Raw genomic sequence first — 69540 nt, forward strand, 5'->3', positions numbered from 1 at the left:
TCTGCTCCCCATCACCGCTTCTTCTCCTGTGAGCTGCTGTGCTGCCTTCAGATGCTATTGCTCAATTTAAAAATCTGAGCTGTAAATGACTAAGGCTGTGTGTGTAAGCGCTTTAAGCAGAAACTGCATATGTTTCAACAAGCAGCAAAGAAACAAATGCAATCATTTCTCAGCTACGAACGGCATGGTGTTTTCTTAGTTTTACAGTTCCCTAAGGGTTTGTCTCAAAATGGGACCATGCGAGTGGCTTTAGTCTTACAAAGAACAGCTAGTGATTTACAAAAGAGGGACATACCCTGTGCACGCTGTGGGGGAGGCCTGGCAATGGGAAAATAAACGGTTAAATACAGGAGGCACAGGGGGAAGATGCAGAGGCTAAGGAATGCCTGGATGGGTGAGCCAGGGAGATCATTTTAATTTGGTGTTTGATGGGCTGGGAAAGCTGAAGTACATGAGATGTGCAGTAATGGACACGGGAGATGAGCACAAGATGGTGAAGCTCTAGAGAATGTGTGGACAGCAGGGAAAGACCAGGATTCAGAAGAGCTGTAATGGAAAAATTGAGCGCCAGTGGTCAAGTGAAGCTATTATAGCAGCAAAAGGAGATGAAAGATTCAAGATGATCCCTCCCATGTCCTCCACACTGACACAGAGGATGTTCTGTCTTCAGAAACCGAGGAAGGAACAAGTAGCAATAATCCAGTAGGAAAAATGCTTACTGCTGTCTGTGTTTTGCTGGAGCGAGGCCCGGCTGGGAAAGCGCTGGCGGCACCTGGGTCTGCCCCTTCCCAGCCCCCTGGTGCTGCTGCCGCCAGGGTCCGGTGTTGCCCAGTGGAACCACAAACCCCACTGGGAACTCGATGGAGTGGCTTCCATTGAAAAAAGCAAGCAAGGGAGGTGAAGCAAGAACTGGGAGGTGAACAAAAAAACCCAAAGAATACACTTTTTAAAAATGAGTATGTTGTGATTTGAAGATATAATACAACATGCCTGCCGAGCTGGCACAAGGGGACCGCGGGCTCCCAGCTGAGCAAGGGCCGGGGCACCAACCGAACCGCACTGTCTGCCCTTAATCGTCTTGTCGGGGGGCGGCAGGGTTATTTTTAACCCCGGATCCTCTGGCCGATCCAGCTGGCAACGCCTCGGCCCTTCCCCGCCGCACGCCGCGAGTGGGACCTGGCAGAACCCGACGGGAAAACTGCAGCCGTGCGGTGGGAACCTGCGGGAAAAGGGGTGTTTTCCCCCAAATCCCGCCCCAGCGCTCGAGGGGGACAGAGACCCGCGGCGGGGTGGGGGGGGTGTGGGGAGGGGTGACTGCGTGCCGCGCCGCACGCACCGCGGGGGGGGGGAGGGGGAGCCGCGCCCCCGCGCCGCGCCCCGCCCCGCCACACCCCCGCGCGCGCGGGCATTCCCGGCCACCGCCCCACCCCCGCCCGACCTTTCCCCCAGTTTCCAGCGCGCGCTCCCACCCCCCCAACCCCGTCACTCGGCCCCGCCCACTCTCCCGCCTTCCCGCCCGCCGCCGGCTGAGCCGCCACCGAGCGTGCCCACGCGCCGCCCTTCCTGCTGGCATCCGCGCGGCACGCCGCGATCACGCCGGCTGCCGCCGCTCATTGGCCGGCCGCGGGCCGCGGCGGGCCGTGATTGGCCAAGAGCCGTCTCCCCGCGGCCGCTCCCCCCCGCGCTGTCTGGCACAGGGAGCGGCCCGGAGCGCTTCCCGCGCCGCTCGCGGCCCAGCGGGCGGGGTAAGGGGAGGAGGCGGAGGCGGGGGCGGTGCCGGCCGCCGCTGTGTGTGTGTGCGCGCCGCTCCCGCTGTGTGTGCTGCGCCTGCCGCTCCCGCTGCTCGCCGGCCACACCGCCGCCGCCCGCCGGAGCCGCGCTATGCACGGCTCGCCGTGCTCGGAGATGGGAGATGCGTCCGCGGTAAGCACGGGCCGGGCGGAGGAAGGGCGGCGGGCAGCGGGTGCCCCCCGAGCCGGGGACAGCCGGCTCCGCCCGGCACGTGCGCTGCGGCGGGCGGGGGCGCGGTGACCGTTAGTGCCTCAGCGGGGGCGGCGGCCCCTCGGGACCGTTACTCACCCCGGGGGGGATGGTTGGTTGAGACCGTTACCCGCTGCAGGGGGTGGCCGGTCGGTGCCATTGCTGCTGGGGCGCCGGTCGTTGCAGGGCAGATCCTTCAGGGGCGGGTGTTGCCCCAGTCACCTGTGGGGGTGGGGGGGGCCTGCCTCAGCAGCAGTGCAGGGGAGGCGGCAGGGCGGGACCTGCCCTTCTCCTCCTCCTCCTCCTTCTCTTCCCGCCATCCGCCCCTCTGCGGCGCCGCCCGGCCGGGGGCACCCTTCGTGAGGCGAGGGGCGGGAGGGGGTGGCGCGGTCCCCGGGGGCGGGGAGAGGCGCAGCCCGGGGCGGGAGGCATAGCCCGGCGCTGGGGGACCCGCAGCCCCGTCGTCCCCGCCCGCCCGCCGGCTGCCCGCGCACGTAGGGCCCCGGCAGCCGGCGGGGTGATATGAGGACAGGCGGCCGGGCGCGGTTAGAGCCATGTCCCTGGAAGCGGGAGAGCCCGGGCTGCCGCACTCGCCTCGAGAAAAGGGCTTTTTTAGTTTTTCAAGTTGTTTTTTTTTTTTTTTTTTTTAAGCGAGGAATATTTTTTCGTGTTTCTTTAGGGAAAACTGCTGTCCTAAACCGTAGAGTTGTAAAAAAAAAAAATATAAAATAAAATCTGCTGGCTTGGTTGCCAGCAGTTGCACTTGGAGGAGCACTTGTGGGCTTTCTGGCTGCTTAATGCTGAGCCTCGCCTGGTGTGGCTCCTGTCTGACAGGCGTTCTAGGTCCAGGCTGGCAGGCGACATCATTTTTTTTTGCCCTCGTTCCAGTTCTGTTTTCAGTGGAAATTCCTCGAAGTCTCTGCCAGGGCAGTTGAGTGCTTGGATCTCTGTTCTAGAGTTCTTTAACCCCTTCCTGCTCCCAGCCTTCACATCTCCATGCATGGTACCCCTTGGTTTATGTGCAAGTCCTCTGTGAGTCCAGTACTGGCACTTTGGATCCATTCTTTTTAAGGTGTTTGCCATACACGTCCCCATAATGGAGACCAAGTGATACAGCTTTGCATCTTTGCAACACTACTGCTTAATGAAACTCAGTAACAAAACTCATTGACTTTGGTGTGTGATGTCACCCCACAAGTATCCTTCCCTCTAGGGCTTTGGGCCATGCTAATGCTGTGGTGTTGCTTTCTGTGGCACTTTTGCTTATATATATATGTATATATACACTTTGTATACCTTTTGCTGTGGTATATAACCACTCTGCATAACAGCAGTAGGCTCCAGAATCTTGGTCCACGTGTTTGAAACCCAGCCCTCACAGTTAGCTGGTGTGCCTGAACACTGGAAGAGTTTGGACACCTTGTTGAGACCGAGCTGGCACGTGAACCATAAATCAGCAGTGCAATGTAGCTTTTGGAGTCGCTGCCAAGCACTGAGAGAGCTTTGTGAAGTCTGATTATCCTTTTACAGAGGAGTCAAGTATTTTGCGTGCATACACATACAAAAATTTTCTGTGACGCTTGCATTTGGAAACAAATCAATATGATTATGTCTGTATTTATGGTATTCATAATGCGTTTGGGATACCTCATACCTATGTAGTATTATACCTTGTCAAAGCACAATACAGACAATTCCCATTGTGCTTTCAATGCTATTTTTCTTCTTTTTCCCTACGCTCGTTTCCCTGTTGGTAAAAATAAGATTAAAATACTTTTGCAAGGTGTGGTACTCTGAATCAGTGAACATACCTTCAAGCATCTTGCTGTCAGCGGAAATTTAACTTCCAAATGTTACCAGAACGAAATTAGTGCTGAATAGCAGTTGTATTTTGGGTCCAGGAAATAGCCTTGCTTCAACAAGGTTGGAAATTGTTGTTTTTTTTTTTTTTTTCTTCTTTTTGCTTCTATGCAGGCATGGGCTGTGTTTGTTCAGAGCCGTATAATGCAGGAAAGTAACTTTGGAAATGTGAGCTATGCACAAATCTGTTACTTTCCTGTAAATCATATTTTGATTGGTTGGTTAGATTTTTTTTTTAAGGGTAACAGGGGTGGGGAGATGAGCTGGTGGGGGAGGGTAGGAGTTGAGCTGGTTGATAAAAGCCTTGCTGTGGGCACAGGATCTGTTTCAGATGACCTTGATCCTTAGCAGACAGTATGTGGGTGTTGTCCGCTTTGTATTCTGACTTGTCCTAATAGCCAGTAATCCAATTACGTTTAGGTTGACATCGTGGACATCTACGAATCTATCCGTGAAAGGCAGCGTCATGACAGTGAAAGGTCTACCTGCAGCACCTTGGAGCAGAACGACATTGAAGCTGTTGAAGCGCTTGTTTGTATGAGCTCCTGGGGTCAAAGATCACAGAAAGGTGACATATTAAAGATAAGACCACTCACACCCTTCTCGGATTCTGGCGATTTCACAATGCACGCTGAGGCTATGTCTGAATTACCAAAGGACTATTTATCTACACTGGTAAGAAAAACATGAAGGCAAAATAAATATACCTGCTGTCTGGATGTTACATCTCTGCAGTGTTTTGACTTGGCTGGAAAGGAGAGCTTGCTCAGGTGTCCCTGCCTAGAATAGCTACAGTATTGCCAGCGTTCTTTGTCTACCTAGAGTAGTGAGGTGGGCATGTTGAGTGTGGGTTTTTCTGCTGGCAAATATAGGGGTTTGAGCCCTGGTTAAATCTAGATGCAAAAGCACTTGCTGACAGGTTATTTAGTTTGACAGGTGCGCTAAGGATGTTGTCTGGATAGTTATTATAGGTTTCCTGGAGCACTTTGAGTGAGAATGGCAGAGTGAACTTCAATGATTAACACCAACTTCTCTGCAAGCACTGTATGAAAAATGCTCTTGGTGACATTTGGCTTTACTCTGACTTGTAAGAGAAAGTACAGGCTCCCCTTATGAAACAGACAATGCAATTAGTTTCTGTGTTGTGTACTTGTACATGTAGTCTGTTATTTCTCCAGGGCATTGGTCTACTCTGGCTGACTAATGTCAGTTGAATCACCGTTTTTTTTGGTCTGAATTTATGTTGTAACAGAAGTAGGTATTAAACAAGGGCTTGGTGCCATTCAGGTTTTGGATGGTTAATGCCTGTTTCAGCCAGTAGGCTTCTAGTGTATGGTTATGTCAGGAAAAAGTAGAATAAGAGAGGAAAGAGGCTGAGGTGGTATGGCAGCTGGTTGACAGATTTATCTTATGCTCCTGCCTCTCAATGTTGGCATTGTCTCCTGTGCGGCTCAAGAGACAGGCATGAGTTTTCAGTGGTAAAGGAGGAAGGAGGGGTGATGGCAGCAAGAGAGCATAGAGAGAAGTGGATGAATAAGAAGGAAGAGCGCCACTCCATTTGTGTTTATCTCAGAAGTAGCCACCAGCTGATGGGGTAATCATTGATTAAAGATCTAGGGTGTGCTGGAAGTTTGAAAAAGAAAGGGTACAGTGTTACTGTCTGTTGCTAGTTTGTTTTCTGTGAACAGCAAAGTGCTCATAACCTCTTACAGCTGCACCCATTGCTGAGGAGAAAGGAATGAGGGTGTTTTGTAGTGCAGTGAGCAGACATGCTGTGTTTTATGCAGGATTATATCTGCCTCATTGCCTTCCTTTTATTAATATGCTTTTGAGCATACTCAGAATAACCATCAGATGAAGCAATGTATGCTTTAATCCGTTTGTCTCAAGAGGCAGGTTCTGAGATTCTGGGGAGGGAGCATGATTTTATTTTTCACAGTAAAGATAGTGAAAAATTGTGCTTTGAAATTACACTGCTGTATAACGGTGTTTTCTTTTTTGTAGTGCATGACCCCTCCGCACAGCCCTGACTTTGCTGAGATATCAGCTGCTATGCTCCTCTCCTCACAAGTCACTTACTCCAAACCAAGGACTGTTATGGCGAACACAGCTTCCTGCTCAGTCACATCAACGACCGGTGCCTCTCCTATAACCAAGCCATCTGTTATCAACGTGGAGCAACAGTGCACTCAGAAGCCAGTGATATCTGAATCCTTTGCCCCTCAGCCTTGCAGGGCCATGGCAACTAGTGTGATACGACACACGGGTGATAGTTCTGCTTACCATCACATTCCTGCTGTGCAAGAGAAAACAAAGGTAACTTCAGGCTACAGGACTTCCAGAGACTGGTGTGGAGCGGATGACCGAAGACATTCCAGACTGCCACAGGACACGTGTGCTGCAGATGATTTAATTAACAAAACCTCTCCGGTACATCAACCTTATGCACGTGACTCCAGTGATAGTGTGACCAACAAAGGAGAACTACCAGTCCAGCCAGTTTCACCGCAGACCCACTTACCAAAGAATTGTGAGAATGACTTGCAAAAAGTTGCTACCCCAGTGACACCTGCCCCCGTTTCAAGTCCCCAAGTTCTCTGTCACATGATCCCTTTAAATGGACAAAGCAGTATGATCAATGCCTATGTCAAGACTTCCACTCCAACAGCCTCAACTCCCATGAAACCTATTTTGCCACAGACAGCCCCACTCTCTCAGCCCGTACTCATGGGACCTTCTGTGCCTCAGGGGACCGTCATGTTGGTTCTTCCACAGACCGCTGTCACGCAGACACCACAGTGCCCGCAAACAGTAATGACTGTTGGGAACACCAAGTTACTGCCCCTTGCTCCTGCTCCTGTATTCATCACTTCTGGTCAAAGCTGCGCTCCCCAGATGGACTTTTCTAGACGGAGGAATTATGTTTGCAACTTCCCTGGGTGCAAGAAAACCTATTTCAAAAGTTCCCACCTCAAAGCCCACCTTCGCACCCACACTGGTGTGTAGAACAGGGCAGGTCCTTTATTGCTTCCATATTAGCTTGTGTTAGGGTGCTGAAATGCACATTTTTGGGGAGGTGGGGTGAGAAAGGGGAGACGCAGGTCACAGGGAAACTTTTCCTTATCTTGGAGGAGGGAGGAGTGTTCATTCTCCATGGGCAAGCAAAACAAGACAGACTTTGTTCTGAGACCTCAGCTGACCCCATAGTGTTAGCTGAATTTCACGTGCTTCAGTTGGAGCAAAGCTTTGGCGTCTCTGTGTGTGTGTTTAGATTTGAGTGGAATCCTGCCATCTGGACTAGATCAAAATGAGTTGTGCAAGTCCCCTTTTTTGGGCCATGGAGAGGGCTGGGGTAAGCAAACCGTAGTACAGGTAGTTGGTCTTAATTGTTATACGAGTAAATAAAAAGAGAGAAAGTCAGAAACTGCATATTTTTCCAGAGTTTGGTTTAGGCTAAATGGGAATACATTGAGATTTTGGGCTACTGTGTTAGTAAGTAGAGTTTCTACAGGAATGTAGCAGTTTACTCAGTTACAGAAAGGGAATTTTAAAGGTAAATGAAAATTAATTTTAATTAATATGAGCTGATGTGCTGCATAAAATCTGGTCAGTCTGGAGACAGTATATGTGTGTTTTACTTATCCTTTTTCTGGAGCCAAAATCCTGTTATGACTAACTTTGAGTTCTCAGGGACTATTTTTGATGTTGGGGGATAGGCATGTCAGGAGATTGGTACAGAATAGCTCATTCAGAAGTTTGTCTCATTTTGTTTCTCCTTGGCTTTTTTCCCTTACCCTTCATTGCCCCACAGACACTGTGGTTTATTGGATGTCAGCTTCCATGGCAGGATTTGCATAATTTTGCCAGCTTGTCTTTGCAGTTCCTTTGAGGGAAGAGCTTAAACTCTGTATGAAACTGATAATCCTTGTAAACTAGAGCTCAGAGGTAGATGATGCTTCTACTTCTGGCTTGAGAGGAAGTGCTGCAGGCTGCTGAATTAATCTGGCACTACAGGATAAACATAGACTAGCAATAGGCGTCTCGCTTTGAGCATGTGCTGCTGCTGATCCATGGGGAAGCTATGTGTGTCCCTGTAGTGTGATTAAGACTAGGACATCCATGGGAGGTGAAGCACGCTGAACCCCCAACAAACAAGTCCATGTTACAGGATCAGAGGGCAGAGTAGTTTGGCTTTCTTTTCCCACCTTTTCCCTGCACACTGAGTAGCTAGGTGATATCACACGCACCAAAAATAGAACTTTACTCTCAATATCTGAAGTAGGAAGCCCCACAGAAGCGTTGTTCTTTTTTGCTGAACTCTTCTGTTCTGCTCTAAAGTGTTAACATAAATCTGGGTCATGTGGTAGACGTTTCTCTTGAGCTTTATGGCATTTACAGGCAGCGGACCATGTTGTCTAGGATAGGTCTGATGTTAAGCAGTTTCCCAGGATGAGCAGAGGCTAACAAGGCCAGCCTTCCTGACTGCTGTCATTCCTGGGTGTGCAGAGCTCTCATAGCTGCCTGTTGCGGCTCCAGCTGTGTGGGGATGGCAGCACAGGCGGCTTCTCGGCAGTGCTCGCTGGGGTGGTGCGTTTGTGTGCAGGACTGGATCCCTGGAGCAGCAGGACCCTGAGCATCGATTCCAGGCTTCCTATTTGCTCACCGTATTTGTTGATTACATGCAGCAGCTGTCACACACAGTTGCTTCTAGTTCAGTCAACAGATAAAATAGCTTTCTGAAGAAGCTTTTTCTTTAAAATGGGGTTTTGGACAACTGAAAAAATAGACTTGATTAAAGAACATTTGAAGAGGTATGAGGGAATAAGCAGAAACAATACCTACGATTTTTCTGTAGAACACAACTTGAGCTAACCAGTTCTGTGTAATTAATCACTTTTTGTAAGGCGAAATTTAAGTCAGTTCTTTGATAAAACTATAACACAGCTTCTCAGAAATAAGTGATACTTCTTTTATGTCTTGCAGGAGAAAAGCCTTTCAGCTGCAGCTGGGATGGCTGTGACAAGAAGTTTGCCCGCTCAGATGAACTGTCACGCCACCGTAGAACTCACACAGGAGAGAAGAAGTTTGCTTGCCCTGTGTGTGAGCGTCGCTTCATGCGCAGCGATCACTTGACAAAGCACACCCGCCGCCATATGACCACAAAGAAGATCCCCAGCTGGCAGACAGAGGTTGGGAAACTCAACAGAATCGCCACAGCAGAGAAACCGAAAAACAGCAGTGCTCTCAGTATGCTTATCCCCATGCCATCATCTGTTTGTCAGGGCTAGTGAGAGAAAGATCCTTCTTTAAAAACCTTCTGAAAATCAGGAAGAGGTCTGGCTACAACAGAACTGACAATGGCTTTTTTTCCCCATGTTTGTGCATACTTTAGTTTCCTTTAGGTCCTCTGTTAATAATGCCATGTGAGAAAACTATCATATCTTGCCTTGTCTCTTCCCTATTTGTTTTTTCAATACTTGGGCAAATGCAATCACCAGCACTTCAGGAAAGCAGAACTCTTTGGCAATAGGTTAAAAAGTCACTTTTAATGCTTGCTGTTAATATTTCGATGGACAGTAAAACAGGGTGATTTTTAAATTTTATACTAGTATTTTCTATACCAAATATATTTTGTATTTATTCATTTTGGTCTTGTTACGCAGACAGATTACTTGACCTGCATTAGTAGGGGTGTGCAGGTTGAGACCCAGAGTTTTGGAAACTCCTTTTCAGTAAACCTAAAGAATTGCATTCAGTGCATTTTGTAAACATATAATATTTGATAACTCTCAGTGGTTGGGATTTTCACACTTGCAGATCCTGACCTTGCAATGGGCTGGTGCTGTTACACCCTCCTTATGCAGGTGACATTGGGGGTTTGAGATCAAAGTGTGCCATCATTTTTAAAACAACCCAAAGCAGAATTATGTTCTTTCAGAAAAGAAGTGTTGAAATCCTCAACATTTTATAAGTTCATACCCTTTGCAAGTGGAAGCTGTTGTGACTCTTGGTAGAAGTTTGGCATACTGGCAATTCCTGAGTCCACACTCCACTGGAGCAAAATTTGGAGGATCCAGATTGCTCTGATGGAGATAGAAGCACAAACACTGTTTAGAAGCTTTGACACTAAAAATTGTGCTTTACTTTCAGTCTTACTAAACCAGCATATCAAAATCTACAGAAAAATGCTAAAAGGGCAAGGGTCTCTATTTTTTTTTTTTTTTTGAGTACAGGAGAAATAGAAAGTTAAGGGGTTATTTTATGTATTGTGGATGCTTGTGCACCTTATAGGAAATTGTTCAAGGCTTTCATTTACCTGTGTCAAAGAACCAGAGGAAGTACTAATCATGTCTAGACTTAAGAAATAGCCACCATGTCAACTCGATGATGCTCTTCATGTGGCCTTATACTTCTCCACAGTACTTTGTATAAAATCACCCTTTTCTATTAAATGAGATACTCTCCCTGTTGAATGGATTTTCTTTTACACCAAGTGTAAATATAGCTAAGAAGTGAACTCACTGGCTTCAGGAGTGCTGTGTTGTGATGGCATGGTATGAGTAATAAAACGAGATGCCTGGAGCACAACCGAACTGCTCTGTTTCCGTGGTGCGGAAGGATGTGCATACGTATTGTGGTAGAGCTGTTGTGCTGTGCAGCACCAGCTGGTGTGCTGGAAGACACCTCGCTTGCCCAATGAAACGCTTCTGTGGTGTTAATTCCTTCTGGACTCTTCTCCCTTCAGCCACTCCTACACCAAAGCTTAGCTGAGCACTGAGGAGGGCTATTTTTTCTGATTGTCTAAAATGTGAGTAACTAGAAATGCGTTATCTCTTGCACTCCTGTGTTATTCTAAAAAACTGGTCTTTCTTCTTGGTGCGGGCAAAGCACAGTTCTCATCTGTGTGAGGAAGACTTGCTGATCTCAGCTAGCGCTCCCCTGAAATCAGCAGAAACCTGTTTCAGTTGAAAGCAGACTATGTCATTGTTTTTCACACTTAAGCCTATAGTTATAAATAACAGTAACAAGTTTTCAAGCCGCGCTAAATTGGAGTATTGTGCTAAGTGTACTGAAGTTTTTGTGCCTGACCTTTGAAATGTCCATACCCCTTTCACTCGACACCCACTGTGCACCCCCATCCTCAGCATACGTGCTGCTGAGCGTGCCCGCGTACGCAGACCTTGCTTTGTGCTCTGCGGAGGGCTTGGCTAAATTCCCCTTTCTGGTAAAGGGGATGCTTGTGGTGTTGCTGTTCTCTGCCAATACCCAGTTTTCCAAATTTGTGTGGTGAAGAGACATTGCTGATACTGCTTTTTTTTGTTTCTCAGAAATCCCTTATAACAAGCAGTTTGACTTTTGGATGCCATTTTAGCATGCTTTTAACCAGGGGAAGACTGTCCTGTCTCAGTCCAGTAGCCAGTTTAGTATTTAATTTATTTTTCAGGCTAATCATTTATGGTATTCACCTGAGCAAGACAGTTTGGAAACTTGTGTTACAATTTAGTAAATTGTCATGTTAGTTTGTTGTGTAACAGGAGGGAAATGGTGGACTGGAGAAACCTGAAATTTAAAAAAGTGTGTCCTGCATGTGTGTCACGATGTGGAAAAGTGACGGCTCCCTCCTTGTTGGGTTTACCTGGCCTGCGATTCCTGCGAGGTGTGTGCAGGAATCAGCGCCCACGTCCGGGACGTGTGGCTCTTGCTGCTGCGGATGTGCATGACCCGCTGAGCCGCGGCCTGGCTCCTCTGCTCTTTCTGTTCCTTCCTGCTGCCTGAGGGTTTGTTATGGATGAAGCATGACTGGGTAGCTGCTCTCTTCGCACTTTACTGCCTGAACGCTGTTGTTCAGTCGTTTATTTTAAATAAATGGAATCACAGTTTTGTACCTGTTTTTAACTTTTATGAAATAAAAAGTATGTAATGTGACTGGTTTTAAATCGTAAAAAAATGTGAATTTTCAGTTTTCGCATTTTCCATTCCAGAACTATGTAAATCCATCTGGATTACCTTCTATATCTAGGCCAGTGGAAGACTTTGGGACTTCCTAGTTCACTTAACCTGTAAAGACAGAACTTTTTGGATCTTGTAAATTGACCAGTGCTTGTCCATTTATAATTTTACACAATGCTTCTTGTGCATTTGCTAGAATGCATACACCGCCGCCAGGGACTGGTGTTTTTGCATGCTGTCTGAAAGCAAGAGTCGGGATTCCTAACTCTTGTAAGCATGGCCTCCAGGAGCTGTCACAAAAGCTGATGACCTGAGTGCTACTCCGTCAGTGCTGCAAGCTGTGCATGGCACAAATGCTGGAAATAAAGAAGAAATTAGCATTTGGCTCAAAAGTTGGCTGCATTAGTCCTGGTTCGTCCCGTCACTGCACACCTGCACTCTGCTGGGCAACTGGTCCTGGCAGACTGGTTGTCACCTCCAGGTCTCAGCTGGGAAAGAGGTGACCAGCCATAGCAACAACAGCAGCAACTACTTTGAATTTTAAAGCATCTCTGATGTTTCTTTCCCTCTGACCAGATCCCAACTTGCAGCAATGTTTATTTCTAGCAGGGTGACGTTTTAATGGAAGAGAAGGGGAGGAGAGGGTGTAATGACAGCAGCTTTCTGTCATGGCCATTCACTGCAGGGTGACTCAGTCTCTGCAGTCACAGCCCTTGGAGAGCAAACCGGGAGCAGTGACTCAAGGCTTTGTCTGTGGAAAAGCACATGGTTCTTCCGCAGATGAAAAGAGAAGATCCTGTGGATGGTCCCACTTCCCCTTCGGGAGAACAACCGGAGGGGAAGGCTTTACTGCGGGATCTGTGTTCTGGCAGAGTAGCACAAACCGTACAGCTCTCAGCCCTGGGCTCTGCAGGATTCCATAATGCCTCTGTCTCCCAGGGGAAGATGTCCTACCTGTCCCTACTACTGTTTTTCAGGGAAGATTTTTCTGAGCATCAAGTCATATCCTAAACAATACCTGCAATTTTTTGGCTGATTTTTAGCTTGTCTCCCTCACTTTGCTTACGTGAAACACAACAATGGATTTCAGAGCCCTGTGCTCATCTTTCTGCTTTTTTTTGTAGAACTGAGCTGCGGTCTGAGCTGTTACGTGGAGCTGGGAGGTGCAGTCGGTGCACGTCCTCATGGGGCCAGAGTCTGGAACAGCTTCATCTTGTGAGAGAAAAGAGCTCACATGTGAGGAAGCTTTCCCAGGCATCGTGCAGGCGAAAGTCTGTCCATCTTGTAGCCATTCTAAATCCATGAAAACAAATAATTTTCTAAAGAAAAATTCATGCACACTCAAATGTGCCCATGAGTTTAATGCTACATTTTGCAGTTAGACCAGCATTGCTTCCCTGCCTGTGTTTATACGGCCAAACCTCCAGCTCCAGCCTTGTCTGGCTCACAAACTGCTGGGCACCGATCTGCTTGTGGGGAGGATATCGAGATGTGAATCTGTTCTGAAGCTGCAGTGCTGGGTGAGCAGAGGTGGCCTGTGCTGCCAGGAGGTTGCATGCTCGATGTGCTCCTCTGGCTTAGGCTACGGCTTTGGCTAACTCCAATTCCAGCTGTGCTCAGCATCCTGTGAAGGATGAAGGTGGCACAACATCTGCTGTCTCTTGTGAGCCAGCTCTTGTCTCTGGGTTGCATCTGGCTTGAGTTTATCCTCTGGGATAAATCTTCTAACTAGTTTTGAAGTATAATCTGTGAGCTCATCTGCCTGTTTACCTTGCATTTGTGTCTGGCAAGGCAGCTTGAGGTAGGTAGGCTATGGCCACGGAAAGGCAAGCTTCTTCCATGTGTGCAGAAAGAGTAAATAATGCCTCAAACCCCAGCAACCGACAGGCTAGGGAAATGGTGAGACTGTTCTGAAGGGAGCTGCAGAGCCTCAGCCATGTCTGCTGGCAGTCCATGGGATTGCCTTCCCTGCAGCAAGTGTATTAGCACTGAGGCATTTTCTATCCACGGTCTAATACAGCCTTCCTCATTTTTTGCTTCAGTCCTTGGGTGTAGGAGGATGGAACTGGGTGACATTTACATCCTGATGTGTGCAGAAGGCCGTGGGCACATCTTACACATGCAGAAAACTTGAGGAAGCTGGAGCATGCCCTTTCCTGGGAGAGTTTTTCCTAGATGGGATGAATACTGTAGGTTTAACTTTGTCCCTTGTAGTGTCCCTCGAGTTCAGAGCAATTTCTCTTCTCTTGGCTATCACTGTCCAGATAAGGCCACTTCACCCTGTGCAAATAATTGCCAGGTCCTGGGGGAAAAAATCCCACCCTGTGTATGAAGTCTGTGGCAGGACGCTCGTGTGGTGCGACTCCAGGGCTGCACCTCATCCAGGGCAGTGGCTCTGTCTCAGCTCCTGGGGTGTACGTGTGTGAATAGTTTGGCTGAAGGCTTAGTGGGGTTTGATCCTCAGCGGAAGGAGGGTGGAGAAAAACATCACTGGAGTGATGAGGGTGTCACCCTCCCTTCTCGTCTAATATTGTGAAGGTGAATAGATGACAGCAGGGCAGTGGACATGATGCAACAGGGACTGTTCGTTGCCTTACTCCCAGAGGTCTTGGCAACAGGATGCTGGCAGATAAAAACGTACAGAGGCCAACCCCACATATGCTGAGTAAAATGACCAGCATTCAGGGTCCCAGAGGTGGAGGCGGACTATGAAGACCTCCTGTCCTGAGGAGCAATGCTTATGGTGACTGGCTGCTCTTCATCATTCTTTCCAGCTGTCTCACACAAGCATGGATCAAGTCACAGCTTTGTTGTCCCCACTCAAGTCTACTTACAGCTCCTGACTGAATTCTTGAAGCTTGTAGATCTCACTGGATGGCTACACGCCAGGTAAAAAACAACTCATTTCCTAAAACTGCTCTGTCGCTGGTCTGTTTTTTAGTTGCTCTTTGGGAAAGTGTTCTGCCCATTTTCTGGGCTACTGAGAAGGCAGAGCTCTGCAAAAAGAAGCATCCATTGCAGTGCTGTCAGAAAGAAAAGCATCCACAAAGAAAGGGGAACAAAAAGGATTCAAAGCATTTGTTTGCAGATGGAAAAACTCAGATTTGAGTGAAATTGAGAGTCTCCATAAGTGTGCAAACTGTTTCTGTAGTTCCAAGCTCATTGTTTTTGTTTTTCAAGATCTTGGGTTGAGTAATTTAAAAAAATATGGGTTTAATGCTTTCACCACCAGAATGTCTCAGCTGGTGTCTTGTTGTACGGCCAGGTAAGAAACCTCCTGAACTCATGGAAGTCACTAAGCTCAGAAGTCGTGATATCTCTTCACGCACTCAAGAGTGATTTTTCATGATTAGCTGAAAAAGTAAATAGTAATAAGAAATAGTAATAAGACAGATGGTTGTGAGTGATTCTGTGGTGGCTGTAGTCAGAGTACACACTATCTTACAGTACAGAAAGCCTGTGAGACCACGGCACAATTTGAGGCCCCTCATTGCATCCCAAAACTTCTTTTTCCCACCTTTTCCAAGATGCAGTGGCTGTCCCAGCTGCATCAGACCCTTCTGGACTTTCCTGTGTTCCTGCAGCTCCTCCTTTTCTCTCAGTGGTACTGAAAAGCTTACCAGTGAAACCAATGTACCTTAATTCTGGGAGCAGAAATGTCCTCCCTTGGCTATCTGATGAGCTGATTTTGTGAAGAAGCTTAGTGGTTGGCTGTGCTAGGTCAAGAGAGATTTGTTGCAACCTAATAAAAATATGTTCATTTTCGATATTTTTTGTTTTCTAATAGTCACTTTCTGCCAAATTTTTAAAACTTAGGCTTTCCTTTCAGAGAACTTCAAATTGTAGAGCTGTTGCCTGTGCCAGTCACCAAATGCAGCCTCAGAGGGAGAAATTCTAGGAGGGAAGGCAGGGCAAGGGCAGAGGGAGCTGGGGAGAAGCAGAGCCACGTCCCTGCCTGTGCTGCCTGCTCCCTGCCTGTGCTGCCTGCTCCCTGCCTGCGCTGCCTGCTCCCTGCCTGTGCTGCCTGCTCCCTGCCTGCACTGCCTTCTCCCTTCCTATGCTGCCTGCTCCCTGCCTGCATTGCCTCCTGCCTTCCTGCACTGCCTTGTGCAGGGGGCAGCTGCTGCTATGTCCTGCCTGCGGGTGTCACAGCATGGTCCGACAGCACTGTGGCTGTCCTTCTGGTTTGCTGCGTCACTGGAGGCCACCAAGAGCAACCAAGCTCCTGGAAGCATGTCCCCATGTGTGCCAAACGCTCTGGGGGCCTTGGCACAAGCCAGGTCCTGGCCAAAAGAACAAAATCCAGATTAGAGGGAAATCTAAAACAGTGATTAAAGCAAAACAAAGTATGGAGTGCCATGGCCACCTACAGTGCTGGTGTCAGCAGCTCTCCTGTGTTTTTTCTGCTCTCCACAGGCACATCCTGCTCACCCCAGGAAGTTTTTGAAAGCTGTTGAAAACTAATACAACCTCCATGAGCTCTGTCCACTGACACGTGACATGCTGCAGAGAAACTGTACTCCTGACACAGCTCAGCAGCATTAGTAGGTCTAGAAACGACCGTTCCTGCCAAAAAATAAAGTGCTGTCATTCAAAATTGGATTTTTTTTAGACAGGTTGGAGAGCCCTTGCTCCAGAGGGCCCACTCAATTTCCCCAGGCTATGCAGGGACTTCTGCTCCCTGCTCCAGCTACTTCTGGGCCACTGAGGTATCCAAGTACCCCAGCTGGTGTGCTGGGAGCTCTTGCCTCCAAGCTCACGTAGCTTTGCCAGAGGTCAGCTCCCTTTCTGCTGCCCAGTGCTGCGGCTGCCGGTGGCTCCTGAGCCCTCAGGCAGTGGCCTCACTGGGGCTGCTGCTGGGAAGACAGCTGGAGCATGAGCGCATTTGCTGGGGTGTAATCTAGCGTCTGCCTCATGGCACCCCTCTCGCCATCCTCCAAGGATGTATTTTGCTTAGTCTTGGCAGGTACCATAAGACAATTCACCATGTAAGCCAGAGAGCCTTTTCCAAAACAATGTTTGATGCCTTTACTGAGGGCTACATAGAGTACGGATGCATTTATTTCTGTTTCACAGATACCAGGAATTACAAAGTTAAAATACATCATCTTAAAGTGTGTCCTGCTGTTTCCTCTTGCATTTACACAGCCTATGTGAAGATTTCATCTGGTGTCTTTTATGCTTCAGCTGAAGACAGAAGTAAGGTATTTTTCTACTTCTGATAATAAGCAGCTACTCATAATACATTAAGATGCAGGTAAAATAAAGACAGAAACACTAAAATACTAGTCTTCCCTGCCAGGGAGCACTGAAAAGATAGGGTTTTCTTTAGAGACTCAACTTTCTATTTTACTTTGCAGTCTGCTAATAGTAACATGGTGATTTTTCTTCTAGGTTACCTACAAGAAATAAACAAGAAGGCCAGGACTGGCAATTCTGAAAGCTGATTGCAAAGAGCTGCTCTGCAGTAGTGTGCAAGTCCCTCTCAAGACGCATGACCGCTGGCCACAGCGAGGCAGCACTGGGGCCGTGCCTCCTGCTTTCACTGGAGGATCCACGCCAAGGAGCCCCAGGTACCACATCAGTGCTGGGATCCCACCCTGAAGGGATTGTGCAAATCCTGTGCTCCCTGATGGCTCCCAGGAGCCTTGTTTGCTTAAATGGTGGGAGTTCAACTCTGGGGTGATGTTGCTTGTGTACTGGATGGTGGGCTCATTCCTGTTTTCATCTTACATCCCATGGGGGAGAGGACCATGTTCAAAGAGACAGTGACAAACTCAGACCTGGATCAGAGGCTTGCATAGCACAAGGAGTGAATTTGGCCTGTTCTAAGTGGCAGGAACATGGATTTCATGTAACACCCCTTTAAGTGAGATCTGAATCAAATTATTTTACCCTATTTTATTCCCTGCTGAGAAAAAAAACCAAGATCTTCCTTCAAAGCACCATATCTCAACTCTTCAAGTATGACACTTCAATTCTAGCACATCTTCATTTTTAAATTCCATTTAGAAATGAGCTTCTAAATATTGATTTGCAAGATCAATTGGTCCGTCTTCCAGCGGCACAGATCAGAAGTCAGCAGTTGGTGAGGATCTTGGTGCTGTCATTCAGAGCTGGCCAGGAGGGCTTTCTGCCCTGTGCTGCACAAACACCCACACTGCTTCTCATGCTTCACCTCCCTTCACCACCCACCTCTCCCATCCCGTCTCACTGTGCAAAGGGTTATTTATCAGCAGCAGTTTTGCTCCAGCTGGGCTTCCAGGAACATGCTTGAAGTTTTGTGGTGTGGGGCTGGGTTCAGCGGCCGTACTCCCGCTCGATGCTTGCCATGAGCTCCTCCTCCGAGTAATCGTATGAGATTGTGGACTGCCCTGCTGGCTTCTTGCTTTCTCTTTGTGGGCACCTGCTGGGAAAGGGAACAAGTTATTGGTGTCATGAGAGAGAAACAAGCTCTGAAGGCACAAGATGACCCTTACTCCATTTTTTTTGTGAATGGAAAGATCGAGCTGCATGTGGCTTGCTGAGACACAGATACTGTCATGTCTAGCTCTCATACCCCACATGCACATCTCTTGCTGACATTTGCTATCACTTGGCGTCTATTTTAGTCTGTGAGTTCATTGCAGTACAGTCTTTACAACGCTCCAGATCAAATTCCCAGAATCTTTTGGTGAGTTAGGTTCAAGGCCCAGCTAAAGCACTGCATAACCTTTATGCTAGTTACTAGTTTTAAGGTTTTATGCAGAAAGAGATTTTTTGTTCGTACCTGTAAGTGAAGCGCTTCTCAACCAAAACATGAACTCTGCTCCCTCAAACTGCTCTTATGTCTTTTATTTAGTTTTACGTCAGCACAACTCTCGTACAAGTGAGAATTCATGTACAATTCAAAGTGAACTGACATGGGTTTTATTGGTATTGTCAGATGTGGTATATTTTGGGTACAATGAAAATCTGCCTCTACCTACATGATGGAGAACAGTGAAAAGTCTTCCACAAGCTTTGACCCTCTGTCTCATGCTACCAAACAGGTCTGCTCGATCTTGCCCTTCAGGACTCAAGAGAGGACACAGCAACTGACAAGTGAGTGCTCCCCCTTGACCTTGTAGAGAACAGGGAGGTAAGAAACCTGGGCATCAGGCTTGTCATCTCTGGAAGCTGGAGCACATGGCTCCATGAAATGTGGCAATGGTGAGGTGCAGAGCTAAGGGGAGACTTGAGCTGGCAAATCCAAACTGTAAAGTGCTCTGCCATGCCCTGTCACCTGAGACTGGTGGGCTTCCTTTGCGATCATCCACTGGTAAAGAACAAATAAGCAATAAAGCAATGGTTTTGTATGGCAATTAGCTGTTTGCTGAAGAAGAGGTAATTTAATATGCAGTAGCGTGGCTCTAACTCTGTCTCTGACTCATTAGGTAGCCATTTCCCTAAGGATGAGATCTCTCTCATCCTTGCTCTTGCAGCTCGAATTAATTTGGTCATTAGCAACCTACAGTGAAAAAGCTGAGGACTTGTTTATTAGAGAAAATCACACGAGCTGCCCCAATGCAGGTAAGCAAACGTAGAATCAGAATTGAAGAAAAGAGCCTTTCTAGGGAAACTTTTTCCTACAGGGGAGGTGGTTTCATAAACCCTCAGCTGTCTTTGACAGCTAGGAACTGCTTTCCTTGGGTGAGGAAGCATTCACAGTGTTCCTCAAGCAGGCATCAGCCAGTGTCCTTCTGTGGTCACTGCGAAGCAAACAGCATCCAACCAGCTGCACCTCTGCTGGTATCTGCCCAGGCCAGAGAGGCTCCTGCCCATCCAGCCTCTCTGACCTGGCTGTGTTAGCGCTGTGGCTCCTGCGGGTCACAAATAGTTTGGTGTTTATCCTGGAGCCACCTGACGACCCGCTGGAGTGGCAGCAGCTGGGTCATGTGGGTGTCCTATGCTTATTTACACTGCACCATGCCCTTGATGGCAAATTCTACTGGCAGCAAGTAGGGTTTAGCAAGACTCTTCTGTTTATTGCTTTTATTCACTTTCCTCCCTCTGATGAGATGTGAGCAACCCAGTTTCCACTGCAGTAAATGAGAGCTGGGAAGAAAGCTAAAAGTCCAAGGGCTCAAACCATACACCAGCAGCCACAGAGCAAATTCCTTGTAAGAATCAGGAAAAGGGCGTGTAGAAATCTGACTTAAACACACAACTTACTTATTTAAACTCTGTACTGTGACAATCCTTAAACTAATTTTAAATTACGTGATGAATTAGAGTCAGAGCTCTTGGCAGCTTGCTTGGGAGCCCACAGAAGAGTCATTGTTTCTCTTAGCGGTTACATAATTTCCCACTGTTAATTATTCTTGATGCTTTGGCTTGCATGGTGACCTTCAAGCACGGGAGAAAATTGACAGGTAAAATTTGAACTTATTGAAACATAGATATGTTTTTAAAAAGACAAAAAACCCATTTACCATGCACATTCTAGAGTTAACAGGAACAGACAGGGCTGTTTTCATTCCATGAGCAAAAGAAAATCGACTTGCTACTCATGTTCTCTCTCTATTGTTGTGGCGCAGTTCTATACCATTTGATATGGAATACCAGAAACAAATTAAAAAATGAGAGGTTCCATCTGGATAAAATTAGAAACTTCACCACCCTGAGGACAGCAAGCAGAGGAACAGCCTGTTGTTGTGTAGGCTTCATCCTAGGAGTTTTCCAAGACCTGATGGGACAAAGCCTTGAGAAGTCTGGCCTGATCCATCTCGGAGCAGGGAACGGGACTGGAGATCTCCTGAGGCTCTCCCAGCCTGAACCTTGATCTCAGAGGGGCAGCTCCATTGCCAAGCCACTTCTGCTAGTCCTGGAATTACGGGAGAGGCTGTGGCAGGGAAACCCTGAGCGCAGGATGTGGGCAGGACAGGAGCTGGTGCACCACAAGCCTGCTCCTGTGCTCCTCCAGCAGGAGAGGAGGCCCATTGCTGCTGCTCTTCTTGACACCCTGCAGATCAGAGCTTGCAATCACATTAAATCCAGCTGAGGGATGTTAGATTTTCCGATTCAGAAAATAACAGGTTAGTAGTACATTGAGGGGAAATTTTTTCAAACTCCAGCTGTTCTGCAGGAAGAGAGAAACCTAGAAAGGAGCAACGGTGAGAGAGAAAGAGCTCACTGAAAAGCATTCCAGAGGAGAATTTGCAGCATGGTAGGACAGCAAAGAAAAAAAGCCAATGCAACTCCATCAAGATTGCCGTGCAGACTTCTGGGTATCTCATTACTAAAGTTATTAACAGCTTGGAAGAAGTTTAGAAAGCAGCAACAAAAGTGACTTAAGAGGCTTCAGCAAAGGGGAAAGCAAGAAATGTGCTCAATTTCAGCTAAAAGCCTCTCTGTGTTTAAAGATTATTAAGGGAATGAGGAATTTATTTTTTCTAATAGAGAGACAAGGAGCTATACAAAGAGAAGGAAATGCAAAGGGCCTAATAGTTCAAAAGTGAGCAAAAGCACCTTGAGCAAGATGATGGGCATGGCGTGCCAACCTCCTCAGTGGTGGGGATGGCTGGCAGTGCTGTGAACCTGGTGTCAAGCAGCTGCCTGGAGTGGGAGAGACCTGCCTGCAGGCTCTGGTGACAATATCCCTGATGGGTGGCCAGGGTGATAACCTCCTAGGTAGAAACCTGAGTTAAGTGGCTGAAAATTCGGTTGGGGTAAATCTAGGCCATTGTTTGTTATTGTTTTGCTGAGAATGGGAAAGTCCAGGGTTAATCATTAAAATGCCTTCTGCAAGACCTTGCAGCTGAAAGATGGGTCAAAACAACACGCCAGTAACTCTGCCAGGGACGTGAGCCTTGGCAGCAATTATAAGATCATTACAGCGTTCTTGGGCTGTGTCCATTGCACTGTCCGTGCACTGCCCCATGCTAGAGAGTGGTTCACAAAAGAATTGCAGGGGGAATGAGAGGCAACACAGCATGATCAGGAACACATCCAGCTGTGTTCCCATGCACATGGAAGGTATTTACTAGGGCCTGGTTTAGATGCTTACATGGTGTCACACAAGAATATCTGCAGTACAGGAGGTGCTCACCTACAGCATCTATCTTGTGTGGCTGCTCTCTTGGTAGATAGTATTATATCTCCATGTCTAGGTTTTGGTTTTTTTGGTTTGGTTTTGTTCTGTTTTGTTTTCCCCTGCTTGACACTTATTTCCTCTTTAATTTGCTTTATGGGAATTTCTTCAGTCAGCAACTCTGTCAAGACAAGGCTAATTTTTGCTCCTTGTAACGGGAGTGCTTATTTAGAATAATTCCAGCCACAGAAACATAAATGATGAGACACCTATGCATATTAAACACTGTTTCTGGGGCTTGGTTTGATTTGATTTCTTCAAACTGCAGTATTGCTGAGTGCTGGACCATTTCCAAAAAACTGTTTGCATGCAGTTCTTGCCAGCAGAAATTGCAGCCCTGCTTATCATGTGCTCTACAGGCACTTCACACATGAGCTGCTCTATGGGGCTCTGCAATGGGTATAGAGTAAATAATATCTAAATGAAAATAAATTCCTGATCCATCATCCCAGGTCAGGAACCAGTTTCTGCCATCTCAAGTCTCTGCTTTGTGTGTCAAAGACGGAAGGAGAAAGAAAGTCCTGGCAGGGGGTGAGGAGCTGGGGAGCTCAGTGGGGGTGTCTGTGCACCCTCAGAGGAGTTGCTCAGTGGCCACCCCAGCCCAAAGCCCAGCGAGGAGGCTGGAGAGCCCAGGAGAACCCACAGTCCCTGCGAGAGTGCTCCTATGAGCCTCACTGTCGGGAGGGGCAGGGACAGACATGTTTTCTGAGCGCTCCCAAACCAGAAGCGACGACGGTGGCTGGTGCTTGGGCTCTCCTGCCACATCCCCCAGCGCAGCTCAATGTGAGCAGGTCACACCTGCAGATCAGTCTGCTCTCAAGTGCTGCAGGAGGAGAGGAGCTGGATGACAGTCAGAGCCTAACATTGAAGAGAGTTGCTCTTTAGCATAAGGAAATGATGGTATAAAATGTTTTTTCAAACCTTGTTGTTTCATCTGGGTTTCTTTAACACGTGTATCAAACTGTTCCCATTTTTCTGGGCTCCCCAGTTTAAGAAGGACAAGGAATTACTGAAGGGAGTCCAGCAGAGGGCTACAACGATGATTAGGGGTCTGGAGCATCTTTCTTATGAGGAACGACTGAGAGACCTGGGTCTGTTCAACCTGGAGAAGGCTGAGAGATCAAGGGTGGGTGTCAAGAGGATGCACCAGATTCTTTTTAGTCGTGCCCAACAATAGGATGAGGGGCAATGGGCACAGGCTGAAGCACAGGAGATTCCATCTGAATATGAGGAGAAACTTCTTTGAGGGTGCCAGAGCCCTGGAACAGGCTGCCCAGAGAGTTTGTGGAGTCTCCTTCTACGGAGACATTCAAAACCCGCCTGGATGTGTTCCTGTGCAATCTGCTCTGCGTGAAGCTGCTTTAGCAGGTGGGTTGGACTAGATGATCTCCAGAGGTCCCTTCCAACCTCAACCATTTTGTGATTCTGTGCTCTTGGTGCAGGTAGACTTGGAAGCACAGTCTGATAGGCAGATTTTGCTTGTGGAAGATTTCAGATTTATTTTGTTTGGTAGCCAGTACAGTAGGTCCCAAACATTCCCCTGTCCCTGAAGGACACTCGTGTCTCTATCATTGGAGTGTCTCATAGGTTTTCTCTTATGACTCCTGCAGAGCAAAGAGACGTTATTCTCCTTCTCTACATGGTGCAGAGCCCACAGATGACCAGTGGGTGAACCACTGTCTGAGCTACTCATTGGAGTAATCCTCATCAGCTTTTTACAAGCTCCTTCAAGGTGCTTCTCTGACATGTAGACATCATAAATTCTGCATTGCTCATGATCAGGAACAAATCTCTATACTGTACTTGAGCTGGATCTTTTCAGGCAGCACAGCTCCTAGATTTTTTTAGGTTGGCAAATAGGTAGAGGATAGACTATTTAGGGCTCTAAACCATTTGACATCATTCCCGCCTTTTTCTTGAACACTGGGAGGCATGCAGGAATAGCTTTCTCTTTATGGTCCCTTCTTTCCAGCTGCCTTCTCCCCCTGAAGATATAATGAAAGCAGGGAATACTCACTGATGGTTGTTGGTGGTCTCTGGGTCTTGTGAGCTTCTGGTTAACAAAGCCTGGGAATAAAAAGAAAAGTGATATATTTCAGTTACAACACTTTAAAGTTGAGGGAGGTGATTCTGCCCCTCTACTCTGCTCTGGGGAGACCCTGCCTGGAGTCCTGCATCCAGCTCTGGAGCCCTGAGTACAGAAAAGACATGGACCTGTTGGAGAGGGGCCAGAAGAGAGACATGAAGACGATGAGAGGGCTGGAGCAGCTCTGCTATGAGGACAGGCTGAGAGAGCTGGGATTGTTCAGCCTGGAGAAGACAAGACTCTGGGGAGACCTTATTGCGGCCTTCCAGTACTTAAAAGGGACTTATAAGAAAGCTGGGGATGGACTTTTTATCAGGGCCTGTAGTAACAGGACAAGGGGCAATGGTTTTTGGGTGAAATAAGGCAGGTTTATATTGGACAAAAGGAAGAATTTCTTTACTATGAGGGTGGTGAGGCACTGGCACAGGCTGCCCAGAGAAGCTGTGGATGCTGCATCCCTGGAAGTGTTCAAGACCTGGTTGGATGGGGCTTTGAGCAACATGATCTAGTGGAAGGTGTCCCTGCCCATGGCTGGGAGGTTGGACTGGATGAACATCAAAGGTCGCTGCCAACCCAAACCCTTATTTATTTCTGTGAAACCCATCTCTGTCTATGTTGGGTTATGCTTGCTCTGGTTTAAACCCCTGAACAACCTCTGTAGAGACAACACCGGTACAAGGGAGTCCCCATTATGAACCACCATTCTGCTAGCTCTGTTTCAACATTCAGGGAAGCTGGGTGGTTGCAGGCTACAGAATCAAAATCACTGAATGTTAATTCATTAAACCTCCCAGATTTCTCATGAATACACACTGCTCCGCACGCTGACAAGTAGTGGTACAAAAATACCCACTAAGGAAGGAAGTTATGGCAACATGGACCAAATTCTTTTCACAAAGGCTTTTTCCCAAAATCATCCATCTGGAGTGAAGCATCCACCTTCCCTGTGCTGGCAGCCCACAGGTTTCCAATGGGGCACCAGGGGTGCAACCAAATCCAAACCTAGGGCCATTTAGAATGGGAAGATGATGGGACCCTGTGTCTGTCTGAGCCGCCAGCTGGACCAATAATAAAATGACCCCCCACTGAAGGCGGATGCTACTGAAAATAATATAACTTTCATCTTTTTCTACTTCTTCGCTGTATTCTCACAGGGAAAGGAAGGGGGACAGGGACAAGGGCTGCAGCTTTGCACAAACCTAGAGCCATTTTGGCTTGACATTGTTTTTTCTGAGCTGCATCCTAAAGCTGGTGGGCCTCCTTCACACAAGTAACCCTGAATCTCATGATGACACTAACAGATGTTTAACAGGTAGCACAAGGAACCAAAGTAAGAACTTGACTTCCAGAAAACAGAAATGAAAAGTTGTTCCATCAATGTGGAAAAGAGGAAAAGATTTTTCTGTACAAGATGAAAGAGAAGCAAAGGAACCGGGGAGTGGTGTGGAAAAGCTTGCAGTTCAGAGCCATCGCCTGTACATCTGCTGTGCAGTATTTCTGCAGTGCTGGATGGGATCAAGCGATTCCTCAGTAAGATCATGTATCTGCTCTTGAAATAGCTCAAACCTGTGCTGCCTCAAGGTCCAGCAGTGCACAGGACTGGTGCGGGTAAGCATGGGATCTATGGAGGGAAGATAACATTCTATAAGCAGCACTAGTACAGCAATGATGGCTTTAGGCACAGTTTTGGTCTGATTTAAATCAGCTGATATTGGTCAGGGTTGTATATGTTGTCTGCTGGCTGGAAATGCCTGCCTGTGTGTCCGTCATTATTGCACGGCACCCAGTTTTTATCCGAGAGGAGATGTTTTCACTACACTCCTTCCTTAGCTGCTTCTCATATCGATGGACAGGAACTGAGGTTTAAACACAGAGGTCTCAGACAGTGCTCGGCATATAGCTGCTTGTCAGCAAACTGTTCAGCTCTTCCCTGCTTCTTGGGTGGGCTTTGTGCTGCCATGGTCACCTTTGGCTCCCACGCTTGAGCAGATGAGGGGGCAGCAGCAAAGACACCTCTCTCATGGCACTGGGTCAACACCTCCTCCAGGCGAGCCCTAAGCGGCTTCCAGTTCTGGAGCTGGGAAAGGTGTCCGCTATCCATGGTCTTTCATGTCCTAGATGTTTGCTTAAAATTACCAACTAAATCTCTGTTAAAGACTTGTAACATCTTTTGATACCCATCAGAAGGCACTCCTTTTCAGAAGAGCCCCTGCTCTTTGGTAACACTTTATTATCTCTGGAAGAGCCTGAACTGCTTTTGGAAACAGCTCCTGAGTCCAAGTGGAGACAAGGTGTATTGGACTTGCATGACAAAGTTTTGGCAGCAGGGGATGTACAGGGGTGGCTTCTGTGAGAAGCTGCCAGAAGCTTCCCCCATGTCTGACAGAGCCAATGCCACATGGCTCCAGTATGGACCTGCCGCTGGCCAAGTCCGAGCCCATCAGCAATGGTGGTAGCACCTCTGGGATAACATAGGTGAGAAGGGGAAAAAAACCCATGCAACTGCATCTGGAGAGAGGAGTGAGAATATGTGAGAGACAAAACTCTGCAGACACTCAGGTCAGTGCACAAGGAGGGCAGGAGGTTCTTCAGGCACCAGAGATTCCCCTGCAGCCCGTGGTGCAGACCCTGGTGAGGTCGGCTGTCCCCCTGCAGCCCATGGAGGTCACAGTATCACAGTATCACAGTATGTTTGGGATTGGAAGGGACCTCAAAAGATCATCTAGTCCAATCCCCCTGCTGGAGCAGGAACGCCTAGGTGAGGTCGCACAGGAATGTGTCCAGGCGGGCTTTGAATGTCTCCAGGGAAGGAGACTCCACAACCTCCCTGGGCAGCCTGTTCCAGTGCTCTGTTACCCTCACTGAGAAGAAGTTCTTTCTCAAATTTAAGTGGAACCTCTTGTGTTCCAGCTTGATCCCATTGCCCCTTGTCCTATCATTGTTTGCCACTGAGAAGAGCCTGACTCCATCCTCATGGCACTCACCCTTTATATATTTATAAACATTAATAAGGTCACCCCTCAGTCTCCTCTTCTCCAAACTAAAGAGCCCCAGCTCCCTCAGCCTTTCTTCATAAGGGAGATGCTCCACTCCCTTAATCATCTTTGTTGCCCTACGCTGGACCCTCTCCAGCAGTTCCCTGTCCTTCTTGAACTGAGGGGCCCAGAACTGGACACAATATTCCAGATGGGGTCTCACCAGGGCGGAGTAGAGGGGAAGGAGGACCTCTCTCGATCTACTGACCACCCCCCTTGTAATACACCCAAGGATGCCATTAGCCTTCCTGGCCACAAGGGCACAGTGCTGGCTCATGGTCATTCTGTTGTCCACCAGGACCCCCAGGTCCCTTTCCCCTACACTGCTCTCTAATAGGTCATGCCCCAACCTATACTGGAACTTGGGATTGTTCCTGCCCAGATGCAGGACTCTACACTTTCCCTTGTTAAATTCCATCAGGTTATCCCCCGCCCAACTCTCCAGCCTGTCCAGGTCCCGCTGGATGGCAGCACAGCCTTCTGGCGTGTCAGCCACTCCTCCCAGCTTAGTGTCATCAGCAAACTTGCCGATAGTACACTCAATTCCCTCGTCTAAATCATTAATGAATATATTGAATAATATTGGCCCCAGTACTGACCCCTGAGGCACTCCACTAGATACTGGCCTCCAACTGGACTCCGCACCATTGACCACCACTCTCTGGCTTCTCTCTTTAAGGTCCAGAGAGGAGCAGAGATCCACCTGCAGCCCAGTGAGGACTCCACACCAGAGCAGGTGGATGCCTGCAGCAGGCTGTGACCCCATTGGAAGCCCACACTGGAGCAGGCTCTTTGCAGACCTGTGGCCCCATGGAGAGGGGAGCCCAGGCTGGAGCAGGTTTGCTGGCAGGAGTTGTATCTGTGTGTAGGACCCACGCTGCAGCAGTCTGTTCCTAAAGGACTGCACCCCATGGAAGGGACCCACACAGAAGCATTTTGTGAAGAACTGTAGCCCATGGGAAGGACTCATGTTAGAGAAGTTCATGGACAACTGTCTCCCATGGGTGGGACCCCACACTGGAGCAGGGGAAGAGTGCGAGGAGTCCTCCCCTGAGGAGGAAGGAGCAGCAGAGACAATGTGTGACGAACTGACCACAACCCACGCTCCCCATCCCCCTGTACTGTTGTGGGGAGCAGACAGAGAATTCAGGAGTGACGTTGAGCCTGGGAAGAAGGGAGGGGTGGGGGAAGGCGTTTTAAGATTTAGTTTTTACTTCTCATTATTCTACTCTGATTTGATCGGTAATAAATTAAACTGATTTCCCCCAGTTGAGCCTTTTTTGCTCATGATGGTAATCGGTGAGTGATCTCTCTGTCCTTATCTCCACCCACGAGCCTTTCATTTTGTTTTCTCTCCCCTCTCCAGCTGAGGAGGGGAGTGGCAGAGCAGCTTTGGTGGGCACCTGGCATCCAGCTGGGGTCAGCCCACCACATGAGGCTGTGAGAAAGCTGATGGTGAGGGAAGAGAGCTCCCACCTGGTTATTTAGCAACATTTCTTGGCAATCTCCCATAAGTAACAAGAGCAAGCTGCAGTGCAAAGAGGAGGCCGTGCTGAGCTCTGAGGGCTGACTTCTCCTGGGAATGCACCCCACAACACAGCCCCTCGTCCTTGTCATCACCATCACCCACTGGGCCCCGGTTTTCTTTCACCAGATGAAGAACATCATTCATCCTCAGCACCAAGGGGAATACAGTTCTTCAGGAGTGTTTTGATGCTGCTCTTCCCACAGCGAGAACCCAGCCTCCAAGACTGCTGGGCAAAGGATGGGTTTGGATCATTTTAGGGAGGGGTTTGAATTGTACAATACGTTGTCTTTTTTAGTTCCCTTGTGGCTGACTCCTCCACATTACGAGCTATACGTGTTGTGTGGGTGGAAGACAGAATTAATTAGTCATCAGGACAGAGCAGCTCTGGTTAGCAAAATCTGCTCTCTCTGCAAAATCAGCTCCCACCTTCTCCGAGAGTTCTGTCAGCAACAACGCTTATTTCCCAAGACGGTTCAGCATTGGCGTAGGTAGATCTCTACTGACATTTAATCCGGTGCGTGAGGAAAAACTGGTGGTGAGTAAAAACAAAGGGCACCTCCAGCATCTGCCTTTCCACCACCATCAGAGCCTCCATTCTTTGGGAGCTGCTCCCAATTCATGAAGGGCAAAGGGTGTATGGCTCTGCAATGCCCGTGTGACACTGTGCACTGGCAGGACACAGGGTAGGGGCTGTCCCAAGCAGTGAGACATCATAAAACTGACCCACCCAGCTCACTCAGGATTGCTGTAATGTGTATGTTGCAAATTCAGCAGATAATTAGCACGAGCCCTTTATGTGGGTTAAGATGATGTGCACGTCATGACACTTTAATATTACAGGTTCCTATCCTGCAGCTAAACGGGTAGTTTCTGGCCTGGTTGGCCCAAGCCCTGTTAAGAGATAAATGAAGTCAGCTGCTCCTTTCTGCAGCTTGCAGTCATCTTTTTGTTGCCCATCCACACTGCAGTGTGTCTCCTTGTTTTCCACCCTGTTTCTAAAGTGGGCATATTGTGCTGGGGTCTATTGTGCTATAAAGCCCCACACTGCCACTGCCTCCAAGTTTAAAGGCTTGGATATTAAACTTACCCAGCATGTACTTGGGATTAATTTAACCTAACAAGATGTGAGGTGGAGTGATTTGACAGCCGTCACACACGCAGTTCAGCCGTCCTTTACATTGGGGCAGCAGCTTGTGGGAGCAAGGTGGAGCGGAAAGCTGGAGGAAGGAATTATTTCTCTCTACTTCACGCATGAACCAGCATTCCCAGGGTGCAGCTTCATGCTCCCTAAGCCTGGTGGGAGCTGTGGATGGTGTTCCTCAAGGGTCCTTGTCAGCCCTCACCCTCTGTCTGTCTCCTTCTGTCAGCTCTGGCAGCTGTGGGTGAGCTGGGTGAGAACACTGTCTCCTGGGACCCACAGGGCAATATGGGGCCGTGTACCTTTGCTGTTTCTGAGCTGTGTTGAAATAATTGCTCAACTACAGTCTCAACTGTTAAAGTCACATCATTTCCAAAACTGGGTGATCAAATTCAAGCTGCCTCTTGAGGATGGTCCCTCTGTTGGTCCCTGAGCTATGCCCAAGTGTTATTTGGGAGACTGCAAGTTCACCCTGGCCAAAACCATACCAGGGAACATCCTAGCATCTCAGTGGGGCAGACCATCATGGTCTGATGCCAGGCAGCTGCTACGGTATGGTGTACCTGTGGAGACATAGCCCTGAGATGGAGTAGAGATATAGACCCTGAGTGGTCCCATCATACAGGAGAACTAGACAGTGGCTGAGCCACCTAAAACATCTACATGGGAGCAGTGTTGTCCCCTGCCAGTGCTGGGTTGTGGTTTTGCAGAGTTGCTTTTCTGCAGGATGTAAGCTAGTGCCTCCTTCCCTGCCTCTGCTCCTCCCAAATGCCTCTTCACGAACACCTTGCAAACTGCACCAGAGGGCCTGTCTGAGCTGAAATGAAAATCCCCTCCCCTGGAGGGTGGCAGGTGATGTCAGCCGGAGTGCATCGCAGATGCAGTTTGCAGCAGAGCTGCAGATGGCTGAGCTGGTACAGCAGAAGGGCAGCACCCTCCAGCGATGCCAGCAAACGATGTGGGTGGCTAAGCCAGTCATCACTGCTGAAAACAGCGTCTAATGAACATGCAGCTGGAGTTATCACTGGGAAAAAAACCCAAACAACCAACCAACCAACCCCCAAACCAACCAAACAAAAAACAAAAACAAAACACCAAACCAAAAAATCCCTATTTTACCTAACATGCCAGAAGGTACCAAGCAGGACATGTAGCCCCAGCTGCATCCTAGGCAAAGCACTCCCAGCCTTGCTCCGGTCTGCAGCAACATCCTCTGGCCAGCCAAGGAATTAGGAACAGGCGGTGCACGGGAAATGGGCAGGGATGCGGGGAGTTCCCACGCTTCTCCTCTCCTGCCAACTCAAACACCAGCTGCCAGCTGTTCCGCGCATGCCCTGTGGTTAGTTTTTATAATAGATCAGGAATGGTTTCAGGGCAAAAGCGACTCGTGCTCTGCTGAGTGATGTTGGGGAAAAAAACCAACTAGTCTGCAGTTTTCTGAGTCCAGCTGCAATACAGCTGTGCTGGGAGAGTTACAGTGGCTGAGAGGACAGCACAGTCACTGCTTGCTGGGTTCTGGTGAAATTTCAGGTGCTTTAAAAAAGACATGGAAGATAAAGTGAAAGAGAGGAAGACCTTTTGCTCCTCAACTGCTAGACCCACACCTGCACAGCAACTGTAGGATCTGAAATAATCTGACTTTGGACTTTTCCCTTAACTGCTTAGAATTCAAGGAGTGCCAATTGTTCAGCTGGAAAAAAGACCTTTTCTGAAGCACCTGGCCCATGGAGCACGGCTCCCTGCCGTGGAGAAGGCCAGGTCTTGACTCCAGGGCATTTTTGACCATTAAGGTGAACAGGAAGAAAATGCTAAAATAAGTTGCAAACAGCACTGAATTATAAAGATTAAATTGCTGTTGGGGGAAGCATATTTTAACAAGAGTAGAAAAATAAACCTGAGTTCCTAGAAGAAACTAATGGGGTGTCACATTAAATGTCCCCACAGGACTCCTACATGTCTGCAGCTGGGACCAGCCAGCTGTGAGATGGTGCTGTGCCACACCAACCTGCAGAAACAACATTTATCTGCCTGAAAAAAAAAAAACCAAACAGGCAGAGCTTTGAAGACCTGTATATTTTGAAAGTACACGATTGTGCCTCTGGCAGACGGTTAGTACACCCTCTACCCGTGTTGTTGCTGCACTGCGGCTGGGGAGGTCGGCTTACTGTAATCACATCCCGTCTCCAGTCAGAAGGACAGACAGTGCCATGGAAAAAGCTGTTAAAAGCAAGACCCTAACATGTCTGCTTAATTTTTCCATTTCAGGAAGTCAATGTGGAAATACCTGAGGCTGCAGCCTCTCCCATGGCTTCCACGGAGACCTGCCACCCTGCTCCGTGCTCTGGCAGCACATTCAAAACAACTAAAACTTTTTCTGTGCTTTGCAAAGAAGTGAGGAAAAAGCACATACGACCATCTGGAATTGAGGCAAAACCTGAAAATGGATGTTTGATGATGATAAGGAGGTACTGGGGTCTGCTTCAAGCTGGGATCGGGTTCCCCATCAGGATTTGGTTCCCAGCCTGTTCTGCTGTGCTTTCACCCTTTTCACTCCCAAGCACTATATGAATGCAACAGAGGTGGATCAAGCCTTTAAATGCAGCCATGTCCCTCTCCACCAGCCCTTGCCACCTGGCCTGACCACCCATTGGCGCTGCCAGCTTGCTGCTAGGTGACAAAGCGCATGGGAGTTCAGGTAGGAAAGCCCAATGCTGATGCACATAACGGCCAAGAGAAACCCAACTGTGACAGCAGAGATCTGAGTCCTACCTGCAGGTAACGTCTCTCTTCTGGTGAGCAGCAAACCTCCCACCGGCCAGAATCTGCTCCTCCACAGGCTGTTTCTCATCACACTTTTCTACTGTAATGTCCCCTCGTTGCCTTTCCTCCTCCTCCCTCATCTTTTCCCCATTACCCCTGCTCAATCAACCCCTCCATTCTTCTCTGAAATTTCTTTGCCTGTCCCCCAGATTTCACAGCTGAACAGGGCAAAGCAAGGAATTTCCCTCCACAAGACAGAAACTACAAAGCCTGGCTGAGAAGCTGGCAAGACTGAGAAAAACTGTCCTCAAAATTCCTAGCAAGGAACTAGTGACGCAAGGAAGCTGGTATCCCTTTCCAGAAACCTCCTCCACTGGCCTCATGGGAAGGGTGGGACTGCAGCTTGCACAACAACCTAAAAGACTAAATTGCATCCAGTAAACAGGCAAAACTTGGTGCTGCAAACAGTTTCCTCCCTCCTCTCAGGCTAGTGACTTTTTAGGCCTGGAGGAGTCAGAAAGGTAAGGCCATCACTGCTGTCTCAACAGGATCATGACCACCTCAGGTTCAGGAAAAAGAAGTCCTACCAAGAAGAGCTTCAAGTTTGCCCTGAAAATACTTAAGACTTCTCTTGTATGTCTCTAATATCTTTGAAACACACTAGTAATTCTTTGCTGTCTTTCAAACAACCTGTTGGGGTTCAACCAGAGATGTGAACTGTCCTTCCCTTGTCATGATGAGGAGGCAAATAAGATGCTCAGCATCGCCGGCACCTCACAGGTGGCAGAGCTACATGCTGCACCCACTTGGCCACGCTGGGTGACCAAAGCTTTCATGCCACTTCAGGGTGAATTCTGAGGGCCCTCACAGGTACCTCTGTGCTGCAAGGCCTGATGGTGTCCCCACCCTGGGTTTGCTCCACATGTGAACACAAGCTGGGGTGGCTGAGGAGAAGCTATAGGTTCCTCACCATCATTTCTGCCAGAGGAGGAGGTTTGCAGCAGGAAGCTGGGCATGGTAACCCCCCCATGCCACCTCAGGGGCCACATCTTCATCCTTTCTGGTTTGCTCTCTTATTTCACTAGATTCTACGGCCACGGCATACTGTCTCTCTGCTGATTTTTGTAGGTGGGGGCAGCTCTGTTGCCTGGCTGATACATAATTAACCAGAATATACATCATTTCAGAACAGAGCTAAAATACCACTTTATGCACATGAAAATTCAAAACCAATACAATTATTATTTTTAAAGATACAGCCATGATATTCACATGTGGAGACAGCGGAAACATGGACATCAGCAACCTCTATTCCAATAAGAAAAGATAGATGGAGGCAGCCAGGACTGCTCATAAATGGGAGACCCTCAGAGGAGAAAGCGGTGCTGGACTGAACTTCCATTCACACCACAAGAGGGTTTGGAGTTGAAAGGGGAGAGAAAAAATATGATAAGATCTTTATTTGTTTCTCATTTCCAAATCTTATTTTCTTTGATGCTTTTTTTTTTTTTAACTTGTCTAAAAGAGAGTTTCTCATATTGAACGCTGCCAAGTTTCCTAATGGCAAAACTATTTTATATTAAAGTCATCCTTACCCTATGGACATGCAGCCTGGCAATGCAAACAATACACTTCTGAAAGAGCAAAACTGAGGCATGCAAGGCAGAGAGTCCTGGGCCCTAAATATGGATTTCTATTTTTAAATTCGTTAGTCTGACGACTTTTGTGCATCTGTGTGGAGCAGTGTTTATCTAACAAACAGCACACAACCTCCAAAGCCAAGCTAAGATGAAAGAAGCCAGTGATTTTTTGTTTTATTGCCAGATGATATAGATGCTACTGTTATTTTCGGAGAGGAAAAAAACGAAAGATAGATCTCTGCTCCCTCCGAGGCAAACCCACTATTTGTTAAACAGAAAGAGACTGAAATGCTGCTTCAGGAACAGCCAGACTGCAATTGCAGTGAATTGGCAGACATTAAACAGCAGCTTTATGTTCACATTTTTAAACCTCTGTTTCCAAGCCTGACCAAGGGAAAAGCCTGAGCTGTACTTTATACAGTTGAGCTATTTCCACAAGACAGGAAAAGAAACTTTCGGTAGCACAAGGAAAGTGGAGAAGGGGATGGACCTTTTCGGGACGGTATTTCCCTTGCATCAGAGAGAAAACTCAAAAAGCAGCAGCAAATGGGACCGAGCCTGGTTTTCCAGCAAAGATAAGAATTTAATGCCATTTACAGTGTGAGGGAGCCACGGCTGCAGCAGTTCGCCTCGGCTATGCCAGCGCTGCCCGCTTCAGCGGGTACCCCCCAGGGGAGAGGGGTCCCGGAGGCGCCTCCAGGAGCGTCCGCCCGGTCGCGGGGTCCCGGGCACTTACCGCCTGCTCGTGGGGGGATCCGCCACCGCCTCCCGCCGCCGCGTCCCCGCAGCTCCCGGCGTCCCGGGGCGGGGAGACTCCGCTGCCGGCGGGGGCTCGGCGGGCGGGGGCGGGTAGCGCCGCCGCCTCCTCGCACTCGGCCAGCACCTTCTCCAGCAGTTCTCGGTTCTCTGCCGCCGCTCCGCCCGAGGGCACCGCTTGGCCCCCGGCCGCCCCCGCCGCCGCGCCCCGCCGCCGGCTGCTGCCGCTGCCCATGGCCGCCGCTCCCGGAGCCAAGGGGGCTGTGCCGGGGGGGCGCGGCGGGACGCGCTCCCAGGCCCCGCCGCCGCTCCCGGCCGGGGCGGGCGCGGCTCTTGGCCGCTCCTCAGAGCCCGGGTCTCACAAAACCTTTTCATTTTTTCGGGGCGGGGGGGGGGGCGCGCAGAATCCCACCCAGCAGCGCCCCAAAGGCCAAGGGAAGGAAGCAGCGGTGCGGGGGAGGGATGCACGGAGGTTTCTAGCCACGCTTTTTGGAGCCCAGAGCGCAGGCAGGCTGCTTCACCCTGCTTATCCTTCTAAAACCTTCAAAACCAGCGCGTTACCTCAAACACTTTCAAAACCAGCCTGTTATCTCAGGCCTCCTGAGCCTCCCGTTCCTTCTATACGTCTCCCGGAGCTGGGGAAGGGGTAGCGGGGGAGCTGTCATCTTCAGGGACCATGCAGCAGGAACAGCAATCCTGGGCTAAGTTCAAGCACACTTCACGCAGACGAGTCTTGCAGACCTTTGGAAAAAAAATGCAGCTTGGAGGATGTCATCTAGGGCAGGTTTTGGGCATTGAGTGAGAGATCCGGCAGTGTTCCTGGGCTAGGGAGATTTTCTGCCCTTGGACTAACCGGTGAAAGGAGTGGAGTTTTGGGACAACCCCCATGTAAAGGAGGGGACATCTGGACACCTCTGCAACCCATCTGCATGGCTGAAGTCACTCTCTCCTTCTGAGCAGCCTGCTGAGCCCATGGAGCAGATCCCCTAACAATCCTCAGCGGGTCCTTTCTGTCTTTGCTTCCAAGAATTACATATTTACACAATCGTTGGATGCTCTGGGAGGTATTGCTCAAATTAAGAAATAGCTATTAAAGATAAGATTGTCATTTCACCCTTGAGGATGAGAGTGTGTGGAGGGGTAAATTGGCTGCTTGGTTTGCATCCCCTACTTGGCATCCTGTGGTGTATTAGAAGGGGGGTGGTTAGGAGGTCGAGAGAGGTTCTCCTTCCCCACTACTCTGCCCTGGTGAGACCACACCTGGAATAGCATGTCCAGTTCTGGGCCCCTCAGTTCAAGAAGGACAGGGAACTGCTGGAGAGAGTCCAGCACAGGGCAACAAAGATGATGGAGTGGATCATCTGCCTTATGAGGAAAGGCTGAGGGAGCTGGTTCTCTTTAGTTTGGAGGAGACTGAGGGGTGACCTTATTAATGTTTATAAATATGCAAAGGGTGAATGTCACGAGGATGGAGCCAGGCTTTTCTTGGTGACAACCAAGAAAAGGACAATGGGCAATGAATACAAACTGGAACACAAGAGGTTCCACTTAAATTTGAGAAGAAACTTCTTCTCAGTGAGGGTGACAGAGCACTGGAACAGACTGCCCAGGGAGGTTGTGGAGTCTCCTACTCTGGAGGCATTCAAAACCCGCCTGGACACCTTCCTGTGTAACCTCATCTGGGTGTTCCTGCTCCGGCAGGGGGATTGGACTGGATGATCTTTTGAGGTCCCTTCCAATCCCTAACATTCTGTGATTCTGTGATACTTGCAGCATACAGGTGCATGGGAAGGAGAGCAGGTCCTGGAGGGCTGCTGCTCCCATCCTTCCAAACTAGATAAAAGCAAGAGGGCCAGAGGTGTGACTCTTCTCACTGCTCCTCATCACTGATTGCAATGATTGCAATGATTGCATCTACCAGTCATTCATTCTGCTGTTTCTTCCTAAACCACGAAGCTAAAGCCCAGGACCTTGCAACTGAAGGGCTGGAGGAGGGAAGGCAATGGGTGGTCAGATCATTGCCGGACGCATGTTCTGCACAAAGAGATCAGCTGGGAGTCTGGGGGTGTATTGGCATATGCAGGGCCTGGCTACAGGGAAGGGGAGGTGACAGGGAAGATGCTCTGGACCTGAGGCAGGTCTTAGAGAAAGGAGAAGTGATGCGGACTGAATGCTGAGGAAGAGATGGGGGAACTGAACAAGGAATTAAATAGCCCCAAACAAAATGCGCAGCATATGAATTGGCTGAAGGATGCAAGGTGAGGAACTGCCATCATTCTACTCTGACCTGGTAGCACATGCTTTAAGAAGAACTTTCTCTTGGCAAGACCAAGACACTCTCAGTGACCATGTGGTTATATTTACCAAGTGGTTAAAGGCAGTCCTGTCTCTCCCCATGCACTGTGTGGCTCCAGGCACTGACACATCTCATGTGCATCAGTGTGATGGGCTGTTCCAGCTGGAGGAGAAGTGAGGGAGTTTTGAACTTGGCCGTGCTAACCACACAGAGGGAGCTCAGTCCCAAGCTTCAACTCAAGCCGCTTCCTTGAATTAACCCAATTGACATAATTTCATCCTAGGAAGGAACATTCCTGTAGTCTTATTATTTTTTTGATAAGATGTGAGCACCTCTGAAAACAGAGGAGGCAGCTGGGGCTTCGGGCTGAGTGGGAGCAGAGGTCTTTACTGGCCCCTGTGGGCTGCAGCAGGGCTGTTCCTTGGGGCTTGCTGGGACACTGGGCTTTGCTGCCTTCTCCTGGACTGGGAGGAGTGGCTGACACACCAGCAGGCTGTGCTGCCATCCACTGTGACCTCGACAGTCTGGAAAGCTGGGCATGGAAAAATTTAATGAAATATAACAAGGGCAAATGTAGAGTCTTGCATCTGGGCAGGAACAACCCCAGGTTCCAGTATAAGTTGGGGAATGATCCATTACAGAGCAGTGTAGGGGAAAGGGACCTGGGGGTCCTGGTGGACAGCAGGATGACCATGAGCCACCACTGTGCCCTTGTGGCCAGGAAGGCCAATGGCATCCTGTGGTGTATTAGAAGGGGGGTGGTTAGGAGGTCAAGAGAGGTTCTCCTTTCCCTCTACTCTGTCCTGGTGAGACCACACCCGGAATATTGTGTCCAGTTCTGGTCTCCTCAGTTCAAGAAGGACAGGGAACTGCTGGAGAGAATCCAGCACAGGTCAACAAAGATGATTAAGGGAGTGGAGCATCTCCCTTATGAGGAAAGGCTGAGGGAGCTGGGTCTCTTTAGTTTGGAGAAGAGGAGACTGAGGGGTGACCTTATTAATGTTTATAAATATACAAAGGATGAGTGTCACGAGGATGGAGCCAGGCTCTTCTCGGTGACAAACAATGATAGGACAAAGGGTAATGGTCTTTATGCTGTAACATAAGAGATTCCACTTAAACTTGAGAGGAAACTTCTTCTCAGTGAGGGTGACAGAGCACTGGAACAGGCTGCCCAGGGAGGTTGTGGAGTCTCCTACTCTGGAGACATTCAAAACCCACCTGAACATGTTCCTGTGTAACCTCATCTAGGTGTTCCTGCTCCGGCAGGGGGATTGGACTGGATGATCTTTCGAGGTCCCTTCCAATCCCTAGCATTCTATGATTCTATGATGATTATTTTCTCGATCTGTGGGAGGCAATATTTCTGAGCTTCCCCCAGTTTGAGTGGTACTTGGGCTCTTGGGGGGCTGCAGGTTGAGGTTCATCATGTGTGGTACATCCCTCCCCAAGGGAAAAGGCTCTGCAGGCATCAGGGACAAGAGAGTTCCCAACAAGAAGTGAGCAAATTCCTCCTCCTCCATCCCTGCAGACTGTCTCTGAAGGATTGGAGCCTCCTGGAAAGTTTCCTGGCTGCCCCCATGGAAACAGTTCATTCTAGGGCAGTCCCTCAGACTCAACTTGGAAGTGATGCCAGCTCCATAAACCAGCTGCCAAAACGAGCCAAACACTGTGTGTTTTGAAGCAGTTCACTGCTGGAGCTAGGAAAATGTTTGAGCAGCCGTGACCCCAAATGCTGCTGTGGCTTAGCAGTGACTCCGAAGGACTCTCAGGCTGTTTAGAGATATTTCTCTGCTGCAAAGACTTTAGGACTGCTGAGAATTAAATAAAAGATTTTCCAAAAGCTAAAGACCCAGTAAGCGTTTCTTGTTAGGAAAATCAATGAAAATCAGCTATCAAATTTATCTTTATGATGGACTTTATGATGGCTTTGAACACCATTTCCCAGCAGGGCCAGTGGATAGTATCTTGGCTGATCTTCAAGAGCAAAGTTGGAAGTGTGCAGTGCAAGTGCCAAATATGGCACGTGGATCAATTTTGGGTGGCACCCAGCCAGGCCGGCAAGGAGCCAGGAGCCTTCGCATCCAAAGCACAGCATTGAGAAAGCCAATGGTGCCAGCTCCCTGCTTCTTCTGGGTCCTGTGGGAGCCCAGGAGCTCTTCTGGAGGGTGATGCTGGAGTTAATGGTAGGTGTCTCCCTACTCCCTGACTCCAGCCATGCTAGCACCTTCAGCCTCTGCTCTGGGAAAGAAAAGGATTTACATTGTATGTGAAAGGTTGTCTACTTCTGTCAGACAGCACTCTTCGAACCTGGCAATAATTTCTTCTAATAAAATAATATATTATGGAGAGATATATATGCATGCATACCCATATATCTATACTTACACATATTAACACCCAAGTCTTCCCCAAACCATCATGTTTATTTGAAGAACATGGCATTATTTCAAATTTGCTGTTATCCATTGAACCTACTAGCACTGATTTCTCCTGCTGTGGTATTCGACTGGACTTCCAAGAGCAGAGACCTAAGTGGAGTTGACACACACAATTGTCTGGACAAAATGTGACTTTCAGATCTTATTTTCAGAGTGCTCCTTTCCCAAGTTTGAGAATAAACCAGACCGACTCTGTCTCATCCTATCCCCAGAATACAGATAGGACTCTCACTCTCCTCTCTCCTGACAGTCTTTCATCTCTGAAGGGACAAGGCACATGAAAAATCACAGCCAGCTCCAGCCCAGCTGCTTGTCCCCTGTCTTGTCGTATGTCTTGTCCCCAGCCCCTAGTGACTGTGAGATGGTCTCACAAACCTTACAGCATGCCTCATTTCAGACTCAAATTGAGACCCTGTAGTTCCAGATTTTCTCTCTACTGAAGACAAGGGGTTGTTGCTTCCCTGTGATCCACAGCTTGAGTTTATTGCCTACTGGAATCTTTGTACTCTGGCTTTCAATTCTGAAGCTACCCCCTGGCCACAGGACAGATCTTCATGGCTTTAGCCAGTGCAAGGACCAGCATGGCCCATCCCTCTCACTCTGCAGATATAGCACGAGGAGAGGGCAGGGAGGATGGGCAACAGGTACCAACACACCCTCTGCCCTGCAGACAAGGTTCCTCTGGCAGGAGCAACACACCAAGAGGGTCCCAGCATGCCAAGAGGGTCCCAGCACCATCATTTGGGAGGGGGTGTTGTGGCCAGGCTGTATTCCTATCCACCCTGGCAAGGCATGATGGGCAGCTGCAGCACTACCAGTAGTTATTATGGGAACACCAGAGAGCAAATATACAAGTGATTTGCTTGCTGGGTAAAATAACAGGCTGCCTCTGATACAACAATCAAAACAGAACCTGGGGAGCTCTGTTTTTTCAGGTTTTTGTTCCCACCACATTTTTTTCCAGGCTATTTGCAATTAGTTCATTGAAGAAGCTGATCTTGTAACAATAAATATCACACCACATGTAGTTAGGTTCTGTTTTCTTTCCTGATACTTGCTCTATTTTCAGCAAGTCTTCAACAGAGATAGATATGGTCCCTTGGCATAAGAGCTCTGGAAAGCTACGGGGTTTTTTTTGGTGGACATCTATATCACCAACAAAAAGGATTAAAATCCGAAGTTAAAATACATCATGTCAGAATGAATCTCTCCTTCTTGCTCAGTGACTAAAAGGGTGGTGTCTCCTGTGCTGTCTTGGCATCCCAAGGTCTCCCCATGGGGTTCCTGCTTCCCTGAGATGTGACAAGGAGAGATGCAGCATCTTCCTTGCTGTCCCACCACAGCACAGACACTGTCCCACCACTGCTGGGACCTGGATACTCCTGCCTTGCACCATGACGGCATGCTGGCAAGTTTGAAGTGAGCCTGGAGATTTTTGAACAGATTTTTACTGTGGATTTGTTTGAGGCAGCTCAGTAAATGTCAATTAGAAGTTTGTTAAGATTTCAGAACAGCTTACGTGGCTTTTGCCATGCTTAAGAAGAAAATAATAAGATTTGGTATCCGTGGAGCAAGTGGGCAAACCTTAATCTTTCCCACTGCAAATTGCTGGACAGGTTTATACCTTTCTGGCAATAACTTGTGTGTAGCAAAGACAATGCGTACATTGCTCAGATCAGAGCCAGCCTGTCTCACCTGGCTTTTCAAACCTTTTCCCAGATGTTGTCTTCACTTGAGTTTTCTACAGTTCTGACACAAAAATCCCGCAAAATTTATTTCTAATTTTGACAGTTCTTTGGGCCTTTGCTTTGGCAGAGAGAACTCACATCCTGTGATTCCGAGCCTCATTCTGGCCTGATGTGCTGTGAAATACAGTGTGCAGGAAAAGGTTGGGACTGAGAACAGAGCCCAGAGCCAGCGTTGTCTGCTCGGGGACCCAAAGGGGGAGCGGGAGGAGGGAATTTGCTTTGCTGCCGCAAGCTGTCCTAAGAAAAATAAGTGCAAGAGAGAGGCCAGTGAGACACGGAGAGGAGATGTCCAACAGACTGAGGCAGAAGGTAGTGGTTAGGAGTTGATGTTCTTAAGCCTGGTCTATCGCTGTTGCTGCTCAATGTGCTGCCATGTGCTGAGTGTCCCTTTCCCCAGATAAGATGAGCTGGAAAGGTGGGTGCTTTGCAGTGGGGGAGGCCAGTTCCCTGTCTGAAGAACCATCCTACAGCGATGCACAGCAGAGAAACCACAACTAGAGGAGGGGTGGAGGTTGCCCCTCTGTAATTAGTAGAGCTGGGCTTTGGCCCAGGGCTGGAGTTTGACTCATCTAATTTGCAAAAAAACTGCTGAGAACAGATGTTTAAATATAAAAGCACCTTTTTTTTAGGAGCGTCCCTTCAACGCATCTAGGATTTTACTGCACTCTTAACAATTGTCATAAACACTTTTTTTCCTCCCTGCTTCCCACATTTTAAGGGAAGGGCTCTGCTTTGCTCAAAAACACAAGAACAAAGACCTAGCCCAGTGAGACTTACATTTTGTGTGCCTCACCACTCTGTTCTTTTGCAGTTTTTCCTTTGGGAGAGTGGAGGGCTCACACCATGGGAGCACTTCCTCCAGCAGCAGCTGCAGCTGGCTCCTGCCCGAACATCTCTGCACGTCAGAGAGGCAGCTGTGGCACAGCTGGAGTATGATGATATCTCCCATAAAAGCAGCTTGTGTGCTGACAAGACAAACCCTTTCTGTTGGGTCCCTCTTCAAGGCTCAGCTTACAGCCAGATGAGGAAAAAAGACCAAAATCCCCCTGTCACCTGCGGCAGAGGAGGGAAGCTCTTGAGCATCCTGCCAGTGAGGCACAGCACCATGACGACGAGTTGGTGTCCACCTGGTAGTTCTGTGTTTCAAGCAGTGACTTACAACTCAAGCTATAACTGCGAGTCAGTAACAACAGTATGGACGTAGTTACTGAGGTAGGGGGATAATTCATGCTGTCTGTGTGGTGTTCAGCCTCATCAGTAGCATAAATGCTCCCATGGCCCTACTTGGTTCCTTGGAGTTTGGCACGGCTCCCTCATTTCAGGCCTGGCTTTCCCTGGCCCTTCCACCATGACTCCCAACCCTGCTGTCTCTCCAAACGGGGGTGCCCTGTGAAACTCATGTCCCTACCCCATCCCGGGTGGGCTGCCCTTCTGCAAAGCCCTGATGGGCTTCCTGCTGTGACTACCCACTTGTGTCTTTTTCCTCTCTTTGTCCTGGTGCTTGAGGTAGGACTTTGTGGGTGGCCTTTAGAGATGGCTGCTTCCAACTCTGTTGAGTAAACACAAAGATGTAGGGAAGCAAAAGAGCTCTGCAGAGATCTTGTGGGTGTATGAAGTTAATCAGCAAGAGGTGAACTGCCCCTTCCCAGCGGAAACTTTGTTCTTGTTCCAGTTTTGTGGGATTGTTTCTCATCCTCAGTGTGGACAAGGTTGAAATATATGAAGACTGGCTGGCATCAGAAAGCCTGACATCCCTGTTGTCTGACAAGTTACAGGATTTCAGCTAAGCAAGGCACTATGTTCCAGACTTAAGCAGAATCAAATGTACCGTAGGGTTGCTGGGCTTGGACCTCAGCAGACTTGCACAAGCCTGGGCTGACACCAGGCAGGGTGTAGGTGAGCGTGCAGGTGACACCAGACAGGGTGTAGGTGAGTGTGCAGGTGACACAAGGCAGGGTGCAGGTGACACCAGGCCTGGCTTCTGATGACAGAAGCTGCTTTGCTGCCTGGGTAGCATCTGATCCTCCAGCGGTTTCTGCCCAGTCCCAGTGTGGGAGAAGGCACCGGGCTGCAGGAGCGATCCCCAGCTGCCTGCTCAGCACAAACCTCCACAGGCTGGTGATGTTTGTTCAGAGACCAAAAGGCAACAGCACATCAGGGATTGCTGCTGATCCCCATCACCAAGCTGAGCTACCCAAATGCCTCTGATCAGGCATGGTTCCTCCTCTTAAGCCCCCACCTCTGTGTTCTGTTCCAGCCTGACAGCCTGGGGCCCTGCAAATGAGGTGATGGGGGATCAAGGGCAAACGTAAACTACTTTGACTTGACAGGGTTAGGTTCATTTGCCTCCAGCACTGAGCCCTTTATCACCACCAAACTGGGATTCGTCCTATTAAGTAAATATTCTGCTATTCATGTCTATGGAGCCAGCCTCCCCCCTGTTTGTGCAGGAAAGCCTGATATAGAGGTAGACCACCAAATATAGATGCAATTGAACTGGTTTAACTTACTGAGGTTAATGTCTTAGCAGCAAGCAATAAAACTGCTCTGGTATTCAGCCACGTATCTGAGCTATGGGAGCTGACAGGGTTATCCCTGGCAGCAGGGCCACACTCACTGTCCCTCTGTGCCCTTAGCACAGTTCAGGCTTGAGCCAAGCCTGTGTCTCACAGATGAGCTGGGTTAAAAGCACGCACTTGGGTAATGTCAGGTTTTAGGGCTCAGGTCATGGAATAACTTACAGTAATGGGATACTGCCTGGTTCCTTCACAGTGTGCACCACCTTCTCCTGGTGCTTTCAGACTCCTAATGAGCCCCAGAGATGAGGCAGGTTTGTGACCAAGATCTTTAAAAGCTGGCCCATGGTCAAGCATATCCAGCTCTAGAGGGTGTGGAGGAAGAATGGAGGGGACACCACCCCCAGGGAGAGGCACGGCAGGACTTCCCAGGGCTTTATCTGAAAAGGGTGGTGTGAACAGGATCAGATCCTTGTGCTGGCATTAACAGTTGTGAAGAGATGTTCCTTTCATCGGCCCTGGCTTTAAAGTGCAAAATCATGTGCTTTTATCTCAAGGGGAAGCCTTTGGATTCTTCTAGTTGAAAGAACTCTTACAATTTACAGTATTTCACATTTAAAGAGACTAAAGGCAGGGTAGTTTTAAAAGCACTTCCTTTATAAAAAAGTTGACCTATACAGCATGTAGCTAATGTACAATGTACCTTTCAGCATGCAGCCAATGATGTTAAGTTGTGCTATTCCAGAAGGCAGGCCTGAGGGTTGGGAGCACGGGGATTGGTATTCCATTCAGCTCTGTGCTGCTGGGAAGTTACAAAAGGAAAGGAGTAGAGCCAGGATCGCTCCCTTGATCTCCCCAAAAATATCAGTCACAGATCCAAGACTTTGGCTCTTGTCACCTCAATGACTGCATCTTCTTGCCAGGGTGTTACATCACTTGCAGGACACGAAGCTGCTGGGTCCTGGTGGCAAAGACCTTCCTGCTGGGAAGAGGAGGCAACTGCTGTGCAACCCTGGCCCTTGTGGTACCCATCTGTGGCCTGGACCAGCCCGGTGCAGATCCATCAACCCAGCCAAAGGGTTGGGACAGGACTGTGTCCTGAACCTCAGCTCCTGGTTCCGAGGTGCTGAATGGCATGCTGAGGGGCAGATTCATCTCTAAAACATGGCAAATCTTGAGCTCTGAACTGGTTGGTGAGTGCAGGAATGGTAAGAGAAGTGTGGAGAGGATCCTCCAGCACATCTGCTGCTGTGTTGATTTGCAAGGAAGGCTACAGTCCAGTTTTCCAGGAGGCACTGCTGCCTGGGTCCCAAATAGGTGGCCAGCATCACATCGGCTCCAGTGGGAGCATAAGCTGGAAATGTTCCCTCTCTGCCCATGCTGGCATGGACTAACTGGGGTGGGAACAAGAGAGCTTGGCAGGACAAACCACTACTCAAGTGGCTGACCCTGCACAGGAGATCTGGGCTTGGCTGGTCAAGCAAGGGCTGGCATGCAGGACATGGTGGACTTGACTTCAATGCCCATGTTTGAATGAAGTTTTAAGCATCAGTGAGCTGGTCCACTGGAAGGAAAAGTCTACTCTGGAGCTGATGGAAAGCTGGACATAGATATGGATGTGTCTAAATCATGTTCTTGCTGGATTTGTCTCCTATGTGTTGCTGAAGATTGAAACCCTGAGCAGAAGAATCAGGGAGATGGAGTAGCTCGTGGGACCATATGTGCTCTGCACAGAAAATAATTTCAAACAAAACTATGGCATCTGTGACATTATTTACTCATTTCCTTCAATCTCATATGCAATTGCTCATATTGCTACTCTGCTTGTCTATAGACCTGAACAGTTTATTACCATAATGCCAGGCATTACTTTAAATGACCCTCTATGCCCTTGATTTCAAAGATCTGTGTACAATACCACCTGGATGTCATCTCTGCAAAAGCCCTTGCTTTTATTCCTCTAGGTCTTTTATCCCTGTTCAGCCACTTCCAGGATGGCATGAAATGTCTTGATCAGTTTTCAGCAACCACTCAGTAGTGCTTGCAGACAAGTCTGTGTTTCCAAACTGCAGAGAGAGATTGCCAGAAGGAGGTCAAGTGCCTCAGGTATTTCTAGGGATTAGTGCTCAAGTAACACCTAAAAGTGATCAAAAGGAAGCATGGTTTTGCCCAGGAGATATCAAAGTATGTGTCTGCTGAAGGCCTTTGGTGATCTTGATTAGCAGACCATATGGAAGCTTGTTGTCACATCTGCTCTTTTGAGCAGTTGCCTTGACCCCTAGAGAGACAAATGGCTAGACCTGGGTCAGTGAAGTATTGCGATGAAAAAGCTTTGGACATCTGTTGACCAGTCCTGAAAAATATATTTGTTGGAGCCTCGAAGGCACCAAATGATTTGTCTTCCTCCACTCCTGTGTTCAGGTAGCCATCTGAACCAGGCCTGTTTGCAATGAAAGTAGAACATATATATTCTTCTTTTAAAAAATTTTGTTCTTTTAATAGTGGTGTAAATAGAGCTCACTGCATCATAGACAGTTAGTTAAAGCAAGTTGATTTAATATCACTGAGTCATGGACAAGTCAAACCTTTGCCTACTACCTGCTATTTCTGAGACATGTCAGGGCATCTTTAAGAACAGAGCATACTTACGTGGGAGTAATAGATTGCTTAATAACAAGGATTTTTTTTGCTGAGTTGTGTGAAATGCCCCTTACACAGATTGAGTATTATAGTCCTGGAGACATTGCTGTAGTATGCGACAGTAATTATTACAAAATGAAACTGTAAACACATCGTTTCCCTGCAAAGGCATTGTGTAACTGTGAGTTAATTAAGCTTCCCTGCCTCTGTTGGGGTGGATGTGGTCACCTCCGCTCTGCAAAGGGCAAAACAGCATAGAGATGATTCCTTGGCTGCTGCAAATGCTTCCCACATCCTCAGAAGAACTTAATGCTAAATGTCTCAATAATGTGGGTAGGTTTTGTTTTTGAAGCAAGCATTGTCTTATTTAATTAAAAGGTCTTTTTTTTTTTTTCCTTTTCTTTAAAACCTCAGTTACAAAGGCCATAGAAGAGCCTGCCTACACTTCCCTTAGCTGGCAATGTGCTGCACAACTTAATCACCAGATAGCAAGTTCACACTTTACGGAGATCTAGAGTGGTGGTTGTTAGCGAATGTCCACGGTGTTTCTGCAGGTTCTCTTGCTTAGGTGTAGTTAAAGTAACTGTGCCTCCTCTAAATGCACATGGCTAATGGATTTAACTGTGAAGATTTCGAAACCTGTGTATAACAGAGCAGTGCCAATGTGTTTTTTGTGCTATCATGATATGGCATCCCATAGAGTAAAGCAAGGATTAATTAACCACTGGCCCTCACAAACCAAGTGGTCTCAGTCTGCCGGAAGAGTGAAAATGTGAGAAAAGTGGGCAGTAAGGGCAGGGATGCACTATTTCTAGCAACAGTGCTCCAAGCAAGAGATGGAAAGGTGAGGATTTAATTGCAGAGTGCTAATAGCGAGGCAGGCTGCAACTTTTCCCAAGTCTGGGTGGTTTGTATGCTGTGGAGTAGGGTGCGGAGCTGAAAATGAGTATGTCTATTAGCATACTAACTGTTGCTGCTTCATCTTCAGGATCTCTTTTGACACCTCGGTGTAATAAGGATGGAAATTATAAATTGTGTGCTATAAAATCTGGTGCGTGGACTCACTTTGTGCTGATGGAGGTGCATTTCCTATGAGGCAGTCTAATGCCATGCTGCTTTTAGCTGAGTCAGTCCATGGCGCCAGTAAAAGCCTTTGCTCAACAGTTGGCAGCATTTCAGAAGCTGTTTGGTGGAACACAGCGCAACTTCATGCTCCCTTTTAGTCTGAGGAGTCCCCAAAGGATATTTATCTTAGAGGTGTGAACCTCAGCCTGTTGTGGCAGCAGGCTTAGTTGACTTCTGAAGGCCTATTGAAATAAGATGAAGACTCTTGAGGTCTACAGAAATCATGCAGTGAAAACCAGTGGTGGTGGGTCTCTGGCACTAGGGTGAGAAGATCAGATTTTATTCTTCATTATACTGTTGACCTGCCCTGTGACCACATTTATCTTTCCTTCCGATATGTGCTCTGTGAACAGCACCCAGCAGAGTGCATCCTGCTGTGCCCACTGAAGATGTGCCTTGAGTCGTGTAGCTCTTGGTCATGCTGTGATCTGAGAAGCATCCACGCCCTGATGTTGGTCCCTTGGGGATATGCATGTGCTGGACCACACTGTCCAAAGTACAGACAGACTATGCTGAGCACTGGAGCCCACTGTGTGCTTGTGTCCATCCCTATGTCTCTTGGTGGTGATACCTCCTCCATCCATCTGAGGGTAACTTTCTCATCCCTTGGTTATTATGTGGTGCAGAGTGTCCTGTCCCAGCACGGCAGCTGGACGTTTGGGCTAAGAGATATGCTTACAGCCTCAGCCACTGCCTCTGCCTGCTTTTTGCAGCGTTTCTAGCTCTCCAGTGCAAGAGCAAAGCAAATGAGGCCATAATCTGAGTGATCTACCACCTCCTGAGATGGAGAAGTCCTAGACCGAGACGGTAGGTCCCTGCTAGGGAACACCACCGCATTCCTGCAGCGCTTTGGATGCCTCTGAAGCAGTATTGCGTACAAATCCTGTAATCCATTAACGCCAGCTGCTTTAATATTGTACTCAAGTTACCTTGATTTTTTTTAGCTTTAACAATGATGCAATGACTTTTAGAGTGTGCTGCTGATACAAGTGTATCCTTAAATTGTCATTTTCAGGCATCAGGGGAATAAAACCCACTTTTAAGTTGGGTTCAATAACATTTTATAAAGAAGAGGTAAATCTATATAATCTGGAGGGACATGAGAACTACTCAGCACTTAGTTACTTAATAACATTGCTTTCTTTAGCTTTTTTGTACTATTCAGATTTCTGTATGAATCTCAGACATGACTATTACTGCTAAATAGTCATTTTAAATATTTTTAATCATACTGAAGCATGATAGGAATCTACGTTGTGCTACAAACGCAGGCTGGTATTGACAGGCATCTTACCTGGTTTAGCAGGTGGGTTGGACTAGATGGTCTCCAGAGGTCCCTTCCAACCCCAAACATTCTGTGATTCTGTGATCTTACTGAAGATTTCTATTGCTTTTCATCTAGCTTTATTTAATAAAACAGGAAAATGAAAGTCTGGTCTTTTAAAAGGTTATACAATGGTTTATTCCTGTTAGTTTTGAATATTGGGTATGGGCACCTATAAGAAAGTTGTTGCTCTCTTCGAGTCCAAAGGTACTTAATTTTCATGTTATCATAAATGAGCCTTTTAATGCTTACAGACCTGAATCTGCTAATAAATGCATGTAGGCTTGAGATTTACACATTCTCTGAGCAAGGGGATTACAAAGAAGGACTCTTGACAATATGGAGGGTAACCGTAGCAGAAGAGGTCTGCTTTGGGAACAAGGAGGATAAGATTTCTTAGTCTCTCTCTTTTTGTTTGTTTGTTGTTTTTGGTTTGGTTTGGTATGTTTTTCTAGGGTTTCTTTTTACATTGGTTCCGGAACTTCCCATAAAGAGGTCATTTAAGTTTGAAATGAGACTTCTGTTAGCTCACCAGACTAAGCTTTCCCCCAGCTCTTGTTTAATATGCGTTAAACTCAAAAGTAGACTTTTAAAGGCATTTTAAGTAGAATAATAATAATATTGAAAGGATTGTGAGTGGAAGACCCTCCACCCTCCCTCTGGTGGATGAAACACAGCCATTTAATGCTTAATAGGCAACAGTGAGCTTTTCTGGATTAGAAACTTATTTTTTCCAGCTCACTGCCTAGAGCCTAATTTGTCTTTAAGTCCAAAAATCCCAGCAAAATCCCCCCAACTTCAACATGTTTTTTCTCTATATAAACCCAAACTGTCAGGAGTCTGTTTGCTTATCTATTCATTTACAATGTTAAATGTAAATCAGCCATAACTGGTTGCACAATATTGCAACAGATCGCACCATCCTGAACAAAGAGTGAGAAGAAGCTATCTAAAAATGTGGTCATCAAATGTCACCGGTGGAAGCCTGTGAAAAGGAGATAACAAACAGGGAACTGTTTGTCCAGTTTGGAGACAAAAGTCACCATTTTCTGTCACCTCAGTATAAGATGATTTTTCATGAGCACGTCTCAAATAGTGAATAAAGTGTTACCTTTTGGATTCAGGAGCAGACCTCAGGGGTGCATCTCTCAGTACTTTAATCTCTGATACTACACAGTTCAATAAACAGATGTCTGCGGAAATTTGCTGCTGCTTCAGATAACGTCAGGCACCAAGTGAGGGTGAAAACCTGACAGTGGTGTGTGTCTGGGAAAACCTGTATTTACAACCAGGACGTGTCAGTGATGCTCTGGGGGTACCCAGGATAGCTGCTGACATGGAGCCCAGGTCAGACCCAGGAGCTCCAAAGAAGTGATGGAGAGGGATAGCCAGCCCAAAGACATCTCCTTTTGCATGGCCCTGCCCTCTCACCAGGTCCTGGTCCACCAGTGACTGCTTTTATTGGGTCATTTGGCTGTGGCTATGAGATTTGAAGTCTGTGGCCATGAAATAAAGTCCGTGTCCCCTTCTGCTTCTTGTAACCCCTCAAGGACATTGCGGCTGCTGCCTGGGAAGCAGGAGGAGATGGAGGACCAGGCTGTCAGCTTGCACGTCCCTTGCCAGCCCTGCCAGCTGGAGGGCTGTGCCAGAGCCCCAGGGGGTACAGCCACCACCTCTGCGCTGGGTACAAAATCCCCTGCTCGTGGGACATGCTGTTGCCTGAGACTTGAGAAGTATCTCAGGTTTGCAGCCTGCCTGTGGCTCCCAGGGTGGGTTTTGCTGTGCACGCACACGCTGTTTGCCAGCAGAGCGTCAACTGTACATGGGATGTGCCTCCTCCTGCCTCAGCAGCACCAGCCAGGGCTGGTTTTAGCCCCTGCCCTAAATTTTGCTGGTTTTGTGTAGTTAATAGCCAGGTGATGTGCCCACATCTCACAATGGCTGTGGAAGGCTTTCCAGTGGTTGTGAGCAGTCTCTGGCTGAGTCCTGTGGTCCTTGTTCAAACAAAGCCATCTCCATGAGACCAAAGGAGAGAGGCCAGTGTTTGGCCAAGTGCTTGCACCAGCACAGCTTGGCTTTTGCAGGTGTTCCTCACATCTCTGCAAGCGCACAGGTGAATCTGCAGGCGGTCTAATGAGGAATAAGGGACTGAGGTACCTGCTAGGAGATGATGTTTCTCCAGACTCCTGCTGGGCTAGACTAGATGACCCTCAAAGGTTCCTTCCAATACAAACTATTCTATGATTATAATGATTATATTAAAACATCCCCACACAGCAGTGATGGTGGTAGCTCAGTCCTTGTGGGTTTATGGCAGTCCTGTCACTTCGCAGAGGGAAAAAGGGACAGAGACTAAAAACCGTCTCAGGAATACCTGGTCAGGGAGGTTTCTTTGCTCTCCTGTCTTTGGATGCTATGCTATACAAGGTGTTTTTGTTTTTTTTTTCCCTGTTGGTTTGAGGTTCTGCTATTGTGGGAGGCTTTTCAAAGAGCCCTGAAAATGCTTTACAGCATTTTCTAGAGACAACCACATTCACATCATTGCCTCTGGAAGTCAGCCATGCTTTGTTCCCAGCTCTCACCTTGGCTGGTCAAGCTGTAGCTTGCAGGGGGACTGCAAGTTGCCCACTGAAATCTGGGCTCACCCTGTGAAATTAGGATTAAAAGCCCCAACTGAGTCTGGAGGCTGATTAAGACTTGGTGGAGGGAGGAGCTGATGGCTGTGCTCCTCGAGGCCTGGACCATGGTCAAGGCAGGCAGCCAGATGCTTTTTTCTGGTGTAACAGCAGAATGGTGCTTACTCTTTACATTGTCAGGTGCTTGTGTAAGTGCCCAGATGCTAAATATGTGTGGGTTTGCTATATTTCTGTTCTACCTCATCAGAGCAGATGATAGCAGTTCACCTCTCTCTGGGGTGAATGGGAGCAGGGCCAGCTTAGCACCACTGAGAGGGGTAATAAACTTCTGAGCCACGATTGCTCCTCCTGTGCTTGCTAGACAACCTCAATACTTCTTTCTTCCTGATTTAATGAAACTGTGCATGATTCGTGGCTGCAGTCACTCAGACTGAGTTGAAAAATGAAGCAGTTGTAGGCCCTGCAAAGTTACGGACCATGTTCCTCACAATCCCTGCCTTCCCCTGGAGGTATTTGGCGTGATGAAAACTGAAGATGTCTTTTTTAATGTTAAGCCAATTGACAAATGGAGGCTGAGAAGAGACTTGGTAGCAGATTCCTGCTAGCCAGTTGTGAGCGACCTTCCAAAGCCCACTGGTACACGCTGTGATGCAGATGTGTATTATCAGAGAGATGCTGCCGCTGGCACAGCCCCAAGCTCCGCTTCCAGGAGCAGCACGCAGATGTCTGAGCAGCCAAATAGTTGGACAAGAAAAGCTGATTCCCCTCTAGCGTTGCAAGAAAGGACACACTGGACTGACATTGTGTTTTTATTAGTGCTTCCATATGAAAGCAGCAGGAGCATATTAGGAAAAGGCATATTTTCCTCCTGGCAGCAGTGGGAGCAGGAAATACTCAGCCAGAAGTTAATGTATATTTTCCCTAATCACTAGCACTACTGTGGGAGACAGCAAGGGCCTGCTCTTTGTTCTCATCTGGCGAGGACCATTCCTCTCTGCGTTTAGACGTGTGTGTGTGAATAAACATCTGCTTTGTTGTCAACTAATTCCTTGTGATGACAGGGACCTGGGAAAGTGGTGATGGCCTTAATTTCTCTGCCTTCTTCCCATGGCACATCTTTCTCTGGACTTTGGGATCATTGCTATAGATTATTCATGGGGTATCGAGAGGTGTTTTGGAGAAGCAGTGTGATGGGACACATGGGGCACAACCAGTGCCTTGTTCTCTGCATGTGCCAAGCGAATGGCTTTGAATACACAAGATATAACAGGCTTGGGGTAGGTGGCGAGCGCTTGTGCTGAGGTACAGCACCATGGCAGGCCTAGGGCCAGGGGGGTGGAGGGACCCTCACCCTCAGCTATCCCATGCCTGTATCCCACCTCCAGGAGCTGTGCAGAGTGTGTGTCCCCACGCTTGCTCCAGCCTCGCTGCTGCAGGACCCTGCTCCTTGGCGGTTCAACCCCACATGGAACTGTCTGATCTCTGTCTCCTGAGATATTTTAGCTCTATTACCAGTTTCTTGCTTTTCTGCACAGTCTTCTTATCTCTCACACAGCAATAAGTGTGATAACAGGGTATTGCTTGGGAATTAAGCTACTGATCCCCATCCCTGCTCCCACATGTCGCCCTGTCCCATAGCCTCTCCCAGAACCTGCTAGCAGATGCTCTCCTGGGTGCCCTGGCAAGCACTCATCTGCAGTATTACAGGCTATGATTTGGTTGAGGAAAATAAGAGTTAAGAATGCAAGAAAGAACTCAAAACATGGTCAGGAGAGCAAAACCCTAGCAGCAGTCCTCTGTGAAGACACAGGAGACAGGCTGGTCTTGCATGAGGTGGAAAAGGCAGAGCTGTCAGCAGAAAATTCTGTTTGGTGTCTTATTGTGGTCTGAAATATTTCCTCCTCCCCCAGTAGCTGCAGATGATGTGACCTATGAAGGAACCAGCCGAGAAACTCCAGACCACCGTGTTTGAATAAATACTAGTATTTTGATGTTCCAGAAGGGAGGGAAGGGCTGCAACAGGAGCAGCCATGTAGTGCCTGTTCACAGCTGGTGGGGCTGAAGTCACCTTAACTCAGCTAAAGAGGCTGCAGCTTGCCCCTCTTTGGTCCATCAGCTGGGGTGGTGATGTGGAGAACGGAAACCTAAGTGTAGGGATGTATGAATTTAACTCAGTGCTTATATCCATGTCAGGTCCTTCCCTTGCAGAGTATTTTGATAATTGTCAGCATGAGATGGGAGAGTGTGTTCTGCTCAGGGCCAGGCAGTTTCTGGCAGGAGCTTGGGCCAGTTTAACATTATTTATTAAAAAAGGTGTCAGGGTGCATGAATTTCAGGGAGACCAGAAGAAAGAAGGAGGGGAGCTTATATAACTCTGGGCAAAATGCGTGTCGTCCTCCCCCCATCCCTCTTTTCTTTTTTCTCCCTAGGGGATGAAGGATTTTTAATTATTTGTTTTCTGTTGTTATCTGTGCTATGTAACTGGACACAGCCCTTACAAAACCCTGCCACAGGCTATGTAAATCTTCACTGAAGCTGTCTGCGTGTGTGCACACACGTGTTTATCCACCAGCGGTGGTCCAAGGCAGCTGCAAGCAGCCTGCAAAGCCACCAACAGTGGCAGTTCCCAGACATTGCCAAGAAGTATTATGGTTTTATTGGACTGGATTACAAAGTCCAAACAGTGCAGATCCTCTTCATCCTCTCTCCTCTCCCTGGTGCAGCTTTGCTGCTCTGAGGTCTGTGTCCGTGCTCATTAGCTTTGCAGCTGAACATCTCTGAGCTCTGCAGGAAAATGATGGACAGCCTAGCAGTTGTGGAGCAGTCTCATCCCATTTTTTGACTGTGACCTTAGGAAACCACTTCAAGCCCAGGCTGTCCTGTGCCTGTGTTCTCACTGCATGGAGCTGGAGACATCAGGTCTTAGAGTAACGGGTGTATACGTGGGATGTCAGGACTATTTCCAGGGAAGGGATGGTGTCAGACATGGGGTATGTGCTCCTTTTCAAAGCTGCTTTTGAGCTGGGGTCTGTGTGAGGGTGAGAGCTGAGGCATTAGGTTCGAAATTTGGGGCAACTTGCGGAAAACAAAGCTGGAAGTGTCTGAGGGAAACTGGTGCTCAGCAGGACCAGCTCAGACATGAGCCCCAGGGCCAGGGTTGCAGGGGGACAGGATCCTGTGGGGAAAGAAGCGACAAATTGCCTTGTCTTGAGAAATTCATGTGACAGCACTGGAGAAAAAAGGAATAGATGGGAACTTAAAACTAATACTGAAAAATGCTAGAAAAAAACCTAGAGAATAGACAGTGACAACCACAGGGAAAGCAACTATTATGGAAAACTGTAAAGAAGATGCAATTCTGTAATGCAGTGTGGGCAATGTATGGTCAAATAACGCCTTGCCGTATCCATGTGTGATTGATCTAGGCTGCTTACATAGCGGATGCTTTCCCAACTCCTGCTAGGGAGGAAATGCCAGTAGTAATTCAGTTGCAGAAACTTATCTGTTAAAAAACCCAAATAATCCCTCTTGTTCCCCAGGGACTGTTGTGGGAAAGGAGGAAAGAGTGGATCAGTTTAAAGGTTTTAGAAGGAAGGGGTGGTGGGAAATGCCATATCCTTTAAATAAATTATTTCTGTCTTAGCTTCACTGAAAATGCTAGAGGTCACTGAATCCCCAAATGTGAGATGTGGCAATATGTGGTAGAACAGGCTAAGAGCTGCCTCCTGTTTTATGTTTCTTTGTGCTGAGATTACGAGACCAGCTTGTTCTGCTGAAACAAAATGTCGGCGAGTGATATATGGATGTTTTCAATGTTAAAACTTTATCTTGAAGAGTTTTTTTCCCCTTTTCTTCAGCTGGGTGTGTTGGCATAGCTGGGGGGAGCTCAGCTCCTGATGTGCCCTTGAGCTTGCTGTGCAATGAAAGAGCATCTTGATGGATGCCAGACAAAAGGACTAATCAAATAATCTATCCTAATCCTTTTACTCTCAGCGAAACTTGCTAGTAACTGCTGAGCAAATCGTAATGTGATTGAATAAAACTGTCATGTGAAGTCTTGAAATCATGACTGGGAATTGAGGAATCCGCCATGTCCCCAGGAATGCATAATTGCCACCTTTCTGACACCCACCTTCTGGTTACTGCTCCATGCCATATGATCTTGTGCCTTTTTTCCCTGATGAGGACAGCTTTCTCCAGCGCCTTGCTCCAGGGCAGGCTTTTGAAACCTCCAGTCTGCCCCAGGCCTGTCTTCTGAAGTGCTCCCATGCTGTCAACACCCTTCCATCCCTTTGCTGCTAGAACTGGGCACCGTGAGTGGGTTCAGTTTTAGATAATGCATTTAGATACCCTGACAGAGGTCTGTCTCTCATATCGATGACTTGACTCAGATGCCTAAATACAGACATTGGTGCTGTTTGAGAGGCTCCAGGGGGCTGAGCTGTGTGGCTGTCAGGGGTGACATGGGAGTTACAAAAGACCTTTAGAGATCAGAAGGCAGGCAGGATGCTTTGGGACATCTCAAGTACCCTCAGTGCCCACACACTTCACCCAGAGCAGACACCTTTGGACTGCTGAATCGTGAACTGAGCCCCCACAGGGCTGCCCCGTGGATGCTCCCCCATGTGATGGAGAAGGGGGGCCCTGCCATCTGCAGCTGTGATCCCTCTGCAGTGGAGGACCTGGTTTGCCCCCTGACCTGGGTTAGCCTAGGAGGCTGCTGATGGAGCTGCTGTGTATCATCACCCAGGAGCCCCTCTCTGCAGGGACAGTCCAGCATTTCATAGGCCTGTTCTTCAGTTTTCTTCCCTAGAGCTTGAGCTTGCATTTAGGCTCATTAGCACTAAGGACACAGTAACACAGGCTGCTTTTACATTCATTATTCATGACACACCACATCTACCACGGGAAAACTTTGCAGACAATCTCAAGGCACTGAGTTGGTAATGATATGTCCCTACAATGACTTTCTACAGTCTATCAGTTAACCAGTTTTAATCCTCTCAGTGTCACAAAGTAATAAATCAAGTGCACCCTTATAAAGCAGGGGATTTCATTTGATCAGTGCAACAATACTGCCAAAAGAATAATGGATGCCAATCTTTTTTTGTCTCTTATATTCCCGCACAGCCCTCTATGTCATTTAGTATCAGACCTGCATCAATTTATCCACCTGTGGCTATCCCTTTGAATGCAAGTGAAATATAAAATCACTTTTCTGTGTTTTCGTGGTCCCCTGAGTGCCGCAGACACTTGCCGCTATCTTTCTGATTTCTTTTTTTCCCTGGTTACAATTCCTGAGGTCAATTACTGCCTTCATATGCAGGCATATGCCTATCATCTCATCTTTCACTTAACTGAATGTATTGGGGATCTTTCCTACTGCTGCCTGTCTGTGCACAGGAACTGATGAGTTAACAGTCCCTTGCACCTTGTCCTGTCACCATGGGGTCACTGCTGGACCCCACAATGAAATTTGCCCTGTCAGATTAACAGGACACAGTATGGAAGAGAGCCCACTTTCCCCAGTCCCTTTTTTGGCACAATTGCAATTGAACTCTGACAACTACTGAGCCTTCTCAGGCTCTGCAAGAAGCGTCTGGCAAATGACCCTAGGAAAATGTGCAATGATAAGTCTCCCTGTTTTCTCTGTCCTGCTGGAAGAGTGCAGGTGTCATGGTCAGCTGGAGCAGAACAGGGCCAAAATTCTGTGCTATCCCAAAGACAAGAGGCAGGATCCTTTCACACCACTTTTGAACAGGTGATTTCTTGGGGTGTGGATGCCAGCACACACCAGAAAGTCTGGTGGTAGGTGGTGTCCACTTTGTTGAAGAAAATCTGCATCTTCCAGGGAAAAAGTTACCTACCTGGGGAGGAAAGATCACTGGGAGCAGACAGAGCAGGGGTGGAGGGTACTGAGGACCCAGGATTTCCCTGCAAATGAGTGAGGTTTGGGTGATGACCAATCTACCTGCCACTAAGATGGTTTATAACAATGATTTGCCATCCTGGCTTTGCCTCCTCAGTTATTTACCTCATGGTTTCAGGCTGGTTTTGTTTGAAACCATCCAGAAGTACAAGGGGGTTCCTGGCTGCTTTGCTAAGTTGTCAAGCTTGTTTTCTGGAGCAAGAGGGAAAGAGTAGCTCAGACAGCTTGGCGTGCATGGTAGCAATGAGTGATATGTATCAGAAACGCTGCAATGCAGGAGCCCTGCTCAACATAAACACCATGAGCCTGCCCAGAAACCAGGGACCTGGGGCTGCCTTGCTCCCATACTAAGTTTCGGATGAGTAAGTGCTGAGGAATGTAACCCCGAGGAAAGTTCACTGAATTATCCATCCACGGTGACTGACAGGCTGCTAGAGCAGGGATGACCTGTAATTTTCCATGTGTGGCAAGAGATCAGCCACATTCTCTGTGATCAGAGCACAGGAGTCAAGACCAAAACCTGCTTGAGGCAAATCAACCGTAGGCTGAAAGTCTTCTGCTGGTGCCATTGCCTTCTGCTTAATGAGCTGCAGGAGACCAGAAGATGGTGCTACCAGCAAGAAAGAGTGATGACCTACTTGAGCACACATATGAATACGGTCCAGCTCCACGATGTGCTCATAGAACCCAAGGAAAGCACCAAAATCAGCTGTGCTCTTGCATATCACTGACCGCCGATGGCCAACAGGTGGAGCTGGTTGGAAAGCTTGATTTTTTCAGCTCTTGGAAGTCTCTTGATGCTGATTCCTACAGCATGAGACTATGTGTGGAGCACTGTGCCCAACTTCATGAACAGCAAGAAAACATCACATCCAGTTACACCATTATAATCCTGTACATGGTGATGTATTAGCTTCAGGTTTTGTCTTCAGAGTTGTAAATGGTGGGTCGAGAACTTGAACAGATGAGGAAGACGGTTTTAAAAAACTTAGAGAGAATGCTAAGCATGTGAGGGCTTTCCTTTTCTACAGGCTCATTACTCCAAAGAAGCTGGTCACCAGGCAAGCAAGCTGCTAATGACAGTGTTCTCAGCCCTGCAAATCAATGGGCCGCATCGGCAAATGTAATATCTAGCTAGAATCAAGATAGTAAAGATTTTTGTGTTGTTGTGCTCTAGATTTCTCAGTGAGACAGTCTGTCAAAGTGCTTTTGCTCAACAGGCTGAGCCCTGCAGCTCAGTTTGCACAGAGTCCTTCCTTGAGTTATTAACCCTGCAGCAAGTGAGGGCAACCACCTCTAAACAGAGAGGCAAACTGTTTGGGCAAATTTTTTCTTCAAACTGTTAAAGGTTTGGTCTAATTCCTTACGGCTTAGATTGATTCTGGGGAGATGTGAAGCATCCTTCTCCTCAGCACAGCTAAATGAGCATGTGGAGAAATATTGAGGGCTACCTCCAAACCTGCTGGTGAGCAGTGGCTATTGAGACCTCGCTTGTCACCTTGGCAGTATTGGCTGATGGCCTCCTCCTGATAACCTACCTTGGCTCAGCTAATGCTTAGAGTATTTAGATGTTTTTGCTGTGTGTGGAATTCAGGCTTTAGGATTCACAGGCCTAAGCAGGGACCCTCCAGCACAATGCTTTAGGAAAATATCAACCCTGTTGGACTGAGCAACAGGTGGGGATTTGGCACAGATGAATGTGACAGGATGAGACCATAGAAACAAATCACCTTCGTCAAATCCAGGGAAAACTGGCAGCAAATGCTGTGCCTTCAGCTAGTGACGAGACAGCTCAAGTCCCCCGTGGAGTTGTCCTCACCAGCTTTCATCAGTTGGACCGTTACCGCAGTGGTGGGAGGCTGCGGTGATTAGAAACGACGCACACCGGGACGCGGACAAAGATTCACGCACAGACAGAGATCTTGTTCAGGAAGCAGCACAGAGCTGGGCAGCGCAGAGAGCTGAGCCAGGCTGAGGCCTTCTTAATTAGTCAGGGACAATTTATAGGATTTACAGATACAGACCTGGACTAAGATGTTACATAAGATGTTTTTCCAATAACTCTTATTAAAAACACACCACATTGATGTTATCTTTGTTTCAGTTACATTCCCACTCATTCACAGACCAGGCCCAAGAACATTGATACATCATACACATGGGGGTAGTTTTCCGACATTCTCACTGGCCTGGGCTATCAGTTCTTACACTCATAAAAACCGTACTTCTGTATAATGTGTCAAAGGCCCTTTATATTTTGCTATGATCTAATTACGTTAGTATTATTTCTTTGACCGTCCAGATGGTCATGTTAGTATTGATCTTCCTTTATCATCCAGGTGGCTGGAACTGCACATCTTGCTTTCCCACAGGAGGCAATCAGCGACCTGGAATCACTCTCTGTCCTCTAAGCAATTTGCATTAAAATGGAAGAAAACCAAACCTCTGAGGAAGGAAGGCCCTGCTCTGAGCCTTACTCAGTGCCACCAGGTAGGTCAGCTGTGACCCGAGGCAGTGCCCATCATGATGAAGCAGATGTGTGATGGGGACGTGAGGTTTGGGGGCTGTAAGCTGTGCCTGGTGGGAAGGGGTTTTGCCACGCCAGCACTGAGGGAAACAGCAGTGGCTGTGGCAGAGGCTGGTGCTGAGCTCCACCTGCAGCTGCTGAGACCTGCCAGGGCCTGGGTGGAGGTGGGTGCTGGGGTCATTCCTCTGGCTGGGACCTCAGGGTGGGCAGTCTGGAGGGGGACCTGTGCCAACAGCGTGGTTATGCAACATCCCACACCCGCCTCGCCCAGATGCCCCAGGCTGCTCTTACTTCTACCTTTCTGAGTGTTTAAATTCCTGTGAACAAAGCAGGTGTTAAAGTAATTAGAGTTTGATTTTTTGATTGTAATTTTTTTTAAACACATGGCACTCCATTTCATGGCAGAAGTCAGAAGAGCAGAGCATCCTTTCAGTCACCCGAGGAGAGGGCAGGAGCCAGCTGACAGCCCCGCTGTGCTGCAGAGCGCTGGTCGCTCACAGCAGAGCAGCAGCCTCCTGCCTTGGCTCCACCCCTGGCAACGGAGCCGGCTTGGAAATGCTGGTCCCAAAATGCAGTTGCATCGTGGAGGAGGACGTCTGAGAAGGGGAGAGGGCTCCTCATGCTTGCTTTTCTCCCTGACACCACTAGTAGGTACTGTGCACAGTGTGTAAACCTTGAGGATGTGGCTAGAGGAACAAATGTAGTGGGTTAAACCACTGTAATAGGAAATTTATTGTGGACACTCATTCCCAAATACCATTTTGCTGCAGCTACAGCAGCGCACAGGTACAATGTGCTTCCTCGCAGCTACAGCAGCACAGAGGTACAATGTGCTTCCTCGCAGGCCCTCTCTGAGCTTTCCCTGACATTTTCTCTCCCTGCAGAGCCATTGTCCTTGGGGCAGGACTTAGATCCCCAGACATGGTTCTGAGAAGAGTGGCTGAGCTGCAGTGATAACAGGGCTGTTGCATTGTGACAGCCCTTGGCAGCAGCCCAGGCCTTGTGGGCTGGTGGCTTTGGGGTTTTTTGTTGGGAGGATAAATGAGTGTGTCTGGGGTGGGGAGGCTGCTGCTGTCGCTCTCTGCCAACCTCCCCCCCAGCCCCGCAGCTGTAGAGGTGGCAGGAGATAGTAGGGTGCTGAGTGCTGGTGAACCTTTTGGGAGCTGCCTGGCACTCCTGACCCGGGGACCTGCTTTCCTGGAATAGAGCCCGAACATGTCCATACCTGTGCAGGCTGCCTACCAGGATGGGGTTTTATGGTGCTCACTGGGATGGAGATGTATATTTAGATTTGTGTATTGAGATGCTTATTTAGTGCAGAAGGTCTCACAGTACATCTGCTGGGTGGGTGCCTGCATCAGTCCGATGTCCTAAACAGGGCCAATAAATACCGCAAGCCTAATCTCTCTGCTGGCCATTTCTGATGTGTCCCAGCTGAGGAGAGCTCAGGCCCAAATTTGTGGCCTTGACACAGACCTGCAGAAATGAATAATCAACCTTGAATACACAGTGTCAAAGGTGATGCCAGAGGGAAGTACTATTGTTTTTCTTCCAAATCCACTCATTACAGCTGTGAATTTAACACAGTATCATTATATGCTTGAAAGGACCATACTGACTCCCCTGAGGGGTCAGTCTTCTGCTGCCCTGCTGCCCTACCTGCTTCTCGTCCAGCCAAGCGCAGGACAGTGCCAGGCCCTGGAACTGGCTCCTGGGAGCATGTGCTCCGATGACAGTGACCACTTACTGTCATTCAAGGGCATCGTGCATCCCACATGGCAGAATAGCCTCCAAGTCTCATTAAGCTCCTGGTTTCATTAAAACGGCTTCAGGGAAAACTTTTAGTTGACAGGAGCAGATCCTTTGCAGAGCTGGGTAAGGGGAATGATGTTGTTCAAAGAAAGGCAAGTTAATTAATATAAAATAAATGTTGACTTTTTAAAGAAAATCGATATTCGCCTCATCCTTGTCATGCCTGTGTTCTCTTTTTCTTGTGCTGTTTATGTAAAATGTGGAACCAGGTAGCATGCAGAGTCAGTTTCGCCAGGAAGCCAATTCCTGTCTCCAAATGAAGGAAAGTGAAATCTGTCTCCAAATGCAGGTATCAGTGCTGAAAGTGAAAATGAGTCGGTAGGTAGGAGGGAGACCAGAAGAGATGGGGGAGAGTGAGACAGGGATGATGGCTACATGGCATTTCCAGATCTCTACCTTAAACCCGAATTATGGCCATTCCCATATCTGGAAACAAGTTTTCTACTTTGCTGCTGCATCCCTGATATTTAAAAACAGGTATGACATCTATGACCTACAGCTAAACCTCCCTTCACAAGAAACTGCCCATGCTGCAAGTGATCAGGGAGACCTCATTGTGGCCTTTCAGTACTTAAAAGGGGGCAATAAGAAAGATGAGACAGGTCTTTTTTAGCAGGGCCTGCTACAACAGGACAAGGGGTGATGGTTTTAAACTAAACGAGGGGAAATTAGACATGAGGAAGAAAATTTTTACAGTGAGGGTGGTGAGACAGCGGCCCGCATTGCCCAGCAAAGTGGTAGATGCCCCATCCCTGGAGACATCCAAGGCCAGGCTGGACGGGGCTCTGACCAACCTGATCTAGTTGCAGATGTCCCTGCTCATTGCAGGGGGTTGGACTAGGTGAGCTTTGAAAGTCCCTTCCAACCCGAACCGTTCTGCGATTTCATGACCAAGGCTCGTCAGTGCTTTTCCCGGTCCCCACTGTCGGGCCGGACGGCCTCTCCAGCCCCGCGCTCAGTTCCGCGCCAAGACCACGGTACCGCGGGGCTGCCGGGGGCGGGGCTTCCGCGCTGTCCCGCCGTTTCCCGGACTCCGCTGGCGCCAAACCGAAGGGCGGGTCTTTCCCTCCCGCCGCCGCCACCACAATGGGAGGCGTGGCCCCGGCCGGCCCGATAACCAATAGGAGCGCGGGGGCGGCCGGCGGTGTGCGCGGCGCGGGCTGTGAGTGGTCAGCCGAGCGTTCTGGCGCCAAGTTCGAAGGAAATATAAAGAGGCGGCGCGGCAGCTGCGCTCTCCCGCCACTCAGTGCTGCCTGTTCTGCTGTCACCATTATCATGCTGTCTGCCCGCGTCCCGCTCGCCACCCGCCATGACCAGCCTCGCGTGTCCCCTCGGGAGGGCCTGTCGCCCTTGAAGAACCTGTCACTGAGCGATAAGGAGAACACGGTGAGTGCTCGCCTGCCCTCGGTCTCGTTTCCCGCCTGGGAGCGCCGCAGCACTCTCACCCGGCCCCTCTCTCTCTGCAGCCCCCCGCGCTCAGCAGCGCCCGCGTCCTGGCCAGCAAGACGGCCCGCAAGATCTTCCAGGAGGGTGATGGGAAGCCGGTGAGTGTGGAACGCCCGGGCACCGCTCATGCCCTTTTTCTCCAATAAGCCCCGCTCCGCTGCCCTCTCCCCCGCTGGTGGTCTCTTCCTTGTCCCCACGTCCTTGCCCTTTAGTCCCCGCCGGGTGCTACCCCCGCGCCCCTCTCCTTTCCCTCCCCTCCCGGCTATCTGCCGCTACTCAGCTTCCCGCCAGAACCCGGCGGGGCCTCAGCCCGCCCGGCCGAGCCCGAGCCGCTCTCTCCGCTGCTCCAGGTGCCCCGGGGCGCGGAGGAGGAGGAGCCGCTGCTGCGGGAGAACCCCCGCCGGTTCGTCGTCTTCCCCATCCAGTACCACGACATCTGGCAGATGTACAAGAAGGCCGAGGCCTCCTTCTGGACGGCGGAGGAGGTGAGGGGGCTGGCGGCTCCGGCCCTGCCCGCCTGGGACTCCGGAACGGGCCGTCCGTCTGAAGCCCCTGTCTCTTTGCGATTATTTCACTGCTGATTTTGCAACGTTTTAGGTGGATCTTTCAAAAGACATCCAGCACTGGGAGTCCCTGAAACCCGAGGAGAAGTACTTCATTTCTCACGTCCTCGCCTTCTTTGCTGCCAGTGACGGCATCGTTAATGAAAACCTGGTAAGTGTAGGGACAGCCCTGACAGAAGCATCACTTTGTGAAATGAAGGCAACCAGGTAGCTACATGTTTGATGTGCTTGCTGTCTGATCTAGCTTGTTTGCTAGATCGTGTGGTGTTACAGCTCATAACATGTAATGCTGCTTTATGGTGATTAGCAAATTGGGGTTGCTTTTGTAATCCACAAGTTTGCCCACTTCCTATGGGGCACTGAGCGTTGCCTCTCAGTAACAGCTGGCTGGTTCAGAGACCTGGTTCTGCTTCTGCCTTCTCAGTGCTCTTTTTAATGGGGGACCAGGAAAACAGCAGTTTTCCCAATTCCCTTTGAACGCTGTGAGGGACTACTGCTGTTAATAATCCACATGTCTGGAACTGATCTGAGGAGGATTCTGTGGGCTGTTACAGCATCAGTTCTTCTAACCTGCGACTTAAATGCTTTTGCCACCACTCATTTACTTCCTCTAGGTGGAGCGGTTCACTCAAGAAGTACAAGTCACAGAAGCTCGTTGTTTCTATGGCTTCCAGATTGCCATGGAAAACATACATTCAGAAATGTACAGTCTTCTTATTGACACCTACATTAAGGATTCTAAAGAGAGGTTTGTATTGGCTTGATGATGAAAGGTTCAAAGCTCTTTAAGTGTTGAGATTTAAATGATGTGTATCAGTCATTCTTTGCCTTCAACGCTAATTTTAGCATTTTTAACTGTATTTGTTTAAAATATCACTGCTGCTTAAGAGCAGCTTTACTTCAGAATATCTTTCTTTGAAGAATATGAGAAAAAACTCGCTCAGATTAAGAGCGAAACTGAAACCACTTAGTACTGAAATAAGGGAATGAAACTATGTAAAAGATGGAGTGGTCAAATAAGGCGGGTGTATTAAATTACAGTAAGCCCTTATATGGAGGATCCCTGCACCTAGTAGAAAGCTACGTGGTGAAGCTTCTCTGAGAATATAATTTTTATTAAAAAGTATCTCTAAAACTCTAAAACTCTCTAAAACTCTCTAAATAAAAGGTAACACCTAGCACTTTTACATAGCATGTGCTGCCCTTACGCATTTTACTCTTTTGCTTGGGGGGAAAATGTCAGGTTGTGTTAGCCAAAAAGTGGCTTTTGGTCTTGATTAAAAACAAAAGCAAAGAGTAAAATTTTCATAGCAATATAAAACAAGAACTGTATCTTAAAACTAAATACAGGGCTTTGAATGCTTTGGACTGAATTATTCTCATGTTGTCTTGTCAGAACAACACCCTGTTGAGCAAAACATCATGTGGTATCACAGTGCTACTTGCAGACCAGATAAGTCTAATTACTGGTTTGTAGAAAGCTAACAATGTCATTACTGCTCTGAGGTGCTCAGTTCCAGTCTATGCTGGGAGCTGTGATGCCTCACTGCTGGAAAGTGGAGGCCGGTTGATCTGTAGTTTTGAGAGCCTTGTTCAAGTACCATGCTTGATGAAACAGTGCTCCCCTTGGTATCATCAAAGGAATTCTTGTAAACTTGGTGTTGATGGGATGGGTAAGCGATGAAAAGGTAGTTGTTGGGTACAAGTAGACCTAGACTGATGCAGAAGATGATGGGGAAGGAGACTTATTTATCAGGGTGAAGGTGCAGAGCACTTTAAGTGAGAAAGACCATCTATGGCAGTGAATGCTTATTGTACTAGTTGTGCTGATGTCCATTCCTAATGAGATTTATCCTTCTCAGGGAATTTCTTTTTAATGCTATTGAAACATTACCGTGTGTTAAAAAGAAGGCTGATTGGGCCATGCGCTGGATTGGGGACAAGAAAGCAACATATGGTGAGTACATCATGAAATTCCTTCCCTAAAATGATGGAGGAACCACTGTTTCTCTAGACTTAACAGTTCGCAGATATCGTTGTCACAAGCAGAGTACATGCTCTCCAGTGTAAGATACTGGTATAACTCTGGAGATTAAAAAAAACCAAAACCAAACAATTTTCATCTTGCAAATGAGCTACTGGTATGAATCTTTGTAAAACCGTTATTCAAAATGTCAGCAGTAACTCATGGTGATTTTGATGTGCCTGGCTGTATGATCAAATGGTAAATTGCTGTCGTGTCCAGAACTGTACCAGCGATTTCCAGCAGACACGTACAATTGGAGGCTGTAGCTCCTCTGCCTTACTGATTCTTGATGTCTCACATCAAAGGTGAGATGAGAGGGTACAGATCATTATTTCACTAGTATTAAAGCATTCTTCAAGGCCAAAGTTCTTTACTTAATCAAAGATGAGCAGACACTGCCTTAAGTCAGCTGCTGAAGTGACTGTTCTTTTTCAGTATGCCATTTTTGAAAAAGGATGGTACTGATGGTTAACCTGGGGGGAAGGCTCCATGGCACCAGTTACTTAGCAGCTACTCTAATTAGTTTTTACTTCCTTCTGTGTTTAAAAGTTTTGCTTAATAACCAGAAGCCTTTACTTGTAATAGTTTTTAAGGAATAGCACACTTGAGCAGTAATTTATTCGTCCTTCTTGCAGGATGTAGTTCACTGCTCTATTTGAAACTTCAAGGTATTCATCCTGTTAAGTTTTCTGTCTGACATTACTACCAATCTCTTCTTAACAGGAGAACGTGTAGTAGCTTTTGCAGCGGTGGAAGGAATCTTCTTTTCTGGCTCTTTTGCATCAATTTTTTGGCTGAAGAAAAGGGGATTAATGCCTGGACTCACTTTTTCTAACGAACTCATCAGCAGAGATGAGGTATGAATGAAATTCTAACAGTAGCTCAAAGTTATCACATTCAACTGGAGCCTAGATTTTAAAACAAGATCATATTTAGAAACAGACGGTCTATAAAGCTTGCTAAACTGTGTAAGGATGTGTCATCATGGATCTTGCAGCAGAGAATGAAAGGACTCAGCATTTTACTTCTTCTAAAGCAGTTTGAGGCTTCTCACCAGCTCCTGCACTTACTTATATACATTACCATTTGGAGCAAACACAGCTGGTACTGCGAACTCCCTTATGCCTCCTTTCGGTTCAGCAGAAAGTTGTCTGTGGATAACACTAAATGATGTGGCCGGTGCAAAAATGCTGCCTAGATATTGGGCTATTTATTCTGTGCTACTGATTTGAGTGGCTCTATTAAATCAGTGTTCTGGAAATAATTTTCTGCTACTTCTTTCCAGGGCTTGCACTGTGATTTTGCCTGTCTTATGTTCAAGCACTTGATACGCAAACCATCAGAGGAGAGAGTAAAGGAAATCATCATGAATGCTGTTCTCATAGAACAGGTAATTGTCTGCTTCTTGTTTAGGAACTCGATGGCAATTAAGCAGAAAGCTGGGGAGCTGTTTGGTATAAAATTAGCCTAGGTGATACAGAGTGAATACCTGTTTCTGTACATAAAATGCTTCTATTATCTGCAGGAGTTCTTGACGGAGGCACTACCTGTAAAGCTGATTGGCATGAACTGCACTTTAATGAAACAGTACATAGAGTTTGTAGCAGACCGGCTTATGTTGGAACTGGGATTTAACAAGGTAATGCTCTAAGACACTGAATCTTTCACGGCGAAAAGATAATACTAAGTTCAATTTCCTCCAGAAACGCAAATCCTAAAATGGCTGCAGCAATACTGGTATAACTTGTACAAGCATTTAGCACTCCTGCTGCTATATCCTCTTTGGAGACCCACAGAAGGAAAAGCAAAAGGATGCTATGGAAAAACAGCTGTGCAAGCATTGCTGTGCTCCTGCCTGCTGCAGCTAAAAGACAGGAATGAGTACAGTGGAGAAGCCCTGGGGCAGAGATTTCTTTTTTTTCACTGCATAGTAAGCCCACTCAGGTTGTCATTATACTCCTTCCACCTGCTCTCTAATGCTCTCACCTCTGCAGGATGTAAGCACCTGTAGTGACTATTGAATTGCCTTCACATTTCAGATATACAAGGCGGAGAATCCTTTTGACTTCATGGAAAACATCTCTCTGGAAGGCAAGACCAATTTCTTTGAGAAGCGTGTAGGTGAATATCAGCGGATGGGAGTCATGTCGAAGCCCACGGACAACTCCTTCACCCTGGATGCGGAATTTTAAATGAACTGAGACCGTATGAGTTAGCGTGTATGCTCTCCTGTTTACAGTGAAATGTTAAATACATCGAGTCACGGTGTGACTCGATTCGTGTACTAAAATCCCACTCTTGAAAAGTGTGGTGATATTGGTACTTTCTGGGAGGCTAGTGTAGCTCCAGCAGTAAAATCGATTTTTATTAGTCTTTGCCAATGGTGTTAATTCATAGGATGTTTAGATGGTTCTTTTACAACACGTACCACTCGACTTTGTGAAACATACAGGCACCTTCCTTCTGCAAGACAGGAGGCTGCGGGCAGTGACCACTGCCTTCTGCTGTTCTCCCCTTAAGCAAAGGAGCAGTTGAGAAATTCCAGTCTCAAATTCCTTGAATGCTCTGAACAAAACTCTGGAGGCAACTACGTGATCTTGCTGCTTTCTTAGCAGGTTTTAAGTTTACCTTTTTTACTATTGTTTTAATAGTTTGTACATAAACCTGGCACTTTAATGTTTAAAATAGTCTTGTAATACTCCTCAGCAATTGTAAAATGAAAGTCTAAGTCTTTAGACTTTCACAACCTAACCTTTCAGGACTTGTGCTTCTTTCTGGGTATGTAAATAAAAAATGGTGCTACAAATCAAACTATTGTTTTTGAGATCTGTTGAAGATCAGGAATAAACTTGGTATGGAAGGTGAAGAACTTAATCAGCTGGCTATTCTGGGTGCTGAAAAATAACATGCAGCTGGCTTCTGGACGTAGTTGCTCTTTCCTTAATACCTGGGAACAGTATTTCATACAACAGTGGTAATGAGCTGTTTGGATTCAATGTTGTACTGGCTTCAGTGCTCCACTGGGCAGAGCTGTGTGTTAATGTCCTGAATTGCAGACTTTTCAGGAAACACCAGCTCTGCAGGAAACAGCTGCCCAGTCATATGGTTGATAGATGTCAAGTGAAATCATCAGGTTTAGCTCTGACTTTCAGATCGAGTAAATGGATGGTGTTTCAGGTAAATTCAGCTAATTCTTAGCTTCTACATTGTGCCGTTCTTGTTTTAATTTGTAACAATAGTGAAAACAAAGTATGTGCTACAACATCATTTCTCCACACTAAACATGGAGCAACAGGAATGAATATGGTTAATTTTAATTTTTGTTAGGGTGTGTGGTCTGTGAAGGAGTTCCCTATGGTCTCAGATTTGAGTTCCTGTAAATTATCTGCAGGGAGATTCAATAGCAATGGGATAGACTGAAATTTACTACTGCCTTGGTGTATAAATAAGAGTTTATTCTATGATCTAATTAACACCTAAATAACAAGGACTGTCCTGCAAATTTTTCTTCTCCAAGTGCAGTTGATATATAAAATGAACTTTATAGAACTTTGTTTTCTCGAAAGGAAAGAAGGCTGGATGTTGCTTTTCCTGCTGAAGGACTCCCTCTTTTGAAGTGTGTATATATATGTGTGTGTGCTTTGAGAGATGCCACCTTGGTATAAAA

General features: G+C 47.8%; 3 protein-coding genes and 2 long non-coding RNA genes across 5 annotated transcripts; 3 read left to right on the forward strand and 2 right to left on the reverse strand.

Annotated features, from left to right (window-relative positions):
- Positions 1-943: 943 nt before the first annotated feature.
- LOC139827637 (uncharacterized) lies at positions 944-2270 on the reverse strand. The gene is made up of 2 exons (XR_011738533.1): positions 2080-2270; positions 944-1219 (listed from the first exon to the last, which is right to left on the reverse strand). It is a non-coding gene; the product is annotated as an uncharacterized lncRNA (long non-coding RNA).
- KLF11 (KLF transcription factor 11) lies at positions 1748-10313 on the forward strand. Its single transcript, XM_065834815.2, has 4 exons — positions 1748-1923; positions 4261-4515; positions 5845-6838; positions 8824-10313. Exons 1-4 carry the CDS (start codon positions 1882-1884, stop codon positions 9126-9128), a joined length of 1596 nt encoding a protein of 531 aa, XP_065690887.2. The 5' UTR covers positions 1748-1881; the 3' UTR covers positions 9129-10313.
- A 6477-nt stretch (positions 10314-16790) lies between these two features.
- Positions 16791-35150, reverse strand: CYS1 (cystin 1). Its single transcript, XM_065834516.2, has 3 exons — positions 34825-35150; positions 23919-23968; positions 16791-18196 (listed from the first exon to the last, which is right to left on the reverse strand). Exons 1-3 carry the CDS (start codon positions 35077-35079, stop codon positions 18091-18093), a joined length of 411 nt encoding a protein of 136 aa, XP_065690588.1. The 5' UTR covers positions 35080-35150; the 3' UTR covers positions 16791-18090.
- Positions 18687-33155, forward strand: LOC139827638 (uncharacterized). Its single transcript, XR_011738534.1, has 2 exons — positions 18687-18873; positions 31954-33155. It is a non-coding gene; the product is annotated as an uncharacterized lncRNA (long non-coding RNA).
- A 27911-nt stretch (positions 35151-63061) lies between the features above and the next one.
- Positions 63062-68684, forward strand: RRM2 (ribonucleotide reductase regulatory subunit M2). Its single transcript, XM_065835436.2, has 10 exons — positions 63062-63224; positions 63305-63382; positions 63635-63769; positions 63882-63998; positions 64462-64595; positions 65710-65804; positions 66597-66730; positions 67159-67263; positions 67399-67512; positions 67913-68684. Exons 1-10 carry the CDS (start codon positions 63114-63116, stop codon positions 68063-68065), a joined length of 1176 nt encoding a protein of 391 aa, XP_065691508.1. The 5' UTR covers positions 63062-63113; the 3' UTR covers positions 68066-68684.
- Positions 68685-69540: the final 856 nt, after the last annotated feature.

The sequence above is a fragment of the Patagioenas fasciata genome, chromosome 3 (assembly GCF_037038585.1).
Source record: "Patagioenas fasciata isolate bPatFas1 chromosome 3, bPatFas1.hap1, whole genome shotgun sequence".
Lineage (NCBI taxonomy): Eukaryota > Metazoa > Chordata > Aves > Columbiformes > Columbidae > Patagioenas > Patagioenas fasciata.

Excerpts from the sequence above, each read along its gene's own strand:
- KLF11 (XM_065834815.2), top strand. The coding sequence starts at position 1,882 with ATGCACGGCTCGCCGTGCTCGGAGATGGGAGATGCGTCCGCG. Across the intron at positions 1,924-4,260 it reads AGATGGGAGATGCGTCCGCG|GTTGACATCGTGGACATCTA; the intron begins GTAAGCACGGGC and ends AATTACGTTTAG. Across the intron at positions 4,516-5,844 it reads AGGACTATTTATCTACACTG|TGCATGACCCCTCCGCACAG; the intron begins GTAAGAAAAACA and ends TCTTTTTTGTAG.
- CYS1 (XM_065834516.2), bottom strand. The coding sequence starts at position 35,079 with ATGGGCAGCGGCAGCAGCCGGCGGCGGGGCGCGGCGGCGGGGGCGGCC. Across the intron at positions 23,969-34,824 it reads GATCCCCCCACGAGCAGGCG|GCTTTGTTAACCAGAAGCTC; the intron begins GTAAGTGCCCGG and ends TTTTATTCCCAG. Across the intron at positions 18,197-23,918 it reads GAGACCACCAACAACCATCA|GTGCCCACAAAGAGAAAGCA; the intron begins GTGAGTATTCCC and ends CTTTCCCAGCAG.
- RRM2 (XM_065835436.2), top strand. The coding sequence starts at position 63,114 with ATGCTGTCTGCCCGCGTCCCGCTCGCCACCCGCCATGACCAGCCTCGC. Across the intron at positions 63,225-63,304 it reads TGAGCGATAAGGAGAACACG|CCCCCCGCGCTCAGCAGCGC; the intron begins GTGAGTGCTCGC and ends CTCTCTCTGCAG. Across the intron at positions 64,596-65,709 it reads ATTAAGGATTCTAAAGAGAG|GGAATTTCTTTTTAATGCTA; the intron begins GTTTGTATTGGC and ends TATCCTTCTCAG.